Source organism: Moschus berezovskii, chromosome 18, assembly GCF_049115385.1.
Source record: "Moschus berezovskii isolate FMDL1 chromosome 18, NW_MosBer_1.0, whole genome shotgun sequence".
Classification (NCBI taxonomy): Eukaryota; Metazoa; Chordata; class Mammalia; order Artiodactyla; family Moschidae; genus Moschus; species Moschus berezovskii.
In genome coordinates this window covers 55,067,640-55,139,728 of record NC_142477.1, presented here as the reverse complement: position 1 = coordinate 55,139,728, position 72,089 = coordinate 55,067,640, and the positions used below count along the sequence as shown (strand labels likewise).

Here is a 72,089-nt window from a genome sequence, read left to right as displayed (position 1 = left end):
TGGCAAAGTAATGTCTCTGCTTTTTAATATGCTGGTTAGGTTGGTCATAACTTTTCTTCCAAGGAGCAAGCATCTTTTAATTTCACTGCTGCAGTCACCATCTGCAGTGATTTTGGAGCCCAAGAAAATAAAGTCTGTGACCATTTCCATTGTTTCCCCATCTATTTGCCATGAAGTGATGAGACCGGATGCCATGATCTTAGTTTTTTGAAAGTTGAGTTTTAAGCCAACTTTTTCACTCTCCTCTTTCATCTCCATCAAGAGACTCTTTAATTCCTCTTCACTTTCTGCCATAAGGGTGGTATCATCTGCATATCTGAGGTTATTGATATTTTTCCCTGCAATCTTGATTCCAGCTTGTGCTTCATCCAGTCCGACATTTCCCATGATGTACTCTGCATATAAGTAAATAAGCAGTGTGACAATATACAGCCTTGATGTACTCCTTTCCCAATTTGGAACCAGTTCGTTGTTCCACATCTGGTTCTAACTATTGCTTCTTGACCTGCATACAGGTTTCTCAGGGGATAGGTAAGGTGGTCTGGTATTCCTATCTCTTTAAGAATTTTCCACAGTTTATTGTGATCCACATAGTCAAAGGCTTTAGCATAGTCAATGAAGCAGAAGTAGATGTTTTTCTGGAATTCTCTTGGTTTTTCTATCATCCAGTGTTGGCGGCTTGATTGCTGGTTCCTCTGCCTTTTCTAAATCTAGCTTGAACATCTGGAAGTTATCGGTTCATGTATTGTTGAAGCCTAGCTTGGAGAATTTTGAGCATTACTTTGCTAGCATGTGAGATGAGTGCAATTGTGCGGTAGTTTGAGCATTCTTTGGCGTTGCCATTCTTTGGGATTGGAATGAAAACTGACCTTTTCCAGTCCTATAGCCACTGCTGAGTTTTTCAAATTTGCTGGCATATTGAGTGCAGCACTTTCACAGCATCATCTCTCAAGATTTGAAATAGCTCAACTGGAATTCCATCACCTCCACTAGCTTTGTTCATAGTGATGCTTCCTAAGGCCCACTTGACTGCACTTGAGGATGTCTGACTCTAGGTGAGTGATCACACCACTGTGGTTATCTGGGACATTAACATCTTTTTTGTACAGTTCTTCTGTGTATTCTTGCCACCTCTTCTTAATATCTTCTGCTTCTGTTAGGTTCATACTGTTTCTGTCCTTTATTGTGCCATCTTTGCATGAAATGTCCCCTTGGTATCTCTAATTTTCTTGAAGAGATCTCTGGTCTTTCCTATTCTGTTGTTTTCCTTTACTTCTTTGCATTGATTTCTCAGGAAGGCTTTCTTATCTCTCCTTGCTGTTCTGTGGAACTCTGCATTCAGATGGGTATACCTTTCTTTTTCTCCTTTGCCTTTCTCTTCTCGTCTTTTCTCACTTATTGTAAGGCCTCCTCAGACAACCATTTTGTCCTTTTGCATTTCCTTTTCTTGGGGATGGTTTTGATCACTGCCTCTTGTACAATGTTATGAACCTTCATCTGTAGTTCTTCAGACACTCTATCAGATCTAATCCTTTGAATCTATTTGTCACTTCCATTGTGTAATCATAAGGGATTTGATTTAAGTCATACCTGAGTGGCCTAGTGGTTTTCCCTACTTTCTTCAATTTAAGTCTGAATTTTGCAATAAAGCGTTCATGATCTGAGCCATAGTCAACTCCAGGTTTTGTTTTTGCTGACTATATAGAGCTTCTCCATCTTCGGCTGCAAAGAATATAATCAATCTGATTTCAATATTGACCATCTGGTGTTCATGTGTTGATTTGCTTTTTGTGTTGTTGGAAGAGGGTGTTTGCTATGACCAGTGCATTCTCTCAGCAAACTCTGTTAGCCTTTTTCCTGCTTCATTTTGTACTCCAAGGCCAAACTTGCCTGTTACTCCATGTATCTCTTGACTTCTTATTTTTGCATTCCAGTCTCCTATGATAAAAAGGACATCTGTTTTGGTGTTAGTTCTAGAAGGTCTCGTAAGTCTTCATAGACTGTTCAACTTCAGCTTCTTTGGCATTAGTGGTTGGGGTATAGACTTGAATTACTGTGAATATTGTAGGTTTGCCTTGGAAACAAACAGAGATCATTCTGTTTTTTTGAGATTGCACCTAAGTACTGCATTTTGGACTCTTGTTGACTCTTGTTGACCGTATTTTAGCTATTGTGAATAGTGCTGCTATGAACATTTGGGTGCATGTATCTTTTTGAATTAGAGCTTTGTCTGGATATATGCCCAGGAGTGGGATTGCTGGATCATATGGTAGTTCTATTTTTATTTTTTTGAGGAACCTCCATACTCTTCTCCACGGTAACTGCACCACCTTACGTTTGCACCAACAGTATCATTCTCCTCTCACATTTTTAAGTTAGCATGTAAATTTTTCTATTATAAATCTAAATAGTTGAAAAGGATGTCATTTCTGGCATGTCATATATTTTTACCTTGACCTGCAGATTTAGCTGATTTAGTTTATGGAAATGTCTGCTATATAGTTGAAATGAAGCCAGACCTCATTGTCAGACCCATTAACCAGATTGAATTTTCAGTTAGAAAAAATCTGAATTTGTTTATCAGTTAATATAAACATATTCATATGTCTCCCTGTGATCAATTTATCTTACTTTGAGATGCTAACTCCAAGACATATAGTTGTATGCATAAGCTTCAGAGATTCGTCAGGAGTTTCTCACCCTGAGAACTCTGAGTAGTGCATGAGACAAGGCACTACGGCTTTTGCTCTTTTGCTTTGCACCCAGGAAATTGCCTCACAGTTCTTCCTCAAGGAGAGAGCCGTAGACTCAAATTGTCCCTTATTGGGTGCCTGAGAGGTTTTTATGTCAGGGAATGTATATTTGGTACTTGGGGGAAAGGCCATTGTAAAAGGGAGGTGGGAAAGGAGAATGAGCAGACTTTGGAAGGCCAAATTTAGGAAAGATTACAAATATAATTGAAGATAAGTAACAACTTAGCCATAAAGAATCCACCTACAATGCAGGAGCCTCAGGAGATGTGGGTTCGATCCCTGGGTCAGGAAGATCCCCTGGAGCGGGGCATGACAACCCATTCCAGTATTTTTACCTGGAGAATCCCATGGCCAGAGCAGCCTGGCAGTCTACAGTCCGTAGGGTAGCAAAGAGTCAGACATGACTGAAGTGACTTAGTACAACATGTCATGGCAACCAATCGGCTAAGAGCAATCTGCCTGCTGACCCCAGGAAGCCTGTATGTGCCCTTAGGGTGGGGTATTTTCAGTTTCAGCACTGATTGTTATGCAATTTGTCGTATGCATTGTAGAGTATTCAACAACATCCTTGACCTCTGCTTATTAAAGTGCCAGTAGCAACCCCTTTGCCCCCATTGTGACAAGCAAAAATGTCTCCAGATATTACTAAGTGTCCAGGGATGGGGGCAAAATGGGCCCTGGCTGACACTCACTGCCCTAGCATTCACCAATTTGAGGACTGCTGTCCTGGGAGGTAGTGGCTTCAGAAAACTAATCTGTAGCCTGGAGAAGGGTCCATGGTTGTGGTGTGGGACCCAATTTTCCTCCCCTTTTGGCCCACAAAAGTGGAACTTGAATCTTATTTCCAAATAGGCTGGGTGCAGCAGAAAGGGTGCCAGGACCAACCAAGTGGTCCTTCTTGCAGGGGTAAGCAGACAGGGTTGACAGTGGTTACCCCTGTTGCTTCTAGTCTTTGGCACAAAGGAGAGGGTGGGGACCATCTATCTGTAAATGTGGTTTCATGACATCATCAGAGATGTCCCTTAGAAATTCCAAGAAATAACTGAATAAAATTTTGGAGGGTAACAGAGAAGGGTAAATGTTAGAAAAATTCTTTCTTCACACTTAAAATAAGCCATTTTTAAAACCCCATTCAAGTGTGGTCTAGGGCAATACTAAAGTGTGAATCCATAAACTGTTTGTTACTGGTTTTTGACTAGACAAGGAGTTTGAGCCAAAATATGAATCAACACACTGCTTCCTTCATTGAGAATCTCTTGCTAGGAAAGAAACGTCAGCTGAATTTAGTGCTTAATGACTTTAGTGCATAGTGACAAAGTTTATTTACCTTCTGGCTCCAGATCCTTGTCACGGCAGCAGCCTACATTTAGAGCAGCAAGGAAAATGAACTAAGGTCTTTAGAGGATCATGAAATATATTTTGGGACTTGCAAACTTTGTTTAAAAAAAAAACAACTAAAGACTTATAAAGATATCAGAGTCCATGCTACTTGGAGTAAGTTTTGTTTAAAGAAACTTTTGCTTTAGTTAAACATGTGTAAGTATACAAACACACAGGTGTACTGTATTACAATGTAAAAACATATTTCTTTTTTTTTATTTTTTAAATTATGAAAGTATGATAACACACAGGAGACTCGCAAACTCCAGAACAAAGTTACATATAATTCCACTATCTTTTAAGTAGATGAATTAAGATTTTTAGTTGAAGTTTCAGTATCAAACTCTCAAAAATTAATAGAATGAATATACAAACAAGTAGAAGGATATAGCAGACCTGAAAAGCACCGTGAACCAATTCAACATAATTAAGATTTATACAGTTTTCACACAACAGTAGGATACAAAGTCTATTCAAGTTCCCAAAGAGTATAAACTAGCAGACACTGGAACAAATCCAAAGAAATAAAACAAGGAGCAAAAATTTTGTGGTCTAAAGGTATTGAAATCATACAGAGTTTGTTCTCTTGTCACTGTGGAATTATGTAAAAACATATTTCTAACTGTGGATATAGGTCAGGAAAGTTTGCAGAGCACTGATCTAGGAGAAAATGAAAGTAAACTGTATTGATTTAAGGGAAGGATTAAATCCTCCCTTGAACTGCTCTATGTGATAAGGTGCAGCTTCTATAGGCTGCATTTCCTAGGCTCCTGAGTCAGCTGGCTTTTCCCCCGAGTTCAGGTAATGGGAAGCACTGGCAGGAAACTGGAGTGGGAAAGACAAAAGCCAGCGTATTTGTCCTCTCTTTGTCCGGTGGCATCTCCAGCATAGCTGTATCTTCATTATGATTCCCAGATCTTTTTCAGTTATGCATCAACAACAGACACTGCAAATGTTTCATCCATATTCCTCAGTCTAACCTGGAGGCATCTTCAGACAGTACCTGTACACACCTGCTTTCTACATCTCTCTGCCTAAGGTTTGACCTAGCTCTGGGAGTTGGTGATGGACATAGAGGCTGGCTTGCTGCAGGGTGGTCTTGGCCTCTTGAAGGAAAGGCAGGCCAAAAGTGCCCAGGAGTGACCTTTAAGGGAGATGGGATAAAATTGGCAAATAAAATTCCAGCTTCCTCACCCCTCAGTGGGACAATTCTGATGTAATGTACATTGTTTCTAAGAGGGTTAGAGCACAGATTGAAAAGAGGAAAGTGAGGTTCATAAATTAAATGACTTCTCTAAAGTCACATGTGCTAATGACATTTGAATTCAGGGCTGTTTTTCTCCACTGTCAACTATGCTATATAGCTGTGGTTTTTATATATTTCCTTCAAGGTACAGTTCCCTGGCCTGTAAAATTATTGACTTTCTAATAATTTCTCCAAGTTAACCTATTTTCTTTTTCTGGGCCAGTCTTTGCTGTTGATTTAGTTGCTAAGTTGTGTCCGACTCTTTTGAGACCTCATGACTTTGGCCGTTAAGGCTCCTCTGTTCATGGCATTTGTCAGGCAAGAATATTGGAGTGGGTTGCCATTTCCTTCTCCAGGGGATCTTCCCAACCCAGTGATCAAACTCATGTCTCCTACACTGGCAAGAAGATTCTTTACTACTGAGCTGCCTGGGAAGCCCTGGCCAATCATTACCCTGTGCAGGTCAGTTCAGTTCAGTTGCATCTGACTCTTTTCGACCCTATGGACTGCAGCACGCCAGGCTTCCCTGTCCATCACCAACTCCCAGAGCTTGCTCAAACTCATGTCCATCAAGTTGGTGATGCCTTCCAACCATCTCATCCTCTGTCATCTCCTTCTCCTCCTGTCTTCAGTCTTTTCCAGCATCAGGTTCTTTTCTAATGAATCAGTTCTTCACATCAGGTGACCAAAGTGTATTAATTTCCCTCTATATCCTTCCCTCGAACTGCTCCATATGATAACCTTCAACTTCTATAGGTTACAATTCCCAGGCTCCTGGGTCAGCTGGCTTTTTCCCAAGTTCAGGTAATGGGAGGCACTGGTGGGAAATTGGAAGGGGAAGAGAAAAGCCAGAGTATTTGTCCTTCTTACTCTGCCCCTCACCCTGTGGCATCCTCAGCATGGATGTATCTTCCACTGTACCTGGTCAAGCATGCAATAATGCCAGTTTCCCCCAGTGACTGGCCTCTGGGCTGTGGGAACATTGACTCTTCCTTTTGTCTCTTCAGCTCAGAAGTGGTAGCAATTTCTGCTTTTGAAAATGTATGGATTGCTTCCCAGTCCTCTGTTTGGCATCTCAGTCAAATCATGACCTATATAACCAATTCATGGATTAATTTCCTTTGTTTTAAATCTTCGAATAATTCTCAGTTGGAGCCACTTGGTATACTTTCTAATTTCATATTTCATAAAGAGTGATGATGAGTCCTCTGAACATGATGTATGTAATGAAGGAGCATGTTATTGATTAAATGATATTTAGCTCAGAATCAACCCCAGGGTTCCTTGTCAATGTTTGTCTTTAATTAACAGGGTTAGGTTTTGTTGCTGCCATTTGTTTGTTTTCAGTCTCATTTTCTATTAAGTGTGCAATAGCATTATGTCTTTAGAATGTATCAGTTCAGTTCAGTTCAGTCACTCAGTCGTGTCCAACTCTCTGCGACCCCATGAATCACAGCACACCATGCCTCCCTGTCCATCACCAACTCCCGGAGTTCACTCAAACTCATGTCCACAGAGTCGGTGATGCCATCCAGACATCTCATTCTCTGTCATCCCCTTCCTTAAATATTGTGCTGTGCTCGGTCACTTCAGTCCTGTCCAACTCTTTGTGACCCTGTGGACTGTAGTCCAACAGGCTTCTTTGTCTATGGGATTCTCCAGGCAAGAGTACTGTACTGGAGTGGGTTGCCATTTCCTACTCCAGGGGATCTTCCTGACCCAGAGATCGAACCCGTGTCTTTTGTGTCTCCTGCATTGGCAGGCAGGTTCTTTACACTAGCGCCACCTATTGTAATCATGAAATTAAAAGACACTCTTTGGAAGGAAACCTATGACAAACCTAGATAGCATATGACTAGACAAGCAGAGACTTCACTTTGCTGACAAAGGTCCCTATAGTCAAAGCTATGGTTTTTCCAGTAGTCATGTACAGATGGAAAATTTGGACCATAAAGAAGGCTGAGCACTTAAGAACTGATGCTTTCAAATTGTGATGCTGGAGAAGACTTGAGAGTCTCTTGGACTGTAAGGAGATCAAACCAGTCAATCCTAAAGAAAATTAACCCAGAATATTCATTGGAAGGACTGATGCTGAAGCTGAAGCTCCAATACTTTGGCCACCTGATGCTAAGAGCCATCTCATTGGAAAAGACCCTGATTCTGGGAAAGATTGAAGGCAAGAGGAAAAGGGGGCAACAGAGGAAGACATGGTTGGATGACATCATCGATGCAATGGACATGAATCTGAGCAAACTCTGGGAGACAGTGATGGACAGGGGAATCTGGGATGCTGTAGTCCACGGGGTTGCAAAGATTTGGACACAACTTAGTGACTGAACAACGACAGCAGAGTAAATAAGGTTTAAGAAGAAATCTTCATTAAATAAAGGAAACATAATAAACTATTAGATCATTTTAATACATATTAAATCTCCCTGTCTTATATAATTTCAGTAAAAGATAAAGTGTGACATGAGGAAGGGAGTGCTTTGGCCCTTGTTGGAATTTTCTGACATCAGACTTATGTTGTGGAGTGTAGGTAGTGAGGGGGAGAATTATTTTTATGTAATGACTTTCTTTTCTCTCTTGACCACTGTCAAGGAATGCATTGCTCTTGAAGGAGAGTTCTGGAAAGAGCACAATAAAGAATTGGCAGGTAGCAAGTATTTTAAATTAGTCTCAATGCCTGTCTGTAGGCCATGTTTTGAGAGGAACCAAATGTTTTCAGAGACCTCCACATTTCTATGAACACTAGATAAAAGCTACAGGTAAAAATCCTTGTATGATTTCATCTTATAATGTTTTTCCATTTCCTATTAAAAACAAAATGAAAGGCTAACTTCTGGACTGATTATTTTTAGCAACATATACTTTTCTCTGTTATCAAATACATAAGAAATTTTGAACACAAATGAAATTAATGGAGTGATTCTGATTTTTTACTGACAAAAATTCTTTTTTATTCCCAAAGCAAATAACCAAGGTTCAATACATACATGTACACATGTTTGCCAAAGGAATATTGTGCCTTTTATAATATTCCTGTAACAGAAATAACTTATCCATTTTAGCTACCCATTACATTGATGGCAACCCACTCCAGTATTCTTGCCTGGAGAATCCCATGGACTGTAGCCTGTCAGGCTCCTCTGTCCAAGGGGACGCAAGAGTTGGACACAACTTAGCAACTAAACCACCACATCGAATGACAATAAACTTAGTAATGAGCAACTGCTTATTCATTAGTCTTTTTTTAAACTTATAAACTGAATAAATTAACTCTATTAGATCTTACATCATTTTAATTTTGAATTGCCTCCTTTTGGTGGTACAATAATGTATCTTATCATACATGGTTTATAATTTATTTCTCTGTGGTTTTGTAACATGCTTCAAGATAAGATTTAACATGCTCATTAGGATTGAAAAAGGAAGGCAGTCTTTTTCTGAAAGAAAGCAAGTCTGACCTGGCACTTTGACAAAGAAGACAGTCTTTGCTAGTTGGGTATGTGGAAGATATATTCCACTAACTGAAAGGGCTAAGTTCACACCTCTAAGGTTTTTAACAAAAATATAGTTAAAACACATGACATAATAAAAGTAAGTTTTATTTAAAATACTGTATTCAGAAGAAAGTTTTAGAATTAAGAATATTTCCATTTTACTTTCCTTTTCTGAGTGTGTTAGGTTAAACAGGTGCTCCTAAGTGGAAAAAAAATAAAACTGTTACAATTAAGGGTCATTTGATAAATCTTGGCAAAGTCTTTTCTCATGTTCATCAGAATTAAAGTGAGTATAGTGCTGGACTGTAAGGGCTAGGAAACAAATCCTTTTGTAAGTCAGGTAGCTTTTAATTCTTTGTTTTCATTAAAACTGGAGACAGTCAACATATCAGTGTAAGATCATTAAAAATGTTTGCTAGATCACTGCATGCTCTGTTACTAAAAAGTTCAAAGAATTGAGTCATGGCTTAATAATAAAACTCTTCCATTCTATCTTCTTATTGTAAGACTATGGTTTCTCAGCTTACTTCTACACAAATAAAAAAAATGCAATTGTTTTTAAACTTATTCTCATTCTAGCATTAAGAAATACTTATCCATAGGTACATGAACTAAATTCTTTTTAAGGTTCAACTCATTAGGATATTGATTTCCAAGGCAGTTTGTATTTTTGTTCAACAAAATTTAATCAAAATTTATAATACATTCATATTGTTTTGATCAATTGTGAATTAATAATAGTTGTATTCATAGTCTAGAGGAAAGTTACTTAATTTTGAGTGTTGATTTATAGAGATATTTTTGTGGCAGAGAAGGATATTACGGATCACAAAAGACTTTTAGGCATAAAGCATATTACACTGGAATAGAATTTTGGGAGGAAATAGAATGAGAATATGAGTTGAAGGAGAAAGAAAAATCATGTAAAATCTATTGTTAAAGAAGAATTATGTTCCTTTTTTATAGAATGATGGAGATATAAAATTGCTATGGTATTTAAATTCCACTGCATACATTTTATAGTGTTATATAATAGCTTTGTTTTTAAACGACCACCGTTGCAATACGTTGGAAAGAATATCCTTTGCAACTATTGAAATTTTTGAGTAATTTTATTTTTTTATTTCTGGCTGTGCTATGTCTTCGTTTCTGTGCAGGCTTTTCTCTAGTTGCAGCAAGTGGGCTACTCTCCAGTTGCGGTATGTGGGCTTCTCATTCTGTGAACGAGAGGCTTCTCTTGTTGTGAAGCATGGACTCTAGGGCATGTGGGCTTCAGTAACCTCAGCATGTGGACGCAGGAGTTGTGGCGCGCGGGCCCTAGAGTGTATGCTCAGTAATGGTGCACAGGCTTAGCTGCGCCACGACATGAGGCATTTTCCCACACCAGGGACAGAACTCATGTCTCCTGCAATGGTAGGCAGATTCTTTACCACTGGATGACCAGGGAAGCCCGCAACTATTTAAAATTATAATGAAAACATTAGATGTCAGCTTGGATATGTGGTTTGGTCCCTGGGTCAGAAAGGTGCCCCTGGAGAAGGGAATGGCAATCCACTCCAGTGTTCTTGCCTAGCAAATCTCCATGAACAGCGGAGCCTGGTGAGCTACAGTCCATGGGGGTGGCAAAGAGTTGGACATGACTGACAGACTAACACTTTTGGATATGTGAAAAGGGATACAGTTCTTCAAAATTCTTTTGAGAATATCCCTTAAGGGACATTACTGAGTTATAAGATCTCACAATTGGGTTGCCTTACAAAAGTATGTTAGCCTGAAAACATCTTCTTGGTACAAGTATAGCCTTGACTCATGGGTATGGTAGATTCTCCTGTCAGTGGACCAGGTTCCTTTTGCTTTGTAGTGAATTGAGGATTCATTCTCTTTTTTTCATCTTTGTGAAAACTCTTTTCTTTTTTTAAATTACTACATAGACCATCTCCCTTCGGTTCACAATCTTTGTTTAGGCAAAGCTTACTACAATGAATTAGCTTTCTCAGAGAGTAGTCGTTCATTCTATCTATCCATCAAAAAATATTTGAGTTTCACACATGATCAGTTCAGTTCAGTTCAGTCGCTCAGTCGTGTCCGACTCTCCGCGACCCCATGAATCACAGCACGCCAGGCCTCCCTGTCCATCACCAACTCCCGGAGTTCACCCAAACTCATGTCCATCGAGTCGGTGATGCCATCCAGCCATCTCATTCTCTGTCGTCCCCTTCTCCTCCCGCCCCCAACCTTTCCCAGCATCAGAGTCTTTTCCAGTGAGTCAACTCGTCACATGAGGTGGCCAAAGTAATGCAGTTTCAGCTTTAGCATCAGTCTCTCCAATGAACACCCAGGATTGATCTCTTCTAGAATGGACTGGTTGGATCTCCTTGCAGTACAAGGGACTCTCAAGAGTCTTCTCCAGCACCACAGTTCAAAAGCATCAATTCTTCAGTGATCAGCCTTCTTCATAGTCCAACTCTCACATCCATACATGACCACGGGAAAAACCATAGCCTTGACTAGACGGACCTTGGTTGGCAAAGTAATGTCTCTGCTTTTTAATATACTATGTAGGTTGGTCATAATTTTCCTTCCAAGGAGTAAGCGTCTTTTAATTTCATGGCTGCAATCAGCATCTGCAGTGATTTTGGAGCCCAAAAAAATAAAGTCTGACACTGTCTCCACTGTTTTTCCATCTATTTCCCATGAAGTGATGGGACCAGATGCCATGATCTTTGTTTTCTGAATGTTGAGCTTCAAGCCAACCTTTTCACTCTCCTCTTTCACTTTTATCAAGAGGCTTTTGAGTTCCTCTTCACTTCCTGCCATAAGGGTGGTGTCATCTGCATATCTGAGGTTATTGATATTTCTCCCAGCAATCTTGATTCCGGCTTGTGCTTCTTCCAGCCCAGCATTCCTCATGATGTACTCTGCATATAAGTTAAATAAGCAGGGTGACAATATACAGCCTTGACGTACTCCTTTTCCTATTTGGAACCAGTCTGTTGTTCCATGTCCAGTTCTAACTGTTGCTTCCTGACCTGCATACAGGTTTCTCAACAGGTAGGTCAGGTGGTCCGGTATTCCCATCTCTTTCAGAATTTTCCACAGTTTATTGTGATCCACACAGTCAAAGGCTTTGGCATAGTCAATGAAGCAGAAATAGATGTTTTTCTGGAACTCTCTTGCTTTCTCCATGATCCAGTGGATGTTGGCAATTTGATCTCTGGTGCCTCTGCCTTTTCTAAAACCTGCTTGAACATCTGGGAGTTCACGGTTCACATATTGCTGAAGCCTGGCTTGGAGAATTTTGAGCATGACTTTACTAGCGTGTGAGATGAGTGCAATTGTGCGGTAGTTTGAGCATTCTTTAGCATTGCCTTTCTTTGGGATTGGAATGAAGACTGACCTTTTCCAGTCCTGTGGCCACTGCTGAGTTTTCCAAATTTGCTGGCATATTGAGTGCAGCACTTTCACAGCATCATCTCTCAAGATTTGAAATAGCTCAACTGGAATTCCATCACCTCCACTAGCTTTGTTCGTAGTGATGCTTTCTAAGGCCCACTTGACTTCACATTCCAAGATGTCTGGCTCTAGGTCAGTGATCACGTTATCATGACTATCTTGGCTGTGAAGATCTTTTTTGGACAGTTCTTCTGTGTATTCTTGCCACCTCTTCTTAATATCTTCTGCTTCTGTTAGGTCCATACCATTTCTGTCCTTTATCGAGCCCATCTTTGATAAATGGATATATTTAGAAAAATGCAAGAAGTCTGATTGTAATAGAGAGCCGAATTGTTGATATTAGTCTTATCCAAAGCCATCTTAAGAGGTAAGGTTGAGAGATATTCTAAAAGTCTGCAAACTGGAAGCACACAGTTCACATGATTTATTTGTCCTACATTGTGTTGGACGGTTTTTAAATTAGTTGATAAAATTTAAAAATCAGAAGATTCACATAATCAGTTTTCCAGCTGATTTTGGAAATCGAGAATGCCTGTGAACACTGGGCCCACATTCTCACAAGGCAGAAGCCAGTCTGCTGAGACTGAGTTAGCTGCTGCTCCATTTGGGCAGGGTTACCTTCTCCTGGTTTGCTGTTGCCCCTACTTTAGTCTTCACAATGTTCAGCTTCACTCATTCATTGCGTCTGCCTGACTAGCACAGGCACTTGTGATTGAGACTTTAAGTTTGGATAGTCCATTATTTTCTCTTGGGTTATTAATAGATGGAGTCTGTAGAAAACTAAATATTTGTATTGCATTACTGTGGCCCTATTAAAACTGCTTTCAGTAGGTCATACATTTATAGGGTCTGCTCAACTTTCAGGGATGGTCACTAAAAGAAACAGTGTTGTAAACCCCACTAGCACCCTTTGGGGATCTGGTAGAGGGTATTTCCCTTTACATTGCTAGGTAGCTCAGGCAAGTCATTTCTTTAAAGGTTCTGAGAAGCTTTGTTTCCATGGAAGAATTTGTACATTTCTTCTCAAGGACAATAAGAATCTCAAGAACAAGCAACTGATTGTATTTATGTTTTTGCTTTGACTCCAGAAACTTCTAACCCAAATTCATGGCTTAACTCTCATGTTTCAAGTCACACCGCATTTCCTGCATATATTCTTGTTCTAACTTCTTCTCTGAATGTTCATCTAACCTAGGCTAATTATTTTCACTGGTCCTCATTTTTTATACAGTATTTACATTTTATTTTATTGTATGTATTTTTTGTAAGACATCTCAGACCACACATTTATAATCTTTTCTTGATTTATTTCATTTCTAAAGATGGCTGGAGGCTCTACTAGATTTTGGTTCTCCTTAGGGAAAAGGGGATCTTTGGAAGTCCACCTGTCCTGCCTTTTTATGGTTGATCAATATGAAGCACTTAAATGTTCTGTAAATCTTAGAAGGGGTTGAGGGGTAGGGTGAGGGCTGATTTGTAGAAATAAACTCAATACTCACAGAATGGGATTCACTGTGGCTATTTCTGTGGCCTGGAATGGATCCTCCTTCTTCTCCATATGCACACTGCCCACTTCCCTTGTCCAGCCAAGTGTGTCTTCCCTCTGGACTTTGAACACATCCCTGCTCCTGGGCAAACAATTTCCTGAAAGCAAGTCCTCCTCTCCCAGCTCACTCTGCATGGCCAAATGCAAACCCCAATGTAGAATGAATGGGTTTGAGTAGAGAGAGAAATTGGAAGGTGAATGCAAGTGCATCTCTTTTCAGTTCACACAGTGTAGTCTGGGTCCCTCTGGTACCTACCCAGCCATGCCAAGAGGGAGAGGGTGAGAAGCACACCTGTGTGGAGGAAATCTGCTTAGCCAGGGGGACTGAGCCCTCAAGGTTGGAGAAATTATATAAAGATGCTTCTTGTTCATGTGGCAGACTACCTTCAAGGTTACAGAGTAGCAAAACTTATCTTTACCCAGTTTATTAATAAGGATCTGGTGTACATCAGAATTAGAGATGAACTCCAGCAGCCTTAAATTGCTCTGTGCAGTCTGACTTTAAGGAAAACTAGGGGTTGAGCACACCCACTCCAGAACTCTTGCCTGGAAAATCCCATGGGCGGAGGGGCCTGGTGGGCTGCAGTCCATGGGGTCACTAAGAGTTGGACGCGACTGAGCGACTTCACTTTCACTTTTCATTTTCATGTTTTGGAGAAGGAAATGGCAACCCACTCCAGTGTTCTTGCCTGGAGAATCCCAGGGATGGGGGAGCCTGGTGGGCTGCCATCTATGGGGTCGCACAGAGTCGGACACGACTGAAGCGATTTAGCAGCAGGGAATACCCTGGTTTCAGTTTTGAGTTTTCCTTGCTCTGGTTCCCATCTACCACATATAAAAATTACTCAGTTACACTATAAGCTTTGACAAGGACTTTTGTAGTGATCCCATAGTTCCCAGCATCCAGTATAGGATCTACTTTCTATATGCCATCTGTTGTGTAGTGACAGCATAATAATAACAATAAAAAGTAATTTTTTATTTCAACTCACTAGAACAAGGGGACTTTTTATCTGTACTGACTCCTGGAAGTCATGTCATCAAAAAGAATGAAAGATCCATGTACAAATAGTAGACTTTCCATACTTTATCATAAAAGGAATATGTTATGTAAGACTGGTGGTAAACTTTTTCTCTGGCGATTAGGAGTGGAAAGTGGCTCTGTTTCTTTAAACTTCAAATTAATTTAGCTTCACTTATCTTTCTATGAATCCCTATTTAATACCTTGAACATAGACTACATAAATTATGTACTAGGATAAAGAGAATATAAGCAGTCAAAATTACGAGTGTCTACACAAAATCTTCACAATTTAATAAAAAGAGAATCTTCAGACACTCTGCTAAGTTTATGCAAGTGTGTGAGTCTGTATATTTCACAGATATAATAAAATGGTACCTAAGGCCAGATTTATAGTTTGGATGGGCCACATTTTGCTATAAAGAAAACATGTCTCCTCATTGTTAAGTATGACAAGGCAAGCTGTTGGAGATACTTCATGACTCTATCCTAGCCCCATTCTGTGGTGGCTCGGCCTGTGGTCAAAAGCTCAGGGCACTGTTTAATGGCTCTGTTTAAGGGATGTGCTCACTGCCACATTTCTAAAGTTAATCACTTGCACTTAATTCCAAGCCATTTTTTACTTTGAAAACTCTAAACACCTCATTGAGGACGGAACATACAATGTGTGCCAAGCCCCCGGGTTTCAAAGTTCAGCTGTTTTTGAGTTATTTGACTGGACAAAAGGTCAAATGATATCTTTCACAGTAGGGAAAGTGTAATTTTCCATGTCTTTATGATGTTTTGAAATGGCTGAAGTGACTTTTCTCCCAAAACTTCCATAAATAAATAACTTTTACCAGTGGAATAACTCTAATTTTGAGATGCCTTGCTTAAAAATGTTGAAAGTAACCCTCTCCACTCCTATCTATAATCTAGTTTCCAGCATTGGAAGGGAGAATCGAAGGCAACCCCAGATTACAACCCAGATCTTTCATGTTTGGACAAAAAGAATGGAAAGTTGAAGCTTCTAAAAAGTCTCTCAATTTGTGAGATTACGGCAGATAACCTCAACTCTATTTTTCATACTAGTGTTTCAGCAAAAGTTGATAGAAGGGCCCTGATGTCAGAGATTACACTCTTGTCCAAGCCTTCATAGGATCCTGCCATACTTCTCTGTGTTTGCATCTCACTTATCCAGGACCTTACAGTCGACTTCTCTTTTCCACATTATTATCTTTTTTTTTTTTACTTTGGTTTCCATACATATCATTATTTCTGTCTCCTGCGTAAAGACAACTGTGTGCCAAGTCAACTGTGTGCCAAGCCAACTGTGTGCCAAGCCAACTAGGAATGTGGGCTCAAACTTCTTGCAAGATTTACCTTTGTGGGCTCCCAACCAGTAGCTAGGAGAAGGCAATGGCAAGCCACTCCAGTACTCTTGCCTAGAAAATCCCATGGATGGAGGAGCCTGGTTGGCTGTAGTCTGTGGGGTCGCTAAGGGTCGGACACGACTGAGCGACTTCACTTTCACTTTTCACTTTCACACATTGAAGAAGGAAATGGCAACCCACTCCAGTGTTCTTGCCTGGAGAATCCCAGGGATGGGGGAGCCTGGTGGGCTTCCGTCTATGGGGTCACACAGAGTCGGACACGACTGAAGTGACTTAGCAGCAGCAGCAGCAGCAACCAGTAGCTGGTGAGTATTTTTGTGTACTTTGCTCCAAGTTGTTCTGAGTGAAAACTGACCTGCCAGGAGTTACTTAGGCCTCCCAATGAAGACCAAACTGCTATCAGGCATGCTTAGGAGAAGGCACACCTCTTAGACCTCGTCTTCCATCCTTAACCCACCCACGTGCCCACAGGTCTAGCTTCCCATTTGACCCTAAGCAAGTGTTTGAACTTTTGGGACGGAAGTGGGAGATCGAGTTCTTAAGATTGGGCTCAGGACTCTTGATACACCATTTCTGCCCTTCCACAGGTCTAGGGAGTGTGTAGGTCTGGGTCATTCCTGTTGGGGGGGGGCGGGGTCGGGATTAACCCTATCCGCAAATCACCCTATTTGGTGATTAACAACCTCTAGTACTGTTCTTGGAGAAGGAAATGGCAACCCACTCCAGTGTTCTGGTGGGCTTCCGTCTATGGGGTCGCACAGAGTCGGACACGACTAAAGTGACTTAGCAGCAGCAGCAGCAGTACTGTTCTAATTTTTTTTCGCGCGTGCACAGTTTGTATTTTAAAAGCATCTTCTCTGAATCGTGGAAGTCTATTCACCATCACTTCTGTGCCCTATTGCCCTTTCTTCTGTACTGTCACTATCTTGCAGAGTCTGTTTGGCAAATGACCTCTTCCACCGTTTATTCCATGGGCCTGTGTACGCTGATCAGCACTTCCCATTTCTGCAGGTCTCTTAGGGGAAACCGCAAAAAGGCCGGTCGCTGTCCTCCCGTCCATCAGTCGATCCATTCAGTCCACCTCCACAGGGCTTCCTCTCGGCCGTCGATCACCGCCTCTCCCCTTACTTAGGGAAGTCTGTCGAGTTGTCCCTCCAACTCTCGTTGCCCATCTCCCCGACGCCCACCCAGACCTGAGAGTCTGTCAGTCGGTCCGCAGCCGCCCCGACCCGCTCTTGGGCCGCGACTGACTGGACGTGAGTCTGTCCCGCGCCAGCGTTTCCATCCGTGCCCCGTCTGCCTCCAATTCGGCAGTAACTTTACTCCAGCCAAGAGGGAAGGGCGGCTGAGCGCCGGTGCGGGTCGAGGCGCCCGCAGTGGGCGCGGGGCGCGGCAAGGGGCGCCGGGCGGGGTGGGCTCGCGAGCGGGCCGGGGGCGTCGCGGGCCGCCCTGCCCTATAAGGGGCCGAGCCGCCTCCGCCGCCGGGCGGGTGCCGGGCGGACCGCGGCGGCGGCGGCGGCGGCGGCGGCGGCTGCGATTGGCTCAGGCGCCCCATCCGGGGACTGGGCTCGGCGCTGCTCGTTCGCCCTAAAGGTACCAATATGGCGGAGGTGAGCAGGGAAACCGGGCAGGAGCGGCCGGGCTGGCGCGGGCGCCCGGCGGTCTCCCGCGGTCCCCAAGCCGGCCTGGGGCATCCGAGGCCTTTCCCGGGGCCCTGCGGGGGGCGGCGTGGCGGTGTGGGGCCGCAAGGCGGCGACGGGCGGCGGCGGGGCCGGCCGGGGGGCGGGAGCGGGCGCGGGAGCGGTCTCCCTCCGGGACTAGGCCGCGGCGGCTCCGGCCCCGACCCGGCCGGGCGACGGGGCCGGACGGGAGGCGGCGGCCGGCGGCAGCGAGCCCCGGTCGGGGGACGCCGCCGTGCCGTGCCGCCGAGCAGCTTGCGCGGGCCGCTGGAGCCTCCGCGCCGCCTCCCGGGGCCGGGGTGGGTGGAAACCGGCCGAGCCCCCCCCTCTCCGCGGCCGGATCGCAAAGCGGGGAGCGGGCTGCGCCACTGCCCTGCGGGAGGAGTGTTTTGTGCCCCCGGCCCTTTGGGTCCGGGCTGCGGGCCGAAGGAGTCTCAGGCTCCACTTTGCTCCGGCGCGGAGGCGAGCGGGATGCGCGGCCGCTGGGCTTCGGGAGAGGCAAGATTCCCCGCCCCGCCGCCCTGGAGGTGCGGGAGCCGCTGGGGGTAAACGGGGAGGACCAAGACCCTCGACGCTGTCTCAACGGGCTTTCGGTAGCCCCACTTTCCTTCCGTTAAAGGGGGTCGGCAGGGCGAGCGGAGCTGCCCTGGACGTGTCCCCCGGGACCAGTGAGCTGGGGCGGGAGGATGGGGGCGGGTGGCGCAGCAGAAGCCCCATGGCAGGAGCCCCCTGGGTCGAGGAGCTCGGTCTTGGGCTCGGGGAGCGACTAAATACTCCGGGAGGATACCACTGCCTCTGGGACTGCGGATCCGCATCTCTAGAGAGATGGGGAAGAGAGGATGGGGGGCTTGCGCTTGTTTGGGGGCGAGTGTCCGGTTTCGAGCTGGCCTACGCTCGGGGACAGAGGACAGCCCCGGAGTTGGGGCTACCGGGCCCCAAGGGGGTGGACTCGATGCAGAGGGCGAGTCTCTTCCAGGAAAGGGTGTTGCCTTGCGAGGTGTTGTTTGGGGCCATGGAGAGCCGGTGGGATTCGGGGGACTACTGAAATGCTAGGGTATGGGGGACTGATGCTGCGAGCCGACTGTTCTGGGCTTTGCTTCTCTGCTTTGTAACTTGCTGAGCTCCAAGGGGCGGCAAGTTGCCTGTTAGACACCGGGCTTCGTCCCGGGTCTGCGAGTTTGTACACTGGGGACTCGGGGAGGAAGGCGAGGCAGCCAAGAGGGGCCCGAAGGGGGCCAGGAGCGAGTGGAGCGAAGCTACGTCTTGCACTTTTGGCAGCTGCGGAGGAGCGCTGGGCTCCGCCTCCTCTGCGCCCTGTTGCCGGCGCTGCCTCTTCCCCTGGCTTCGCGATCTAACCGCACGTCTTCTTTTCTCTCCTAGGCTTCTTTTGGAAGTTCGAGCCCAGGTTTGTTCTGTTCTCTTACCTTTTCAGTGGACCGCAGCGGGTGGTGATGGGGGTCCAAAGATCTATTGCTCAGTTCTTCCAACAAAGATTTGTTTTGCGAGTTTTTCATCATTTGTTTTTAAGAGGTTTCGGTGTTCTTTTTGGTAATTAAGTTGTTTGAGGAAGGAACAACTATTCTATCTCATATTTTCTGTCTTTTTCCTTGCCTGTTGAAAAAAATACTTTGTTACAAAGCTGCTAACCGACATGTTCTTTTAAAGTAATACATCTAATTCTCACATATCCTGTTTTTTATTTCTCTCCAAGCCTGAAACAGTTAATCCCACATCTATCCCAAACTTTCCTCCAACTTCAGCAGTTTAGATTTTAATTTCTTTGACAATTCGTCTCTCTAATTTGTCAGGACTTTGGGGTCGCTTATATTGATATTAATCACTTCTCCCCATCTCCCGTTATTTTGTCTCATACATTTTTCAAAATTGAGAAATGCTTGTAGATTGTGTTAAATTGAAAACTGAGAGTTAGGTAAAGCTGGCCTAATTAAAAGAAACACATACTTTCTGAGGTTGGTCATACAGAATTTTTGAGGTGAGACAACATTAGCCCATCTAGGACTGTGTTTCTCAACTGTTTTGGTGTCAGAAGTCCCTGTCAGGATCTGATGAAAGCAAGGGACTCTGTTTACAGAACTCTGCACATAATGGGTAATTGCATATAATTTGGGGTTTGTGGAACCCCTGAAACCTATCCCATGGTAAAGACCTTTCCTCATGTGCTAAAATGTAAGGACAGCTTTGTTTCAGCTTTTCATTCCCTTTCCAGCCCCTTTTTGGCTGCCTCTTTTCCCTCATAGTCTCCAAGAAAAGTGCCTCTAAACTAGTTCAACTCCCTTATTTTACACTGGAGGAGACTTAAATAACTCTGCTGAGAGTTACCTAGTTAATAGCAGAGTCTGGATGGGCTCCCAAGTCTTCAGTTACCACATGTTGCTTTATAGTGAACAGACCATTTTCCTTGCATATTACTTTATGTATTTAGTCAATCTTGAGGTCTCATTTGATTATCATTTAAGGTATTATAAAATAATTAACACCAAATAGAAGAAATTTGTGGCTCTTTTGAAAATAGTCTTTACTTTTAAATTGTTTTTGAGTTTGTTTAATTTTGAGACAGACGTTTCTTTGTTAGAACTGATTTCACGGAAAGAATATTTATGTACAAGATGCCAAACATCTGGATGATAATGGAAGTTTTCCATTTTGCATCACTGTCTGCGTTTAAGAAGTTGCAATCTAAATAAAAAGCAAGAGATAGTCTGATTTTGAAATTTAAACAAACAAAACTTATTTTTAATCAATTAGCCAATTTTTAAGGGAATTTTGGAACCAGAAGAGACTAGAGGTCATCTAAGCCAACCCTATATATTTTACAAATGAAAAACTGGACCCAGGCCCAGAAAGTTTAAATGACTTGCCTCAGGTCCCAGAAAGCCAGGGACAGAGCCAAGAGTAGACTCTCCGGCCTTTCCATTTCTGGCCCTTATTGAATGAATGCTTTCCTCAAGGGGAAACCTTGAAGTGAGCCAAGCGATGTGGATTAGGAAGAGGGTAGAGCTCAGCCATCAAAGAGGTAGAAAAGAAGGAAATGGCAATGCACTCCAGTACCCTTGCCTGGAAAATCTCATGGATGGAGGAGTCTGGTGGGTTACAGTCCATGGGGTCTCAAAGAGTCGGACACGACTGAGTGACTTCACATTTCCTACCTTATATTTTGGCATACCCCAAAGGTATCCAGGAATTTCTCCAAAAAAGAAAATTCGTAATGGTTGATGTTCTGCTTTTCTGCTGTTTAACAAGTATTCATCTTTCTCTGAAGTTAACTTAAACCACCTATACGTCAACAGATTTTTAAAATCAGCGAGTTAAAATCTTTCAGCGTGTGAAAAATAATGTCATAATTCACACCTTTTAAAAACATTTTATAGAAATTTTATTATTTTCAGGGCTAATGATTAGAGTCCTCTGAACTCAGAGCCAAAAACATTGAATTGTTTGTGATTTTGAAAAATCTTTGGTCTAGTTCAGTGTTTTGGTAATGATTTCAATGTCCTTCAGTGTTTGAAGTTTTAAAATATTAAAGCTTGAGTAAAAACACATCAAACTTTTTTGTGTTGAATATGGTTCCTTCCAATTCTCCCTTTCTCTACTCTTAAGATTCTGCTGCTGCTTTTCTTCCTCCTCTGAGAGTCATTGGTCTAGTTGAACTACATATTAGAATAAAACAAATGGAGAAAACTCTGTTTTTCATAAATTTGATCTTATTCTCTTGCGACTTTAGGTAGTATTCATTTCTCCACTTGGTTTTCAGGGTATCCTGTTGACTTCAGATTTGCCATTAAAAATCATTCATTGCCATCTCTTTTTGGCCACATCTCAAGGCTTTCAGGATCTTAGTTCCTGGTCAGGGATCGAACCTATGCCCCTGGCTGTGGAAGTCCTAACTGCTGGACTGCTAGGGAATTTCCAGGCACTACCATTTTATAAACAAGTTTGAGTTGACCAAAACAGCTTTCAATGGGATATATCTTCCAAAGCCCATAGATAGATTTTCTGTATTCCCTTCACATAATCTTAAATACTTATTAGTAGTCCACAGAAAGGCATTCTCATACAGTTTAGTTTTGGGGAGCTTGACATACTGTTATAGATAGGAAAAGTGAAGTGGTGCTTTTCAAGACTGAATTGCTGTGTAGCTGCCTCATAGAAACTTGTGTTTGTTCTAAAAAACCAGGTTTCTGTTGTGATTTGAACTTTTATTTGAGGGTGAGAACTGAGTAAAATTAATATTCCCTTCTCCTGAAGTTTTTAGCCTCAGTGTATAGCGGATTCTTGTGAAGTCTTCTATTCGTAACTCTTTGGACATTTTTCTACTGCTTTTAGACAAATGTGTTAAACTAACTGATAAGCGACTTTTCTATTAGAACATTTTTTTAAAGACCACTCCATTTAAATCACTTTGTTGCTATTAGAAGTCATGTTCTCATGGATTGGACACCTTATAAAAGTGGTTATAAACTGGCTTTTTTCTTTTGCTGATTTAAATATCTTTTCTGAAACAGTATCGTCTTAACTTTATAACTTGTGAAGTACATAATAAATGCATTTAATAAAGCTCACATATAAATATTAAAAGGAGTTGGCAGTAGAACACAAATTATTTTCTTTTGTAAATAGCCTTATGAACTTGTAAAGTGATTGAGTGTGTTTCTTTCTAGTTGGGTCTTTGTCTTCTGAGGATCATGATTTTGACCCCACTGCTGAGATGTTGGTCCATGACTATGACGATGAAAGAACTCTTGAAGAAGAGGAAATGATGGATGAGGGTAAAAACTTCAGTTCTGAAATTGAAGACTTAGAAAAGGTAAAGGTTTTTATTTTAGGGTTTTAATACAAAAACTTATAATGAAGATTTAATACAAATATAGTAAAAATTTTGAATTCTATTATAAATTATTTTACAACCTATTTGAAATAAAAGTGGTATCAGAATGACCTACCGTATAGGACAGGGAACTATATTCACTATCTTGTAATAACATATAATGGAAAAGAATCTTAAAAAAATATATATTTGTATATAAGAATATGTACACACACACGCACATATGTATAAATAAGTGAATCACTTGAACGTACACCTGAAATTAACACCACATTGTAAATCAACTATACTTCAATTAAAAAAAAAGTATCAGCATATTTACTTTTGTACAGAATGTTACTGATTTTCTTATTTTGAAGAATAGCCTAATAAGTACACTTACATTTAATTTTTAAAAATTAATTTTTATCTCTTAACCTGTTTTTTTTGGTGGGAGGTGGGGTTGTTCCCTGGTGGCTCAGACTGTATGTAAAGAATCTGCCTGCAATGCAGGAGACTGGTGTTCAGTCCCTGGGTTGTGAAGGTCCCTTGGAGAAGGAAATGGCAACCCACTCCAGAATTCTTGTCTGGAGAATTCCGTGGACAGAGGAGCCTGGCGGGCTACAGTCCATGGGGTAACAAAGAGTCAGACATGACTGAGTGACTAATGCTTCCACTTTGCTTCCAGCCATTTTAAAGTTTATACCAGCACAGTGAAACAGGTACATTTATAGATGAGATTGTTGAGATCTAGAGAACTGTAGGAGACTTAGTTCTAATTCCTAGCCCAGCCCCCTAACCACACTCTTTTACTGAATTAGTTATACCTTCTTTCCTACTCTCCAGTTATCTTTTAAAAAGTTGCTAGGGTAAATGTAGTTTATAACTTCTAAAACCCCTGATCAGTGTAAGTTCAAATGAACTGATTTTTAAACACATACTTATAACCAGAAACTACAGAGAGAGGCCTCCATGAAAGAGGATTCCTTGAAAAAATTACATTTATCTATGAATTAACCTTATTTGCAAATTTCTAATCAACCCAGAATAACAAATTTTTCAGGAATACTACTGAATTTTTCATATTTCTTTTTCTTGAAGAAGACAAAGCACGTTCTTGTATGATCTCTTCTGCTTTTGTGTGGCAAAGCTGGGCTATTATTGCATTTCTTCCTTCATCTTAACACACAGGAAAACAGGAGAGTCTTCAGGGCCTAGACCCCAGGCTTGCTCCTGAAGAGTTGAAATTTTCTAAACATGTTCATTCCTTTGACAGATTAATGCAACATGGTTGCAATTAGATTTAATCATTTAAAAAATATGTATAATACGTATATCTCCTACAAAAGCCGAACAGATTTGGGAGTATAGAGATAATATGGCTAGGAAATACTCAAAAAGAAAAGTCTTGCCTATTACTTCTTTCGGGGGTGATGACAGTATGTTGCCTTTTGATAAGAAAAAATGCCCAATATTCTGAAGGTCTGCTTTGAGTTATTTCAGGCAGTTCCTTTCTACTTCTCATGAGTGGGTAGCCTAGAATAACTGAGAATTATAATCCAGCTAGCATTATCACTGAGCTAGGGATTGTGGTGGGTCCTGGAATTGCAAAAATTAGCAGTTTGACAGTGTTTTTGGGCTCAAGCATCTTACGGTCTAGTATGGGGTGACAAATGGGAACAAAGATTTTTTGGATGTCCTCTGCTAAGAACTGAAAGCAGTAAGCAGTGAGAGCTATGGGAGAAAGGATTTATGTGTAGTAAAAGATGTTTAGCCTCATGTGGAAGTTCATGGAAGGCTGCTTCTTACTTCTCTCCTGTAGTTTTCTAAGTCAGGATACTGCTGTGGTCATGAGCAAAAGTCCCAGGTGGTCTCGTGATGCACCTTCTTTAATTGTGTGTTTGCTGTTAAAGATAGTGAGACAGCAATCTAGTTACAGCATGATATAAGAAAATAACACAAATACACTAGACTGTGCTTTAGCTACGCGAATAGATGTATTGTCACTAAACTAGTATGAATTTAAAATTTCTTTTAATGTGTTAACATAGTTACTACTTGAGTGTGGGCAATCTGGTGGAGATCTATGAACCAGTAAAATTTTGTTTTTCAGATTTGTAGGTTTTATTCTTCCAGAGATTATAGTAATATCTGCTTTAATCTGTGTTTAATGAGTTTTAAAAGAAAATTGGGAATATATAGAGAAATAATCAACAGCAAAGAGTTATTTGCTTAGCTTTTCACAGAAATACCTAGTTTCTATTCCTGTGATTTTCATTTTGTTTAGTAAACTCCAGTAATTAAATCTTTGCTTTGTAATGATATCTATCACTGAATTTGTAGATTCAGAAAAATTATAGGTCTTTAAATATTTCAGCTTCTCTTTCGGCAGTTTTTCTTCTTGGCATTTTGTCACATTCTTGGAAATTGGGACAGAAAACTACAGGTGATTTTTAAATAAATTCTAGTGAAGACCCAAGTGCTATGTCCCTGCTCAGAAGGCTCATCCTTCTCTCATTGAGCAAGGCACAAGAAGAACTATTTCTAAGAGGGACTGACTGCTCATTCCTCTGAACTGTGCTTATCTGTAGTAGAGTATAGCTGTAGTGCTCGCGTCCATGTGTGCTCAGTTGCTCAGTCATGTCTGACTCTTTGTGACCCCTCCAGGCGCCTCTGTCCATGTGATTCTCCAGGTAAGAATGGAGTGGATTGCATTTTCCTACTCCAGGGGATCTGCCCAACCTAGGGCTCGAACCCATGTCTCTTGAGTGTCCTGCATTGGCAGGTGGATTCTTTACTCCTGAGCCACCTGGGAAGTCCATAATTGTAAATGTGGTCTCTATTCTTTATTGACGTTTAATGAAACATGAAAATAAAAAAAATAGTGAATAGAGACACATATATAAAGAGTAGGGATCATTTTACTTTTAAAAGAAATTTAAAATTATTTCTGTACAATTTAAAATAATGTATTAATCCTATATTATGGAACAGTGATTCAGATGTTGGTACATGGTAACAGTCCTAGGGATTTGATGTTCATGTTTTAAAAAATTAGAAGTTTTTATGCTTATAGTAAATATATTTGATAGTTTATAGTCTATATATGTCCTTTATTTTGGTTCTTAAAAATTTGTAGTACATTGTATGTTATGGAAAATAAGAGAGGTACAGTTATTTACCAAAAATACTAAAATAAGGTTTGTGTTATATTGTACTATATTTTAATTTATTCATGTTATTGTTTCCTGATAGGTTTTAATTAATAATCCTAGGATTAGGCCTAAAACTTTTTCAAAAGTAATTTACATTCCTGCTTTTATTAATATAGAGATTTCTCCTCTGATATTCATTGTAAAATGAGAAAAGTAGAAAAACGTCTTCTCTACCACTTGGACTTGGGTTTAGGTCCTTATTTATTTATTTTTAAAACATTTTAGAAAGTTACATGTATTCTGTTTTGCAGCCTGTATTTTAAGGTATCAGACTGGTGTTATATTAAAATTAGTTTGTACTTCACTTAGACAATGTCATTGGCCCTATCTAGCAACACCGTCAGGTGTGTCAGAGAAATATTAGCATTATTTCCTTGGCTCAGAGGCCTTGTTGATTCTAAGATGTACTGTAGATTCAAAAATAGCATAGAAGGGAGCGGAGAGGAGCCTTGCTATGAGAAATCTGTACCTTGGTAATAGGATGCATCCTGATTTCTGGTATGTGAGGCTGTGCATCATAGGATTAAGGAAATAATGTGTTTTTCTGTTTACAGATGAGGAAATGGAGATGAGAGGGGTTAGGTGATTTGCCCACAGTAGTAGTTAACAATTAGGGAGTCCTCTGTCTCTAAATGGTGTGTTCTTCCTTTTAGAAATCCTTCAACTTATAAAACAGTTCATTTATGACTGGACTCAAATGTGACCCTTGAAATTTAAAATAGATTCAACAGAATGCCTTAGAGATAAAGTCCTCATCCCTGGAATATGGTGCTAGATCAAACTTCTGAGTTGATCTCAACACCATGGATCCTTAGAGACTTGGAGATTTGCTAATTCAATTTTGAAAACATTGCTTCTATGCTTCAGAGGACTAAGTGATTTATTAATAGGCTCTAATAGAAAGCTCATTTGTAAAGTACTTCAGAGACTGGATTAATCTTTTCCAGTTTTGCTTTGAAGTCTTGGTACAGATAATTTCTGTGTTTTAGCACCAGCCCCTTCTCAGGATCATTGTAGTGTCATCCCTTGACTGTTTTAATGAGCTTTCCACTAAGATGGTCACTTCCTCCTCCAACAGATGATCATACTTGTGTCTTTATAGAGAAAGTAGAATTTTCATGAATAACTGCTCAGATCTTCTGTTTGCCCCATACATGCAAACTTAGCCTTTATTTATACTTTTTCTTTCTTTGTCCTCTCTGGTTCCGAAAGTTTCATCCACATCCCAGGCTAGTCGTGAATTTTCATTCTTTTACTCCTCAGTTTATTCTTCTGCCCATTTTTTTTTTAAATTTCCACGTGGAATCCTACTCACACATTTCTCACATTTGGAAGTTCTCCTTTGGCCCTGTGTTGCCTTCCTCATTCACCTTTTATAGTGTATGTATTGTCTCTCCGCTCATTCAGTCCTCGACTTTGCTTCTCCCAACAGATTGTAAGGTCACCAGTAATTCCTGATTGATCAATACAAAGAATTCACGTCTGTCTCTGTCTTGCTTTATCTGTCTTTGATATTTGACCTGAGTGACTATCCGTGGTTTCTCCATTTTTGCTTCTTCCTTAACTTACTTAATAATCCTGCATTTTCGCTTAGTTCTACTTCTACCCTCTGACATCTCTCTCCATTGTATTTATGGGCTTTACTCTATTTACCCCTATTGATGAGTATCATCAATTAGACCCTGTCCCCAGGGTTCTAACTTCTGTGTTTCTCACTCTCTCTGCCTTTTCTGGATGACTCGTTCAAGCCCATTGCTTCAGCTTTCACCTTAAACCATCATCTACCATCCCACTTACTTGTCTTTTGTTTTGGTCTCACACTTGCACTGTAGCTATTTAACCTTCTCAGGCCAGAAATGGGGAATCTGCCTAGACTACTGTGTTATCTACATTCCCTCTATCAAGTAAGTCAAGAAACAGATTCTTTTTTCTTAATTTTGCTTGGATAATTCCCTTCTTTAATTCAGGCTCTTATTCTTCTACTCTCCCAGGACATTATTTTCAGAATGAAAATCATGTCCATAATTTTCCAGACGTATCCCATTGCCTATAGGGTAGTATATCTGAAAATTCTTATAGTAAAACATAGATCCCCTTCTCTTTACTCTCCCTAAATGAGCTCATCTACTCCTGTGGCTTTAAATATCATCTAGATGCTAATGAATGCCAGATTTGTATCTTTAGCCCAGCCTGATCCTCCAAGCTCCAGGCTCTCATCCAGCTTGACTTTTCCACTTGGATGTTTCATAGTCCTCTCACACTTAACTTGTGTCCTCTGCAGAACTCCTTAATTCCTTCATCAGCCTTCCTGTCCTTTAGTCTTTTCTGTCTCAATAAAAGTCACCACCACCTAGTTGCTCAGATAGAAATCTGGGGAGTTGTCCTTCTTTCTCCCTTTTACTCCATAGTCCATTTGATTCCCACCTCAGAATGTATCTCACCTATTTGCTTCTTTCCAAGTCTGTATCACTAGCCCAGCATGAGTCTCCCAAGTGGTCTCCTTGCTTTTCTCTTATCTCTCCACCTCCTGCAATTTTTTCTTCATACAGCTGCTCAGGATTTACGAGTCATGTCATTCTAGTTTTATAATTCTCCAGTGGCTTCCCATTGCCTTGGGAATAAATTCCAAGTTTCTTTGCCGAGAAGCCTTTCGTGATCTGCCTCTGTTTCTCTTTCTGATCTCCTCTTGATCCTTTCTTCACTCTACTCTTCGTGTTCTGGCCATTGGCTTAGTGGAAAACCACATTCAGGCCTCAAATGTGTTGTTTCCTTTGCCTGGAATGCCCTTCACAGGATTGATTGGTCACTTCTCAGATTTCGGCCCTCAGCTGAAGGTCACTTGTCTTCCTCTGCAACCCCACGACAATAGGCTCTGCACATAATTCTGTATCTCAGGACTGTTTCTTTTGCACTCATGATAATTGGCAGTTTTGTATTTGAGTATTGTCAGTATCCCCCCTCATCTGTAAGTTGTAGAAGGGTGAGACCTGTGTTTCATAGCGGCACCTGCCTCCTGGCAGGCACTACTCAGTCAGTGTTTCTGACGACGAACCACAAGTCCCTAGTATACAACCCTCATCTGTTAAAAGCTTCTTCGTCTTTCGAGACTTCGCTCGGTCATTATCCTCTGTGTGACACTTCCCTAGCGTATACTATTAAGTTCTGGAGAGTAGGTCTTCCTTCCCACCATTTCATAGCACCAGTTCCAGAATTGATTATTGCAGCTGTCATGGTGTTTTATAATTGTTAGCTTATCAGTTCCTTCCACCAAGACTGAATTCCTTGAGAGCAGGAATTGTTTGGTTTTTTTTTTTTGAAAATTTCTTTTTCTATAGCTGGTAGTCTTCCACACAGTTCCTCGAACCCAATAAATGCTGTGTTGATGGTAAGGTGGACTATCAGTGCATGAGGAGTGAAAATTGCCATCTCTCCAGTACATGGAGGGAATCTGAAACTTTAAAGTTTTGGAGAAATATTGCTAACAGGTGGTTGGCAGGGCTGCAACCCAGTCTCATAAGTAGTGTGAATGAAAGGGAATGGGCTGTGTGGACATTATAAGGAGCAGGACCGGAGAAATTCTCATGGTGGTTCTGGCACCTTCGAGGCATTCTTTGGAGAAATAATTCATGAAGTTTTCCCATAGCATGGGTTAACTTCTGTTCATTCCCACCATACAGCTTAATTTGTGCTGAATTTGTCCATGCTTGTGAAGCAGTTTTGACTGATTTCAGTTCCAAGCTGAAAAGATTTCATGAATGGCGTGGTCATTGGAAAGGTGCGTGTCTCCTATTGCAAATTTACAAATTAGCCTTTTGTCATATACCTTATTCTAAGCTCATAACATGAACCTGTTTCATTCAGGTATAGTGCAGAATGTAAGTTCTAGACTGCAGAAGTGTGTTAGTCACTCAGTCGTGTCTGACTCTTTGCGACCCCATGGACTGTAGCCCTCCCGGTTCCTCTGTGCCTGGGATTCTCTAAGCAAGAATACTGGAGTGGGTTGCCATTTCCTTCTCCAGGGAATCTTCCTGACCCGGAATCGAACCCAGGTCTCCTGCTTTGTGAGCAGATTCTTTACTGTCTGAGCCACCAGGGAAGCCCAGCTATAAAAGTGAAGGCCAGTTCTTAGGGATCTCCAGAACCTGTGTCCCCTGTGGGCTCTGGTGGGCATCACTGGTCCTCCTTAGCTCACTGTTTTGGTCAACTGGGTGTCTTTTGCGTACTCTGCTTCACATTTTCATGCTGTTTGCTTCATAAGTTAGATGTTTTCTTAAGGGGAAAACTGAACCGTAAGCAAGTTTTAAAAGCAAACCTCTTTATAGATGGATGTAAACATCTTCAAAATATTTAAGAAATTAGCTAGTTCATCGATGTATGGGTTTATAAAATTTTTTTATTGGAATATAATTTCTTTACCATGTTATATTAGATTATACTGTACAGCAAAGTGAATCAGCCAAACATATACATGTCTCCGCTCTCTTTTGGATTTCCTTCCCTTTTAGGTCACCACAGAGCACCGAGTTCTCTGTGATATACAAGTAGGGGTGTATGATTTTGAAGTTATTTAAATGATAGTTATAAATGGTTCTATGCACTTTGTGGTTGAACTAAAATATTTTTAAAAAGGAAATATAGCACTTATTTTCAGATTAGTGGAGGGGAAAAACTGACTGAGTGCCACTATATGGCATTGCATAAGTATTCATAACACAGGCAGAGTATGTAATTTTATCAAAGCAGCATCGCCAGTAAGAGAGCTAGAGTGCCTGGCATTCAGATGCAGAATTAAGCCCCAGTTTTCTCATCTGTAAGCTGGTGGTAATGCAAACTTCATCAGAAAGTTGTGGGGGAAAGAATAGCTGGTAGAGAATGTAGGTACAGTAGTAGGAATATCAAAGGATAATTGTGTTTTGAACATTAATATATAAACATAATAGTGTTCATAAATGTTCAGCCAAGGTTTCTTCGGTGTCTTCCTATTAACACAAAGAATACATCAAGTGGTCAACTGTTAATTGCAGGGAAACAAGCTAAAAATTATATGAAGTCATTCTTCAAGATGAATATAGTAATGAAAAGTGGAAGAAAAAGTATGCAAATATTTGACAAAGTTTTTAAAAAGTAAAATGATGCTAGAAAATGAAAACTAAGGTGTTAATTGCTAGATTTTTGTTCATATATTAATTACAGCTCTTAGTATTTGATCCTGTTTTCTGTATATTGTATAAAAAGCAAAACTAAAACTTGGTTTTTTATTTGGTACTGCTCTTTTGATATATGTGCTTTATGAACATTAATGGCATCATGGTTTATCTGCTGTTCAGCATTGTGGCATCTACTGAGTTCATGTTTGTACTCTGGCTTGAATAGGAAGGAAACATGCCTCTAGAAGATTTATTGGCATTCTATGGCTATGAACCTACAATTCCAGCTGTTGCAAATTCCAGTGCAAATAGCTCTCCAAGTGAACTTGCAGATGAACTCCCAGATATGACACTAGACAAAGTAAGTGGGAGCATGCAGAAGAATAATTCCAGATCTGTTACCATTGACTGCTTTTATTAGTTTCTTTAAAGTATTTCGTAATTCTGAATTGTAAATTTCTTGTGGACTGTTGCTCTTGTCATTTTGGTGACTGATTTGAATATTGTTTGGCTTTGATCTCACTACTTTAAAAGTGGTAATAACTTCATAATAATTTGAATATTAGAGTTTTCTTCCATAACTTTTTATCTTTCCTGTGTAGATATATTATATCTACACTTAGATTTTGCCCTAACTTCTTTTGATCCTGTGGACACATGAATGCATTGATTAATAGATCCCCAGAAGTTTTCAAACAAGCTGGCTTAGGCATGGAGTGGTTGGAGAGAAGTTCTGTTTTCTTGGGCTCTGGGAGTGACAGCGGCCATAGCAGCCAAGACCTCAGTGGTACGTCTTTAACATAGGCTGGTTGTAGGGGTGGCCAATCCCTGGCGAGGAAAATTCATAGTCATGGTCTCTGCTGATGGATCCCTGGGAAGCTTTCCTTGACTTTCAGGTCTCAAGCAGGAAGAGGAATCCACATCTTGGAACCTCTTCCTGTGAGTTGTGTTGTCTCCACTTTTCAAAAGTGATGATAATGTACCAAAGACCTTAATGGCCATAGTCATTCAGCAGATATTGAGTGCCTACTGTGTGCCAGGCACAAGGATGACTATACACTTACATAATATCTAATTCAGAACTGTTTCTTTCAAAATTATATTACTAGTCTGAGTGGTACATTAGTTGAACTTTTTAAAGTTACTGAAAGAGTGGAGTTTGGAGACTGTTTTGTTTTAGTATTTAAGTTGGCAGAAAGTGAATTTTAACTTTTAACTGCTTAGAAGTAAGATTATTTTTGTTGTAAATTCACTAAAAATTAGTTTGTCACTTTAGATAAGTTATCTGCATACCCACAAATTGGGCAGATTGTTTTATCATAAATGTGTAATAGTATGGGTCATTAGATATTATATATACTTAAGTAGTAAATGTTATTAAATAATTATGTACATGAAGTAAATTATAGGAGAATTTCAAATTTACTTTTCTCAAAACTGAGGCTTCAACTATTAATAGTTCTTAACTGTATTATAATACCATTATGTTTATGAATAATGTTATAAAGATTTTTTTCCAATATTGATGGGATATAATTATTTCTAACCCTAGCATTGCATTCCTCTTCTTATAGGAGGAAATAGCAAAAGACCTATTGTCAGGTGATGATGAAGAAACTCAGTCTTCTGCAGATGATCTGACTCCATCTGTGACTTCCCATGAAACTTCTGACTTCTTCCCTAGGCCTTTACGATGTAAGAAATCCAATCATTACTGAGTAGTAGTAGCACTGATACTCTGGCTTGAGTACATTTTGTTCTGTAATGTAGTTTTCATCAGAATATTTTAAGTGTTTTACTTAACTGAAATAAAATACTATTATAATCTGAATAAGATTATAACCTTTTTTATTGGGAGAGATGTAAACTAATATGCTGTTTAAAAATGAAAGCATTTGTTTGGTTTTGCAAAGCTGTTTTCTTCCTCAAGACTCATCTGTTGCTAAGGCAACCAGTCTTGGTTCAGCCATGAAATTTTATAGACATTTTTTAGGTTTCTGTTAAAAAGCTCCTACTGCCCTGGTTTTGAAGACTGCCATCAGTTGCCAACAGTATTTTTGTAGTTTTAGTGATTTATTTAATGCTTTCCTTCTAATTCCTTGGTGTTATCTTTTAATGTATGTCAGCAATATTTAAAAGGTCTTTGGACTGAAATAATTTCTTACATTCAGTTTTGCATATTTCTCAGGTATTTTTATGGTTGAAGAACTGTTCAGTTAACAAGCTCCAATACAATACACATACGTGTGCAAAAAGGCTGTTTTTATGAACTCATGTGCCACTCTGTGATTGTCTCTCTCTGGATTAATGTGATCAGTGTAGTCCAGTGCTCTGCTTTCTCCTCTTGCCTCTCCAAACTATCTGATTGTACACCAAATAATTATAACAATAACATGCATTTTCTTCATGTTTTCAATGTCTTGACTTGTGTAAAAATGAGAATAGTACAAGAAGTTTAGTGTATTTGTGCTAATCTCGTTTATTCTGCAAATTTTTATCAGAAAATATCAGCCATTCTTTCAGGTGCTGCAAAGAAAGGCAACAAAACACTTTTTAAAAATTTAATTTTCTTCTTTTAAGCAAATACTACGTGTGATGGAGATAAAGAATCAGAGGTTGAAGATGTTGAAACAGACAGCGGTAACTCACCTGAAGATCTGAGGAAGGTATGTTAAGTTACCATTGCAACTTTAGATCATTTGGCTTAAAGTAGCTTTTAAAAACATTTCTGAAATAATTTAAGGTAATTTTCCAAGATAACTTTGGACTTGTAGTAACTGATGAATGAATTGGAACTTTTTTCCCAGTATTTATTTTTATAATAAGTTGTTTCTATTTCTAAATTTTTCTGAAGGAAATAATGATTGGTTTACAATATCAAGCAGAGATTCCACCTTATCTCGGAGAGTATGCTGGTAATGAGAAAGGTAAGAAAGGCTTTTAATTTTGATAATATTTGGTAAGCCAAGTTATCTCTGAATATGTTTATCTCAGTATCTGATTGTATACTCATCCTATGAGTGTAAAGATAGATTTGGAGTAGGGGAAGAATTAGCCTGACTTAGGAATAACGTATCACAATTAACCATGAGACTCAGAGAACCACTGCTCACCTCCTCCATCCCCCCACCTCTTGTGGTGCTTCTTAGCATGCTAATACCTGTTAAAATAGTGGAGCTGCTCTTAATGTACAACTCTTTGGCCTACATCCCACTGCAGTGGGAGCTGGTAGCATTGTATCACCCGAGATAATGAAAACAGTGGGGATAAAATCTTTTGGGGAAGAAATGCTTAAGAAAAATGAAGCTGGAAGAAGTTCCCTTGCCCCAGCCCTGAAAAGATAGAATGTAAGGATTCAGGGCTTCCCGGATAGCTCAGTTGGTAAAGAATCTACCTGCAATGCAGGAGACCCCCGTTCAATTCCTGGGTCAAGGAGATCCGCTGGAGAAGGGATAGGTTACCCACTCCAGTATTCTCAGGCTTCCCTTGTGGCTCAGCTGGTAGAGAATTCGGCTGCAATGCGGAAGACTTGGGTTTAATCCCTGGCTTGGTAAGATCCCCTGGAGAAGGGAAAGGCTACCCACTCCGGTATTCTGGCCTAGAGAATTCCATGGACTGTATAGTCCATGGGGTCACAAAGAATCAGACACAACTGAGCAACTTTGACTTCTCTTCAAGGATTCTGCTGCTTTTGTTACACACTCCTACTTAAGTGTAATCAGTTTTCCTCACATTTTTGGCAGATTGTAACTATAGCTAGTTCTGAAAATGTGGATGGATGAGGTGGTGAGAAGTAAAAATCCAGGTATACTTTCCTAGCTCAACTTGGAAACCACATAGATTTGGCCGTGGGCAGAGTCCATGCTCAGCAGCAGCCAGCCCTTAGATGAGACATAGTGGAGGTGATATTCACTCAGTTCTGCCCTTCAGACAGAAGCATGTACCTTCTCCCTCTTATGAGGAGATAAACTCAGACTATTTTACCTATTTAAGTTTTGACCAAAGAATAAAGAAACTAGTTCCAGAAACTTACCTCAAAAGTTCAGTGTTTTGCTTCAGAGGCACGCTTTATTTTTAATTTCCTGCTCACTGGGAGTAGTAGTGCCTGCTTATACAGTCGTGAGTGTAAAGCACTTATTATGGTCTCCGTATAGTGAGCTCTCAGTAAATTACTTTCATTAGCTATATTTAGTAATTATTATACACTTAAAGAATGGATTGACGTTGAAGCAATGGGAGAAATACTTGGGCCATCTGTGTGACTGTATAGTGTGGAGTGGAAGCTTTGAGAATGGCAGCAGTGTTTGCATTAATAAAATACACAGTTTGTTTTAGTGACATTTGCTTATTAAGTATGAGCTTCTTTAAAAGGTGGAAACTTTGCTTCTCTTACTGTTTGCCATTCTTTTCCATTTTTCATCAGTATATTAAAGGAAAGATAGATCTTTCCTAGTTACTTCATTACTGGTTGATATTTTTATTTCTGTTGGTTTGTTTTAATTTGTTTGCAATTTTTAACCTCTAGACATTCCATAGAGTCATTTAGGGAGTTAAAGAGAAATTTTCAGTAAAGTTATTACTGAATTTACACAGGTTACTTTTACCCCCTCATTAGAAGAATGTAAGATACCACTTCTGGGTTTTATATTAGACTGCTTAGAAAAGTCTCTATTAGACTACATAGAAAGCCTCTAATTTGGTAAAGCCAACCACCAAAAAAACCTGCTTGCTTTAGTCATTGGAATATTTGGTCCTTAATAAAGTTTTAAAAAAAATTGTTTTAAACCTTTATTGATTGCCAGACAATCAGATGTCTTCAAAGTTAGTTACTTGTATAGGAAAAGGGAGAACATTTGTGTACGTCTTGTAGTGTGTTGATACATTTAATGTGTTAATGGGATTTTCTTTATCAGTGTATGAAAATGAAGACCAGTTACTTTGGCGTCCTGGTGTGGTTTTGGAGAGCAAAGTTAAGGAGTACCTTGTTGAGACCTCATTAAGAACTGGAAATGAAAAAATAATGGATCGAATTTCTGCAGGAACACATACAAGGGACAATGAACAGGTATACATCAATTTTTGTTGAAGTAGCAGCTAACTAATGTAGTATCTTCTTGATATTCTTATATTTGATTAAAATATTTTTAATGTATGAACTGGCTGTCTCTTTCTGATTCTGAAACTTGGAAGATACTGGTTTAAAAAAACCCCAGGACCTAATGATAACCGTTCATGTCTTCTGGCTTTTTTTCCCCTTTATACACACATATACTCTACTTTAGATACCATTTTGTATCCTTTTAATCCCTTAATCTCATTTTATTTGCTATTGAGATTTCTTTAACAGTTCATTCTTGGTGACTGTATATTCCATTGTATATTTAGACATTCTCTGTAATTGGACTTTGAGATTTTACAATGAAGTTACTTCTTGGATTATTCTTGAACTTTATTAAGGAAGTGGTTAAAGTTAATGTCTATTAAGTGTGTATAAATTTGCTTTAGGGGTATCTGTTAAATACTGTGTACTTGTAGATGCAGAGCAGTCTTCTGATGGTATGTGGGATAAGCGTAGGAGTATGGTCTACCGGGGTTTTTTCTCTCTGGCATTGTTTTGCCCCTCTCATATACCTTTTCACTTGTTATTACTAGTCTAGTTAATCCTGACTAATGGGTGCCCAGAGATAGGTGGACTCAAACTTGAATTTCCAAATAACATAGAGAAGCCATACTAGCTGAATTTAAGAGCAGTTTTGTCAGCTGTCAAAAGGAAATCCTGTTGGATTTTTCTACTGATATTTTGTTAAAACTGTAAATTATTTTTGGAAGAATTAGTACCTTTAAAACATTAAACCTTCTACTTGAAGAGCATGATCTGATCCTCTGTTTATTTGATTGTTTTAATCACTTGAATGTTTTTGTTTAAATATCACATGTGTCTAATTGATTCTTCATTGTCTTGAAGCGTGTGTGTGTGTTTAGCTTTGTAAATGGGATCTCTAGTATATTTGTATTTGTATATTATTGATTTAGAGAAATATATAGATTAAAATTTTTTTTCCTGAAACTATTGAAACTAATTTAGTATAATGATTTTTCAGTTGTTTCTCTTAGGTTTAAAGTTATTATTGAATTAGACTTTTATTCCTTCCTCACCATTATTATATCTCTTATTCCTATTATATGTCCTCCTACATTAGCCATAACTCTCGGAAACTTTTGGTAGTAATAGTGGTTTGAGGCCTGCTTTTATTGAAAGAGCTTCTCAGGTGGCCCAGTGGTAAAGAATCCTGCCAATGCAGGAGACACAAGAGACTTGGATTCAGTCCCTGGGTTGGGAAGATCCCCTGGAGAAGAGAATGACAACCCACTCTGGTATTGCCTGGAAAATCCTTTGGACAGAGGAGCCTGGTGGGCTATAGTCCCTGGGGTTGCAGAGAGCTAGACAGAGCTGAGTGAGTGACCACAGAATACCACCTCAGGTTTTTACATTAAGCATAATACCAGCCATGGTTTGATGCCGGCTGTTTTCTTAGAATAAGATAATATCCAGCTACTTATAACTGCTACACTTTTTGTCTTTTTAAAAATAAGACAATAAGGTGCTGATTTATCTGAAGCTTTTTTAGCAACTGTTGAGATTGTTTTTAATGGTTGATGATTGATATATTGATTATTAACCTATTAATGTGTTAATAGGTTTACTCATATACTTGCCTTTCTTGAAACTTACTTGACAAAGTAGATTATTAGTTAACTTTCAATTGAGTTCTGACTGCTGCTATTTAGTATATTCATAATTCCAAACAGATTTAATGGAAAGAAATTCTAATTTTTAAAAAATGGTATCTTCCATAGTAGATGGAAATAACTAAGACCATTATAAACTCCAATCATTAAAATATCTATCCTTTTACTGTAGGCCTGCTGCTGTTGTCTGTTATTAAAACTCTAAAAGTCAGGGAGTAGGTGGTAACAAGAGACGAGACCATGGTTCTATCTTTTTCCAACTGGAAATAAACATCTAAAATAGGAGAATTCTCCCAGCACAGAAGATCTAGCAATTAAACAAAGCGAGGAATGATACTGGTAGATCACTTCTGAGCAGTAGAGTGAGAATGAAAACACTTCTGGGATACCTGAGTCAGTGTATAGGATAAATTAAATGTCTGGCAGACATACGCTTCAGATGTTCTGAAATTAGCATTTCAGCTGGTATTTGTCAGGATTCTTACAATGCACATGTTTTTGTTTGTGTGTGTGTTTGTTTTTAATGCTAAGTATGAACTTTTGGTTAGTTTTATTGAATAGTTTTTTCCCCTTTCCCCTAGGCATTATATGAACTTCTCAAGTGTAACCATAATATAAAGGAAGCAATCGAAAGATACTGCTGCAACGGAAAGGCATCTCAAGGTAAGAAACACTTGGGATCAAGAGAGGGAAAGGACAGGGGCTGGTCTTGGGGGATCAGAATAAGCAAAGTATCATAAAGGACAGAGCAGTCCTGTCACACTTTTGTGTAAGATCTGTGTTCATCTTCACAGCAAATGATTTTTTCCTTTTCTTGCCTTCTATTTTTAGGCATACCAGAGATTGTTCAAATACAAATTAGTTACCCCCCGTCACCTCCAGAACAAAGCAGACCCCAGAGATGACAGTATATCCAAAGTAATTAATAAGAATGATTTTATGTTTTCACTGGGGGAAAAAGTTGTTTTTTCTTTTTCTCAAACCAGACAGGAAATGAAAAGGAGATTAAAAAATTAAAAAAGAAACATATAATATATTCCAAACATGTATAATAAACATGCAAGAAGTATATTTTTAGTAATCATGTAACAAATTTTTTTAGTGCTTAGGTTTTGATTTGTGTGTGTCAAGGAAAATGGTTAACTTTAATTTCAGTTTTTTTGTCATATAAATGGATTACATGCACCATAGCTTTCATTAAGTATATATAGAGTGAAATAATGCTTAATAATAGAATATAAATAAACTTGGAAAAATATAAAAGCTGAAAACAATGCATCGAAACTTGTGGGTGAAATAGTCTCTTGAAAGGTTTCCTTGTAATAGCTGCTTTTTTGAAAAAAAAATTATTTTAAGCTCTCAAAACTATGAAAAGCTAAGTGCATTTAATTTTTCTTTACTTCAGGGTTTCTAAGATTTTCTTTTTTAGTCAAACTGTTTTTCACCTTTGTGGTGGACTACTATGAATGGCTTTGGGGACCAGTTCTCCATTGTGAGTGAGGCACTTCAGGTCTCTGCTTCAAGTAGATTTAATTCATCAGTATTAATATCTGCTGGGAAGTTGAATGGGACTTAAGTCTCCTGAGAGCATAAGCTGTTTTTTATTCCCTTTATATTTCTGCAGTATAGCACTCTGCAAACTGACTTTAAATAAATATGTGTTGATTATTTATGGTCTCTAATTAAAGAGACCATAAATGATTTTGATGTAAGACCTAAGTAAGGCTTTTTTTTCCATAGAGGAAATAACATTTTACTTTTTTCTAATTAAAAATGCTCATTGTTTTTAAAAAAAAAAATCAGAAAAACAATGAACATAAATTGTAGGAAAAAAAGTAAATTCTTGTCTCATTATACAGAGAACAAAACCCAATGTTTACATTTTGGTATTCTAAATTTTTTTAGTTAGGATTACTAAAAGCATACTTTTAGTAAGGACTTGTATATGTGTGTGTGTAGAAGTTTATAGTCTTCTATAGGAAACCATACTGTAAGTAAATCAGTGATTTGTATATATGAGTTTTGAGGCCAATTTATTTTGTTTTAAAATTTCTCTAGAAGGAATGACTGCATGGACAGAAGAAGAATGCCGGAGCTTTGAACATGCACTCATGCTTTTTGGAAAAGATTTTCATCTTATACAGAAGAATAAGGTAAGTTAGGCAAATTAGACAGAAACAGAAAAATTGCTTAGTGATTGCAACGAATATAAGCAACTAATTTATAAGTCACTTGTGTGGGGGAAAAAAGCTATAACTTGTTAATGCTCCCATGCTATTAACATATTGATTACTTTCTCATCAGTCTTTCTGTAAATTTAACGTCATGTCATCTAGTCGCTCAGTTGTGTCCGACTCTTTTGTGACCCCATGGTCTGCCAAGATCCTCTGTCTATGGGATTCTCCAGGCAAGAATGCTGGAGTGGGTTGCCAGTTCCCTCTCCAGGGGATCTTCTTGACACAGGAATTGAACCCATGTCTCCTACATTGCAGGCAGATTCTTTACCATCTGAGCCACAAACCCAATACTGCTCTGAAATGTAAAATCTAGTTTAAAAAGCAGTAGGGCTAGAATATTGAATAGCAATAGGCATTGAATGTCCAGTTAAATATTTCAGAATCTTTGTTTCCTTAGGACAAAAAGAATAAATCATATTTTAATGAGATATAATTATCTCAAGCTTTTTAGAATATATACACACTTTTTAAAAAATTGCCTTTATTTTTTAGAGCAGTTTTAAGTTCATAACCAAATTGAGAAAGTAGAGAGAAGTCCCATGTGTTTCCTGTTCCTGCACATACATGGCTTCCTCCTCCATCAACATCCCACACCAGAGTGGTATATTTGTTACAGCTAATAAATCTACATTGCCATATTTTTATCCCCCAAAGTTAATAGTTTACATTAGGGTTCACTCTTTGTGTTATATATTCTATGGATTTTGAAAAATGTATGATGATACCTATCCACCACTGTAGTATCCTACAGAATAGTTTCACTGATCTAAAAATTGTGTCATATAATTGGAATCATACAGTATGTAGCCTTTGCAGATTGGCTTCTTGACTTAAGTAATATGCATTTAAGGTTCCTCCATGATTTTTTGTGGCTCGTTTCTTTTTATCACTGAATAATATCCCATTGTATGGATATACCAGTTTGTTTATCCATTTACCATTTGAAGGACATCTTGATTGCTTTCAAGTTTTGGAGACTTACGGTTAATGTGTTTATTGAAAGGTATATATACTTTATTTCTTGGTTTAAAATGCTTGTTCCTTATGATCTTATAACAAAGCCACTAAATCACAATAGAGGTTCTGAAACTTCCTTATTGGGTAATTAAGCAGGGGAGAAAGTGTTTATTGGGAAAAAAATATGGAATTTTTTTCTATACGTCTGAATTTATACCTTTAGCTGTGTATAATTAGAGAAACCCTAGACTGGATGTGGAGCCAAGTTGAATGAGGCTCAAATTTTATTATCATTGTTGATTTTCTATCAGACTTTGTTGCAGTTAAGAGCCAAATGCATGATAAAGGAAAAATCTTGCCTTTAGCTGGCAATCACCTTAAAATCCAGATGCGGTTAAGTACTGATCCCTTTGCAAACGGAGTCTCTTTTGGGTCATGGAGCTCTTTGGTAATCTGATGAAGCTGCACCCTTCTCCCCAGAAAAGTGTACTTGAGTGACATTTTGGGAATTACTACATCCCATTGAGGCTCATTCATGGATCACTCAGGGTTAACAAGTACCCTTGGTACAGTCAGAATCATGGTGAAAGTTCAGTGAAGAAAAGTAAAGTATATCAGTGTTTTAAGATTTTCAGTAAAGGTGTAAGATAATTTCTGGATGCACATTTATTATTATTATTATATTCTGATTTAAATAAAAAGCCTTGGGCTTTGGAAGGTAGCTCATTATTAAATAGTGTGAAAATAAAGACAGTTTACTAGTAATGTGTTCAGAATTTCATAATTAGGAAGATAGAAAATAAGACCCATGGGTGTTAAAAAAAAGTTACTAAAAATGTAGAATTTTTTGGTTTTTAAACAAAATTCACCTTGTTTTTATTAGGTGAGAACTAGAACAGTTGCTGAATGTGTAGCGTTTTACTATATGTGGAAGAAATCTGAGCGTTATGATTACTTTGCTCAGCAGACAAAATTTGGAAAGAAACGATATAACCATCACCCTGGAGTTACGTAAGTACCGTGGGCTTAACTTCAGGGATTTTTGTTTTTAACTGTGATACACAGTCACAACATTATTTGGGTGTGTGTTTTAGGGACTATATGGATCGTTTGGTGGATGAAACAGAAGCTCTGGGTGGGACAGTAAATTCTTCAGCCTTAACTTCTAACCGACCTGAGCCTGTACCTGATCAACAGCTAAACATTCTCAACTCTTTCACTGCCAGTGATTTGACAGGTAAGAACATGAGCATCTTTTTGCATTTTTTAGTGTAATGTGGGACAGAATTATATCCTCTTTGTCACATGATGTAGGACCACTTACTGGAACCATTTCTCATTTCTTTTTAGCTCTGACCAACAGTGTAGCGACCGTCTGCAATCCAACGGATGTGAATTGTTTGGATGATAGCTTTCCTCCACTGGGCAACACGCCCCGTGGACAAGTCAATCATGTGCCTGTTGTAACGGAGGAGTTACTCACCCTGCCCAGCAATGGGGAAAGTGATTGTTTTAATTTATTTGAGACTGGATTTTATCACTCAGAGCTGAACCCCATGAACATGTGCAGTGAAGAGTCAGAAAGACCAGCAAAGAGATTGAAAATGGGCATTGCTGTTCCTGAATCCTTTATGAATGAGGTTTCTGTAAATAATTTGGGTGTGGACTTTGAAAATCACACACATCATATCACCAGTGCCAAAATGGCCGTGTCTGTGGCTGACTTTGGCAGTCTGTCTGCCAACGAGACCAATGGTTTCATCAGTGCCCACGCTCTGCATCAGCATGCCGCCCTGCACTCTGAATGAAGCGAGTGCAGGGCCCAGGAATGGTGGGTGTGCAGTACCAATACCAGGAAAGTGTCGGGTTTGCTTAGTCTTTCACTGGAAGTTTGAACTTTTTCACTATGACATCAGTGATGTCAGTATGTATAGAACTATATCTTGATTTATCAAGAGTATTTTCATTTTCAATCCATAAATGTGGAGATGAACTATGATCAGCAGAGTTGGGAACTAAGATTGAACTCTGTGGTGCAGCTTTAAGCTCTGCTTATCTCTTCCTCATCCCCAATACCTCTTCCCCACTCCCTTCTTTTTCTATTCTTTTCTGTTCCCCACTGCCCTCACTCCCAATTTTAAAACCTGTAGACAGAGGCCACCAGCTCAAAACCAGCACAGATGTTCTGAACTGAATGGAGTGGCTTCTATTCGTGTAAATTCCTTTTGCCGTAATGGATGCAGTGGAATAACAATGTTTACAGGTACCGATCCTGATCCCTGCTCAATGTAGCATTTTTTGGTTTTATTTTCTTAATTAAATAAAAAGCAGGGGTAGGTTTCTTTAAACTGCACAAACATGCAAGGATTTTTTTAAAAATGGAAACTTCTCTCATGTTATTCAACTAGAGCACTTCAGTTTACAAAACAGCAAGTCCATCTTTATAGAAGCCAGCACGAGGAACTGCGTGCAAATTATGAAGACGCTTGCTTGGATCCTGTTTCAAAATTCTAGACCAGGGCTACCTTACACAGAATTGGTCATTTTACTGCCGGAAGACTTCTGTGTAATTTCATTTATTGGCTAAAAAATTGGCATTTGAAGATATGGTGTTTAGATGGGGTTTTGTCCACCATTATCAAGATTGTAATCATAAAAATCATACTGGTCATTGATAACTTAGTTTTTCCTGAGGCAGTTGACTTGCAGGGCACAGCCTACAAAGCCAAGGATGTTGCCACTTAGACTGGTTTACATTTTGGGACACCTTTTCAGTTGTTTTGTAGTGCTGCAGTTCAGATGTTAATATTTAGGTGGGATTTCTAGAGCCTACACATAATGCAGTAGAACCTTGAAGAATATTTAAACTTTTCTGTTTAGCTTGGACCAGTTAGGAAGAAAAAAATGTGAGTTTCTATCTGAACTACAATGGTACGTTACCACTTTTAAGTTCTAAAAAGTGATTGACGTTCAGATGCGTCTCAAAACTCACTTTTATTTTTATTCTAAACATTGTGAATGAGAAACCATTGTCATAAACTCTGGCCATTTTTGCTCCGTAGACATGCATCTTTAAGTTATAAGGTGACTTCAGGCAATATGTAGTGCAGTGTTAGGATGTGATAAGCTTTGCTTTTTTAGTTCAGTTAAAACACCGAATTTTCCCTTTTTTTTTTTTGCACCGTCTTAATTAAAATTTTCAATTTCTACTAGTTGTCTTGCTTTGCCAAAACTTAAATATTTGGCTCCATTGCTGATATTTCTAAGTCGCTTCAAGGTTGTGCTGATGAATAGATAGCATGTAGTGACCTTAGTGATGGAAAGGGAGGGTATTTATTACACAAACTGTGAACTGCAATGACATCCTTAGTTTCGGATGATGTGCATTCTTGTTTTCCTTTGCAGCATTTTAATGAAGATTGCTTTGAAGTGTTTACGCATTAGCACATTTACTAAAAAAGTTAGTTTAGCACAGTGGACGAAAGTGGTTAAATTAATAACTTAAAGTAAGTCTCTAATTTATACATCTAAAGTCAGCATTCCTGTATGCACACAGTAAATAATGGGTAGCCTGGGCTTTTTGTTGCTTTCAGATATTTTTATCCAAGTTGTCAGCTTCATATTGCTGTGGTGGTGTGCTAAACTTTGAACCTAATTTCTTTTGTTAAAAATGAATACATCTATAATTTAGTAAGATACTGGCCATAATCTTCCATTGTTGTAACTTTAATTTTTACTCTGGGTTTACAGTGGCTGGTCTGTATAAAATAATTTACACAAAGATGACTGAATGCTAATACCAGTTGCACTTAAATGAACATGCCCATTCTCAGTAGCTGATGCAGTAATATATTCAGTTTATCTATGCATTGCTGGGATCTTGATATAAGATGGAAACAGTGTTTCTTATCTAAAGTTTTGATTATCAGCAAGTTGAATGGACACTTTAGTTATTTAAATAAAGATTTTTGACCAAAATCCAGAAATGATATGAGAGAAAAATAAATTCCAGCTAGTTTAGTAGATTTTTAAACACCAATCTGATTTTAGCCTCTTAGAGAGTGCTAACTAGCTGGTAACGTTTACTTTTAATTCCTTGTTAAAATGAGGCAATAATTTGCAAGATTTTTGTATATATATGTAAATTCTTCATATCTTTTTAGATCTAATTCAATATTTTCTGACTGCTTCCTCCATGTATAATACCATTTTTGTGCATGCTTGATGTGACATTCATAAATTGTACCACTATGACTTTATTCATGTAAAATAACTATTTATTGAATTTCCTTTTAAATCTGGATTTACTGGGTTTTTTTTCCTCTCCGTTTAAGCATCTTAACAGAGAATTTGTTACTGTTTCTTAGAAGAATTGCGTTTGAGAGCGTGAAAATAACTGATTTGCAGTCTTAGGAAGAAACAATAATGCCTTTATTATCAAGTGTTAAGCACAATTCTTATAACAAACTGTGATAAATTCTTTTTTTTTTCTTTGCCATGTTATTTTCATATGAACAAACCAAAAATCCACGGTGAGCAGTTGCAGTGTTGGCTGATGTGTCTTTTTATGTACAGGGGGTTTGAAGAGGACAGCGGATTCATTTAGAAGTGAAACTGGTGCTGTGATTATAGCAATACTTTACTTTTGTTAGTTGTACTCCACTTTTTCATGCTAGCTTTTTCAGTGTTTAGTTTTCCTCTTGTTATGGTCAACTGCTGAATTTACTTGAAGGATGTAGAATACTGTTTAAACAATACTAAAGTCTGTACAATTAGGTCAAAGAACTGTGCAATTGTTTCCTTTTTAATTTTTACAATTGAGGGTCATAATATTTGAGAACATCAGATCTAATAGAGCATAGTGAAACTATTTAATTTAACCAAAGTCTCTAGTAAATATTTCAACTTTGAATGTAAACTAATGAATAAACCTGACCACCAAGGAGATTGTTTGCCCAGAGTTTCAAAGCACATTGTCTACAAATGGAAATTGAAATAATTTATAAAAATATTGACATTACTATGTTTTTTAAAAAGTTCTTAATTTTTTCACTGAAAGGAGGAAACTGTTAGTTTTATTGTTAAATATGGTAGATATTAAAACTCCTCTTAGATGACCAGTGATTCCCGTTGTCCCGGTTTGAAATAAGTATGCCGTGAGTATGAGATTGATTAGTGACAATCAGAACAAGTTTTAGTATCAGATGTTCAAGAGGAAGTTGCTATTGTTGCATTGATTTTAATATTTGTACATAAACACTGATTTTTTTGAGCATTATTTTGTATTTGTTGTACTTTAATACCTGGTGTACAGTTCCAGAAATAAAAATCTGGAAATCTTTTTTTTTCTTGGTTCGTGTGAGTATTTGCTACAAATAGATTTTTATCTAATGACTCTTAAGCTATAACACATGGGCAGATATTTAACCACTGTTAAGTTGGGTTTAGATGTAGTAAATAAGATATTTAATAGGTAAATACAATTGATAGGTAAAATAGTTTTCTTTAAATCCTCTAAAATAAATGTCCATCTATCAATACAATAAAATTCTAGCTATCCCAAAGTGAGGATTATATGTACTTTTAGTTTCATTCAGGAAATACTTATTGAATGTCTGTTCCATTTCAAACACTGTTCTCAGTAACTGTTGTCATTTAGGGAGACCTGAAATCTGAAATTTGATCAGATGTTATTATTTCATAGTATATTTATAGTAAACTAGTCTTCCTTGTTCATAGTTTGGTTCGGTTAAGTTGCTCAGTCATGTCTTGACGCTGCAACACCAGGGGCTGCAGCACACCAGGCCTCCCTGTCCATCACCAACTCCCGGAGTCCACTCAAACTCATGTCCATCGAGTCAGTGATGCCATCCAGCCATGTCATCCTCTGTCATCCCTTTCTCCTTCCTGTCTTCAGTCTTTCCCAGCATCAGGGTCTTTTCAAATGACTCAGCTCTTTGCATCAGGTGGCCAAAGTATTGGAGTTTCAGCTTCAACATCAGTCCTTCCAATGAATATTCAGGACTGAATTCCTTTAGGATGGACTGGTTGGATATCCTTGCAGTCCAAGGGACTGTCAAGTCTTCTCCAACACCACAGTTCAAAGCATCAATTCTGCACTCAGCTTTCTTTATAGTCCAACTCTCACATCCATACATGACCACTGGAAAAACCATAGCTTTGACTAGAAGGACCTTTGTTGACAAAGTAATGTCTTTGCCTTTTAATATGCTGTCTGGGTTGGTCATAATTTTCTTCCAAGGAGCAAGCATCTTTTAATTTCATGGCTGCAGTCACCATCTGCAGTGATTTTGGAGCCAAAGAAAATAAACTCTGTGACTGTTTGCATTGTTTTCCCATCTATTTATCATGAAGTGATGGGATCAGAGGCCATGACTTTAGTTTTCTGAATGTTGAGCTTCAAGCCTTTTTCACTCTCTTTCACTTTCATTAAAAGGCTCTTAGTTCTTCACTTTATGCCATAAGGGTGGTGTCATCTGCATGTCTCAGGTTATTGGTATTTTTCCCAGCAATCTTGATTCCAGCTTGTGCTTCATCTATTCCAGTATTTCATGATGCACTCTGCATATAAGTTAAATAAGCAGGGTGACAATATACATTCTTGATGTACTCCTTTCCCGATTTGGAAACAGTCTGTTGTTCTATGTCCAGTTCTAACTGTTGCTTCCTGACCTGCATGCAGGTTTCTCAAGAGGCAGGTCAGGTGGTCTGGTATTCCCATCTCTTTCAGAATTTTCCACAGTTTGTTGTGATCCACACAGTCAAAGGCTTTGGCATAGTCAATAAAGCAGAAATAGATGTTTTTCTGGAACTTTCTTGCTTTTTCAATGATCCAGCAGATGTTAGCAATTTGATCTGTGGTTCCTTTGCCTTTTCTAAAACCAGCTTGAACATCTGGAAGTTCACAGTTCACGTATTGTTGAAGCCTGGCTTGGAGAATTTTGAGCATGACTTTACTAGCGTGTGAGATGAGTGCAATTGTGCGGTAGCTTGAGTGTTCTTTGGCATTGCCTTTCGTTGAGATTGGAATGAAAACTGACCTTTTCCAGTCCTGTGGCCACTGCTGAAGTTTTCCAAATTTGCTGGCATGTTGAGTGCAGCACTTTCACAGCATCATCTTTTAGGATTTGAAATAGCTCAATTGGAATTCCATCACTTCCACTAGCTTTGTTCGTAGTGATGTTTCCTAAGGCCCACTTGACTTCACATTCCAGGATGTCTGGCTCTGGGTGAGTGATCACTCCATCGTGATGATCTTGGTCGTGAAGATCTTTTTTCTACAGTGCTTCTGTGTATTCTTTCCACCTCTTCTTAATATCTCCTGCTTCTGTTAGGTCCATACCACTTCTGTCCTTTATTGAGCCCATCTTTGCATGAAATGTTCCCTTGGTATCTCTGATTTTCTTGAAGAGATCTCTACTCCTTCCCGTTCTGTTGTTTTCCTCTATTTCTTTGCATTGATTCCTGAGGAAGTCTTTCTTATCTCTCATTGCTATTCTTTGGAACTCTGCATTCAAATGGGTATCTTTTCCTTTTCACTTCTCTTCTTTTCACAGCTATTTGTAAGACCTCCTCAGCCAGGCATGTTGCTTTTTTGCATTTATTTTTCTTGGGTATGGTCTTGATCCCTGTCTCCTGTTTGGTAGACTCCAGAAATAACTTCCCCAAGTCTTCATCTTCCAAGCTAAATATCTCACTTTGGCATAATTTCACAAGTTTGGTCCCCGTATTTCACTTGTTCTGACCGCAGCTTTTTCTGTCTAGTTCCTTTCTTAATATGCAGTGATCAGATGGCACGTAATGTCCAGATTTTGTACAAGGACAAGAGGACATCTTTGCTTCGGTTGCTCATCTAAAATGACATTTCTTCATTCACAGGCACCAAAGAGCCTTGATGAGCAGGCCTCCCTGGTGGACACATAAACAGAAGTGTCTTCAAAGTGGTTAGAAACACCAGTGTTTCTTGGCTGAATACAGCCAAGTGTGCAGCCGAGTGCCACATGAGAGCACAGCCCTTTAGGCTTTTAGGGGAGGGAGGAGAGCCTAGTGAGAGCAGAGTGATCGAGACACTTGTAGACCTTAAGCCGTTTCATCCATGCATGGTTTGTGTTTCTAGCATGCTGCTTCTCTTTCTTTTTCAAAGGTCGCATGGCATCTGTAAATTGGGTAGTTTGTTATACACACATCCATTTTTAATTTAAAATAGCCTTGTGGTATAGCACTGTTTAGGATTTCCCACCCAGGTAAGTGATCTCTAATCCATATTCTCTTTTCTGTGGCTGGCTGGGTTCTCTGAACAAAACTGCACAGGGACACTGAAGTCCTAGTCCTAGATCAGAAATGCTCACATTTTTCAAGGCTTAATATACTATAGCTGGCATTCACTTCAGCGAGAGACATGCTTCATAGTATACCTAGATTTTGATGAGATTGTTTGTACACAAGTAAAGCTAATACTGCCATGAAGTTGTTTCCTGGTGTAGAATTAATAAAAACATTTCATAAACATGTCAGAAATGAAATAAGTCATTTATAAATCTTGAAAAGTTATTCCAGTATGGAAAAAATGATTTAAAAAAAAATAGCAGTTTTCTTTTTAAAAAATAACTTCATCCCTCTAGTCCAGACCAAGTCATCATACTGGGCAAGCTTTATTCTCCCATTGTGAGCATTTTATCAGCAGGAACTGTTTTATTCTTTGAATCTTCCAGGACTGTTCACATAGTAGGCATTCAATAAATGTTTGATGAATTTGATGTTTCACTATACTACACTTAAACTGATGGTAACTTTCCCTGCAACTTAAGATAGTAAAACTTTTAAGACAAAAGTTAAAATAAGCATATAAAGAACAATCCTGATTGAACGATTAATGTTGCACCATATTTGTACTCTGTTATACACATTTTTTAATGAATTATTTTTAAAAAGTCTGACATTGTAACACTAAACTCCTAAATACATCAGTCTACCTAACACTACCACAGGAGTTACATTTCTGTATTTAACCTAAAGTTCTGGATAATAGGATCTTCCTGATCAGCTAGCTTGGCTTATATATATATATACATATATATATATGTAGAATGTATAATTTTATTTTTGGCTGTGAAGTGAAAGTTGCTCAGTCGTGTCCGACTACTTGCAACCCCATGGACTGTACAGTCCATAGAATTCTCTAGGCCACAATACTGGAGTGGGTAGCCTTTCCCTTCTCCAGGGCATCTTCCCAACTCAGGGATTGAACCCAGGTCTCCTGCATTGCAGGCAGATTCTTTACCACTGTGCCACTGGGTCTTTATTACTGCACGAGGGCTTTTCTCTAGTTGCAGCAAGTGGGGACTACTCTCTGGTTGCTGTTCTTGGGCTTCTCGTTGCGGTGGCTTTTTGTGTGGAGCATGGGCTCTAGGGTGCTCAGGCTTCAGTAGTCGAGGCTCCTGGGCTCCAGAGCGCGGGCCCAATAGCCTGTGTGTTGCACAGGCTTAGCTGCTCCGAGGCATGTAGGATCCTCCTGGGCCAGGGATTGAACCCGTGTCTCCTGCACTGGCAGGCGGATTCTTTACCGAGCCACCAGGGAAGCCCTTGGCTTTTTAACAAAGTGAGTTCCCCTGGTGGCACAAATAAAAAAGACAAATGAGGCTGAGAAAAAATGCTCCCATGGACTTAAGTGCTGCTGCTGCTAAGTCGCTTCAGTCGTGTCCGACTCTTCGCGACCCCATGGACTGCAGCCCACCAGGCTCCTCCATCCATGGGATTTTCCATGCAAGAGTACTGCAGTGCGTTGCCATTGCCTTCTCTGGGACTTGAGTACATATACATCATAAACGCTACATATAAGAAATGAATGGGGAGTATTAGGGGTTAGTGGTTGAGTATTATAAATTTCAGTAGCTTAGTTAGGCGAGGTGAGGGAATGAGCTATATGGCTATTTGGGGGAAGTTTTTGGAGGCAGAACTAGTACAAAAACCCTGAGGTGGGAGTGCACCCCGCAGTCTCAGGAGTGGCAAGGAGACAGCTGAGGCTGTGGAGAGAGCAGGATGGTAGTGAAGGACTTGGCATTTATTCTAAAGTAGGAGTAATCAGAGTTCTGAGCAGATGCCAGCAGGATCTGCTTTGTGCTTAAAAGAATCACTCTTGGCTGTCTATTCTGAAAAGGGGGCAGGAATGGAAACGTGGAAAGCAATCAGGAGGCTACTGAAATTACAATAAACTTAAATGAGAAAAGCTGTTGGTGTAGCAGTAAAGAGGGTCAGAATCTGGTTGTACAGGTGCCATGGAGAGGCCCATAAATAACACTCTCCCTATCCAAGTATGGAGCTGAGGGTTGGATTCAGGAGCCAGGTCGATGGAGATCAAAGTAACTCCTACTAACAGAACTGGAGAATGTGGCTTCAGAGCTAATGCCAGGCCAGCTCACTTGATACTCCACCTCTGAACTAGACTCACTTCTTTCCTGGCTGGGCTGACTAGAGGCTATTCCCCACCCAGGGCCGAGAACCACCCAGAACAGACCACTGGGAGAGTCCACAGAGAAGGAACTAGTGGGGCTGGGGCCATGGTGTCTAGTTCTTCTCTAAAAATAATCTCAAAGAATCATTCTTCTTCCAAAAGGTGGAGAGAGGCAGAATTACTAACGGAAGTCCTCTAAACATGAGAAACGGGGAATAGGTGTTCCTCCCACCACCACCTTTTAACTATATTTCCATGCCAAAACAACCTCTTTTACAGTCTCTTAAGCTTTGTAGGTGTGCATGTGTGTGTAAATGTTCAAATACAGAAAATAGTACAATGACTCCCCATTGCCCCCTTAACCAGCTAAAACAATCTTGAAATTACACACAAACCCCAATTAACTCATGACAACAAAACAAATATTTTTGGTCTTGGTTTATTCTGAAAAACTTAAGTTTTTATGGATGTTAGGACACATCAACAGTGTAAGAACTGCTGATGACTTGGCTAAAATTTGATAAACTACTAAAGATAATCAAAAGAATAGTTAAAATTATAAATTCAGATGGTGGCTTTGAATTTAGTAAGCTACTGTGTACTTAGCTGAAAACCAAATTAACACTAGAACTGCATTACAAATTTGAAATTGTAACGAAGCAAATAGGTTTTATGATGAATTAAAATACTAATATCAATAAAAACAAAATTCCCACTCCAATTCGGTATCAAAGCATTTGTTCTGCAAGTGGAACTTACAAAAAACATTTAGAATTAATAACAGAGTAGTAAACGTAATTTAATAGAGTTAGCTGACAATTGTATAGTAGTTTGAAAAAAGCTCTTCTCCTTGTTCAATGTCCCTGAGTGCAACAAGAATGACACATCGTAGTGGGCTGAAAACAAAAAGAAACACAGACAAAAGTTAGGAGCGTTAACAGATACAAGCTCATATTTTTAATACCACCAAGAGGGATTTTATTGATAATTTTATTCAGATTCCTTACTATCATCTTAATTTATGTATTTGATTTCCATAAGGAAATAGCTGTCATCACTGATGGAGGCATTTTAGAGTATATTTATTTTGCATCATTTAAAAAGTCCACAAATCAATAAGTTTATTCAACTGATTGCTTCTTTGAAAATGTTTCTATGTTCCAGCCCTCAAAAATGGTATCATAAAAAGCACTTTAAAATGACATTATAGTTCAACACTTCAAAAAAAGTTAATTTGTATCTTTGTATTCTGCAAAGCTGGAAACGTTCCTTAAAATTTATTGGAATTAAAAAAAATACCTTTTATGGACACAATAAGACATATGCATACCTTCAGTGTTCCTACTCTTCTAACTTTTCCTGTACTGGCTGAACAGTAATAATATTATGCCGCAGAGTATCAGGTTAAAAAAACTTCATTGTTAAAACACACATACATATAAAAACATAAAAGTTATCAAGTTTTAAGTACAGGGAATTGTCTAAGTTTTAAATATCATTCATCGTCAAAAGACAATTTAATAGGACCTGTATAAAATAAATTTTGCTAGCAACTGGCAGCTAAGTGAAATGATATACAGGTAATGTCTTCCTACAGTATTGTTAAAAAAAAACACCTCTTAAATATACAATTACTTATATTTAAAAATTGTTACTTGAGTATTCTCAGTAGACTTTCCACGTAATGCACAAAAAATAAATGTTACATTAAAAATACACATATTCTCGGGCTTCCCTAGTGGCTCAGTGGTGAAGAGTCCACCTGCCAAGGCAGAGGACATGGGTTCGATACCTGATCCGGGAAGATCCCACATGCTGCAGGACAACTAAGCCCATGCACCGCAACCACTGAGCCAGAGCTCTTGAGTCCAGGAGCTGCAACTTCTAAGCCCACACCCCACAACTACTGAAGCCGGTGTGCCTAGAGCCAACGCTCAGCAGCGAGAGAAGCCACTGCAATGAGAAGCCTGTGAACTGCAACTAGAGAGCAGACCCTGCTCCCTGCAACTAGACAAAGCCTGTGTGCAGCAAAGACGCAGTGCAGCCAGAAATAAATATTTTTATCACTTATATGTGGAATCTAAAAACTACAACATACTAGTGAATATAACAACAAAAAATTGACTCACAGAGAACAGACTAGTGCTTACCAGTGCGGGGAGGGGAAATACAAGGGGAGGAGAGTAAGAGGTACAAACTTCCGGGTATAAGACAGGCTACAAGGACGCAGTGTACAACATGGGGAATATAACCAAGATTTTGTAATGACTGTAAATGCAAAATTACCTACATTAACACATTTTTATGATGAACACAAAAATCTAAGTTATAAGTTTTCATTAAAAAAAACCCCCAAACTCTCTATAGTTCTTAGAAACTATATATATATTTTAAGGTACAGCATAAGACAGAAGATAGGAAAAACTCTTCAAGAAGAACTAACCTTTGTTTGTCATAGCTGTAGGCAATGTTTGGAAGATACTGCTTCAGTTCTATAGGGAAAACTGCAGGCACATCAAATTCCTGATAACAGACATTAGCTGCTCTGTCTAAGAACAAGTACAAAACTTTTAGAAACAGAACCATTTTATCAGGTCATGGGAAACTACTGAATTATGGCACTTGACTTATGGTTTTCTAAATTATCAGAAAATGCTCAAATTAATAATCACTATTATGTTCCAGGAACTGCGAGATTATATATATACGTATATTTGCATGTTTTATTATTTACTTTTTGAAGATTAGGAAACAGAGGCTCAGAGAGAATAAAGGTTAAGTAGAAGAGTCAGGCTTCAAGTTCATGTCTAACACCAAAGTCTGTGTTAAATGTAGTCAGATGATCAAGCTTATAGGAAAGTAAAGCCCTAGAGAAGATTGGTACCTCACAAACTTAGTAACAGAACCAGTGTACTGCTTAATCTATAAGGCTATGTTGAGGAACTGGACAAAATAATCTCTAAGTTAACTAGTAAAAAATAACTAAAAGAACAGTGATCAAAAGGGCAGTTATCAAATGCCTCATTTATTGTAAAATCAGAATAAAAACAGTTAAAGAATTCCAATTAACATATATCATTATCTCCGCAAATTCTCTGGTTGATATCAGCCATTATAAAATTTACTTCAGGGCTTTCAATAGCTGAGATATTAAACTTAACTGCCTCTGGCACTCAGTCATATGGCAAAGGAGGAACATTACCACTGCTGTATTTTTATCTCACAGCCCCAAGGTGCCAACTTACCATTTGAACAATTGTTCACATACTGTCCTATAGCCAATGGATTATGAATTTCTGATGTTAGCCATGTACTATCACTCATTTTTAAAGGGCCAAGTCGATCCCTCCCATTGCAAGATCTGAAACAGGTGAAAGCATTAGCTAAGAGACTGTTCCTCTGTACCTTAAAATTCAGTTAACCCTCAGTGAAATTTTTCTTAAAAACATTTTTTTGTTGTTTTAAACATTTTAATTCTGTATTGGGTATAGCTGATAAACAAACAAACAATGTTGTCACAGTTTCATGTGAGCAGCGTAGGGACTCAATCATACATACACATGAATCCATTCTCCCCCAGACTCCCCTCCCATCCAGGCTACCACATAACATTGAGCAGAGTTTCATGTGCTATACAGTGCTGGCTATCCATTTTAAATATAGCAGTGTGTACCTGTCCATCCCAAACTCCCTAATTATCCCTTCCCCCGATTCTTACCCCTATCCCCCACCCCCCAGCAACCATAAGCTCGTTCTTGAAGTCTGTATTAAAAAAACTTATCTAATCATTTGGGCAATTAACTAAATAAATTTTTTCTTTTTGGTCAATTTTCTAAATTGACTTTTTCAGAAGAGTTTAAGGTTCACAGCAAAACTGAGGAAAAGGTACAGATGTTTCTTTGGTACCCCCCATGCCCATACATGCACAGCCTCCCCAGTTTTCAGCATCCCCAACCAGAGTGGTATGTTTGCTACAACTGATGAACCTGCACTGACACATCATTATCACCCCAGAGTCTAGTCTGCCTCACAGCTCACTCTTGGTGTACATTTTATGGGTTTGGATACATGTATAATGAGAGGCATCCATCAGTAGGGTATCATAGAATATTTTCACTGCCCTAAAAATTCTCCATTCTCCACCTTTTGACCTCTCCTCACCTCCCCAGACTTTAGCACACACTGATCACTTTACAGTCTCCATAGTTTTGCTTTTACTAGAATGTCATATCAGTTCAGTTCAGTTCAGTCGCTCAGTCGTGTCCGACTCTCTGCGACCCCATGAATCACAGCACGCCAGGCCTCCCTGTCCATCACCAACTCCCGGAGTTCACTCAAACTCATGTCCACAGAGTCGGTGATGCCATCCAGCCATCTCATTCTCCGTCGTCCCCTTCTCCTCCCGCCCCCAACCTTTCCCAGCATCAGTCTTTTCCAGTGAGTCAACTCATCGCATGAGGTGGCCAAAGTATTGCAGTTTCAGCTTTAGCATCAGTCCTTCCAATGAACACCCAGGATTGATCTCCTTTAGAATGGACTGGTTGGATCTCCTTGCAGTATAAGGGACTCTCAAGAGTCTTCTCCAACACCACAGTTCAAAAGCATCGATTCTTCGGCGATCAGCTTTCTTCACAGTCCAACTCTCACATCCATACATGATCACGGGAAAAACCATTGCCTTGACTAGACGGACCTTGGTTGGCAAAGTAATGTCTCTGCTTTTTAATATACTATTAAGGTTGGTCATAACTTTCCTTCCAAGGAGCAAGCGTCTTTTAATTTCATGGCTGCAATCAGCATCTGCAGTGATTTTGGAGCCCAAAAAAATAAAGTCTGACACTGTTTCCACTGTTTTTCCATCTATTTCCCATGAAGTGATGGGACCAGATGCCATGATCTTTGTTTTCTGAATGTTGAGCTTCAAGCCAACCTTTTCACTCTCCTCTTTCACTTTCATCAAGAGGCTTTTGAGTTCCTCTTCACTTTCTGCCATAAGGGTAGTGTCATCTGCATATCTGAGGTTATTGATATTTCTCCCAGCAATCTTGATTCCAACTTGTGCTTCTTCCAGCCCAGCGTTCCTCATGATGTACTCTGCATATAAGTTAAATAAGCAAGGTGACAATATACAACCTTGACGTACTCCTTTTCCTATTTGGAACCAGTCTGTTGTTCCATGTCCAGTTCTAACTGTTGCTTCCTGACCTGCATACAGGTTTCTCAAGAGGCAGGTCAGGTGGTCTGGGATTCCCATCTCTTTCAGAATGTTCCACAGTTTATTGTGATCCACACAGTCAAAGGCTTTGGCATAGTCAATGAAGCAGAAATAGATGTTTTTCTGAAACTCTCTTGCTTTCTCCATGATCCAGCGGATGTTGGCAATTTGATCTCTGGTGCCTCTGCCTTTTCTAAAACCTGCTTGAACATCTAGTTGGGCTTTATATATTATGCAGCCTTTTCCAAATTGGCTTCTTTCACTTAGTAACATGCCCTTAAGTTTCTTCCATGTCTTGTTCTGGCTTGCTAAATAGATTTTTATTTAAACTACAAATGCCAGTGGTCAGAGTCATTGTGGTATGGGTCTGTCTCCTACAATTAAATTTGAACATGGTACCAACTTACCTATACACGACTTTTGATATTCCTTTGTCATTTCCATCAATGAGTACCCCATCTAGGCATCTAAAAATAAATGGATTTCCAATGGACTGGAAGAAGATTGGCTCGTACTTCTGATATACTGTACCTAATATATAAGACAAACACATATTATAGCAACCTATAAAAAACATAACCATCATGATAAAGGAGCTTCCTCTGGAACATAAACATAAACATAACACGGAAGAATTTGCTTTAATTTCTCTACCTTTTTCTAATGTTTCCATTCTCCAATCTAGAGTATCACATTCTCTTTGGCTACTTCCCTCATTAAATAGTGCCCAATAGCAGAGGAGCTACTCCGCGTTCAAGGTCAGGAGGGGGGGCCTTGAGGAGATACCCCTCGTCCAAGGTAAGGTTCAGCAGCTGCACTTTGCTGGAGCGGCTGTGAAGAGATTTTCCACGACCAAGGTAAGAGAAACCGAAATAAGACGGTAGGTATTGCTAGGGGGCACCAGAGGGCAGACAAACTGAAATCATAATCACAGGAAACTAGCTGATCTAATCACATGGACCACAGCCGAATGTGGTCCCCTGGAGAAGGGAATGGCAAACCACTTCAGTATACTTGCCTTGAGAACCCCGTGAACAGTAACAAAGGGCAAAATGATAGGATACTGAATGAGGAATTCCCCAGGTCGGTAGGTGCCCAGTATGCTACTGGAGCTCAGTGGAGAAATAACTATAGAAGGAATAAAGGGATGGAGCAAAAGCAAAACCAATACCCAGTTGTGGATGTGACCAATGATAGAAACATGGTCCGGTGCTGTAAAGAGCAATATTGCATAGGAACCTGGAATGTTAGGTCCATGAATCAAGGCAAATTGGAAGTGGTCAAACAGGAGATGGCAAGAGTGAATGTCGACATTCTAGGAATCAGTGAACTAAAATGGACTGGAATGGGTGAATTTAACTCGGATGACCATTATATCTACTACTGTGGGCAGGAATCCCTTAGAAGAAATGGAGTAGCCATCATGGTAAACAAAAGAGTCCGAAATGCAGTACTTGGATGCAATCTTAAAAATGACAGGATGATTTCTGTTCGTTTCCAAGGCAAACCATTCAATATTACAGTAATCTAGGCCTATGCCCCAACCAGTAATGCTGAAGAAGCCGAAGTTAATCGGTTCTATGAAGACCTACAAGACCTTTTAGAACTAACACCCAAAAAAGATGTCCTTTTCATTATAGGGGACTGGAATGCAAAAGTAGGAAGTCAAGAAACACCTGGAGTAACTGGCAAATTTGGCCTTGGAGCACGGAATGAAGCAGGGCAAAGGCTAATAGAGTTTTGTCAAGAGAATGCACTGGTCATAGCAAACACCCTCTTCCAACAACACAAGAGAAGACTCTACACATGGACATCACCAGATGGTCAACACCGAAATCAGATTGATTATATTCTTTGCAACCAAAGATGGAGAAGCTGTATACAGTTAGCGAAAACAAGACCAGGAGCTGACTGTGGCTCAGATCATGAACTCCTTATTGCGAAGTTCAGACTTAAATTGAAGAAAGTAGGGAAAACCACTAGACCATTCAGATATGACCTCAATCAAATCCCTTATGATTATACAGTGGAAGTGAGAAATAGATTTAAGGGACTAGATCTGATTGATAGAGTGCCTGATGAACTCTGGACGGAGGTTCGTGACATTGTACAGGAGACAGGGACCAAGACCATCCCCGTGGAAAAGAAATGCAAAAGAGCGAAATGGCTGTCTGAGGAGGCCTTACAAATAGCTGTAAAAAGAAGAGAGGCGAAAAGCAAAGGAGAAAAGGAAAGATATAAGCATCTGAATGCAGAGTTCCAAAGAATAGCAAGGAGAGATAAGAAAGCCTTCCTCAGTGATCAATGCAAAGAAATAGAGGAAAACAACAGAATAGGAAAAACAAGAGACCTCTTCAAGAAAATTAGAGATTCCAAGGGAACTTTTCATGCAAAGATGGGCTCGATAAAGGACAGAAATGGTATGGACCTAACAGAAGCAGAAGATATTAAGACGAGGTGGCAAGAATACACAGAAGAACTGTACAAAAAAGATCTTCACGACCAAGATAGTCACGATAATGTGATCACTGACCTAGAGCCAGACATCTTGGAATGTGAAGTCAAGTGGGCCTTAGAAAGCATCACTACGAACAAAGCTAGTGGTGGTGATGGAATTCCAGTTGAGCTATTTCAAGTCTTGAAAGATGATGCTGTGAAAGTGCTGCACTCAATATGCCAGCAGATTTGGAAAACTCAGCAGTGGCCACAGGACTGGAAGAGGTCAGTCTTCATTCCAATCCCAAAGAAAGGCAATGCCAAAGAATGCTCAAACTACCGCACAATTGCACTCATCTCACACGCTAGTAAAGTCATGCTCAAAATTCTCCAAGCCAGGCTTCAGCAGTATGTAAACCGTGAACTCCCAGATGTTCAAGCAGGTTTTAGAAAAGGCAGAGGCACCAGAGATCAAATTGCCAACATCCGCTGGATCATGGAGAAAGCAAGAGAGTTTCAGAAAAACATCTATTTCTGCTTCATTGACTATGCCAAAGCCTTTGACTGTGTGGATCACAATAAACTGTGGAACATTCTGAAAGAGATGGGAATCCCAGACCACCTGACCTGCCTCTTGAGAAACCTGTATGCAGGTCAGGAAGCAACAGTTAGAACCGGTCATGGAACAACAGACTGGTTCCAAATAGGAAAAGGAGTGCGTCAAGGTTGTATATTGTCACCTTGCTTATTTAACTTATATGCAGAGTATATCATGAGGAACGCTGGGCTGGAAGAAGCACAAGCTGGAATCAAGATTGCTGGGAGAAATATCAATAACCTCAGATATGCAGATGACACCACCCTTATGGCAGAAAGTGAAGAGGAACTCAAAAGCCTCTTGATGAAAGTGAAAGAGGAGAGTGAAAAGGTTGGCTTGAAGCTCAACATTCAGAAAACAAAGATCATGGCATCTGGTCCCATCACTTCATGGGAAATAGATGGAAAAACAGTGGAAACAGTGTCAGACTTTGTTTTTTTGGGCTCCAAAATCACTGCAGATGCTGATTGCAGCCATGAAATTAAAAGACGCTTGCTCCTTGGAAGGAAAGTTATGACCAACCTTGATAGTATATTAAAAAGCAGAGACATTACTTTGCCGACCAAGGTCCGTCTAGTCAAGGCAATGGTTTTTCCCGTGGTCATGTATGGATGTGAGAGTTGGACTGTGAAGAAAGCTGATCGCCGAAGAATCGATGCTTTTGAACTGTGGTGTTGGAGAAGACTCTTGAGAGTCCCTTATACTGCAAGGAGATCCAACCAGTCCATTCTAAAGGAGATCAATCCTGGATGTTCATTGGAGGGACTGATGCTAAAGCTGAAACTCCAATACTTTGGCCACCTCATGAGACGAGTTGACTCACTGGAAAAGACTCTGATGCTGGGAAAGGTTGGGGGCGGGAGGAGAAGGGGACGACGGAGAATGAGATGGCTGGATGGCATCACCGACTCTGTGGACATGAGTTTGAGTGTACTCCGGGAGTTGGTGATGGATAGGGAGGCCTGGCGTGCTGTGATTCATGGGGTCGCGGAGAGTCGGACACGACTGAGCGACTGAACTGAACTGAACTGAATAGCAGAAGGAACACAGAACCAACTTGTCCACACAGTCAAATAAAATATGACTATTTTGGTTAACAAAAACGTGAACACCACATTTTAGGCTCAGTTTCAAATCTGTGTTTTTGTTTTTTAAAGTAGATTTCTATTTGACATCTACTAAAGAGGCTTCCCTTGTGGCTCAGCTGGTAAAGAATCTGCCTGCAATGCGGGAGACCTGGGTTCGATCCCTGGGTTGGGAAGATCCCCTGGAGAAGGCAAAGGCTACCCACTCCAGTATTCTGGCCTGGAGAATTCCATGAACTATACAGTCCATGGGGTCGCAAAGAGTTGGACACGACTGAGCGACTTTCACACATGCTTTCCTTCACACAAAGAGACTTTTAAGAAATGTATTTTGTTCTTAATCAATTAGTGTAGATATATATGGGAATAGATGAGGCTGGCATTCAGGTTGTTTTTCCTTTCATTTCAAATGGAGGAAAGGAGAAAATATGTACATGGTGCTTCCTATGTTGCAGGCATGTTGAAAGTGAAGTCGCTCAGTCTTGTCTGACTCTTTGCCACCCCACTGACAGCAGCCTACCAGGCTCCTCCATCCATGAGATTTTTCAGGCAAGTGTACTTGAGTGGGCTGCCATTTCCTTCTCCAGGGAATCTTCTCAACCCAGGAATTGAACCCAGGTCTCCTGCATTGCAGACAGACACTTTACCATCTGAGCCACCAGGGAAGCCCTGTTAATCTATTTATTAAATTTATTTTAGTATTTATTTGTTTGTTGCTGGCTTGTTCTATTTAGTCTTTATGGAGTTAGGATAGTTGTGAAGGAGGAAACTGAGAGGCCCCTGTTTAGAGACATAGAAGATAGTAGAATGACTTCTTAACAAACAGGTCTGTCTGACAAACATTCACACATACTTTCTACTGCACCAGATAATAGTTTTAACAAATAACATATTCTACTGAGCATTCCAGTTAATGATCTTTTGCAAAGAAACTGCTTTACTTTTCAAGTTTAGAAATGGCAAGAAGATCTTTATTCAGTGATTTATAGATTTAATCTTTATGTTTTAATCCATATAATTTTTACCTTTAATTATTATCTAAGCCAAACTGACTTATTCTCTAGTAATTTCTAAGTAATCAGTCTTATCAAAGTAGGCCATACTATACTCGCCTAAATTTAAATATTGATTAGAAAAATTTCCTTAAAAGAAAAATGCATTTATCCCAAAATGCTCCCAGATACTTTCCAATACATGAGATAATTTACAAACAGTTAATTTCCAACTCAAGATTTAAAAGTCCATGGAAATCATATTTGAAGGGAAGGAATACAGATGCAGACACAGAGAATGGATTTGTGGCTATGGCAGGGGAAGGAGAGGGTGGGACAAATTGACAGAATAGCATTGAAACATATATATTACCATATGTAAAATAGATAGCTAGTGGAAAGTTGCTGTATAACACAGGGAGCTCAACCTGGTACTCTGTGACAACCCAGAGGGGTGGGGTAGGGGTGGTGGGAGGGAGGCTCAAGAGGAAGGGGACATATGTATACTATGGCTGATTCAGGTTGTTGTATGGCAGAAACCAACAGAACACTGTAAAGCAATTATCTGCCAATTAAAAAAAAAAATCTGTGGAAATCAGTTTCCAATACAACCCCTTACTCTAAGGCTTATAGGGTTAGGTATTTTGTTGAACTTATATTTATCTGTATATAAGAGACTCTTGGTCAAGTACTAATTATGTCATTACCGGGATACATAGATACAACCGCGCCTTTCCGTACCAATCCTTTAGTAACGAAGACACCTTTTCCAGCGGAAATCAATGAGCTAGGTGCTCGGGCAACACTGAAACCCAATGTCTTATAAAGAATTTCTTCTGGTGTAAAGGTATTTTGCTGCTGATGTCTGTATTCAAGCTGTTTCACCCTTGGATGCTGAACTGACAGTAGGTCTTGATATTTTGATTTAACAGGTTCTGGAAGCACAGTCAAGATATCTGATTGTTTACTGAAATCATTTACGAATAGAGCCTGGAAAACTTTCAGTAATGTTCCTAGGACATCTTCATCTGAGATAACTTTGTCTTTGGATTCTTCTGGAACATATCGGAGGGTCCTGAAAATGGGAAAAGTTTCTATTCACTACCCTTCAACTGATAAAAGCCAGACGGTCTTGATGTCCTCTGGTATACTGGCCTTTATGAGGATAATTCTCACGTGTTTGAAGGGCATAAAATTAAGACGTTCGGAAAAGAATTTTGGGGGTACAGTTCTAGTTACCTGACTCCCAACAATACTTACACAAGTCAACAACAGCTAATACTTATAAAAGGCCTATTCCATATCAAATTCTACTGGGTCCTTACTTTCATTATCCCATTTTTGCAGCAAGGAAACTCAAGCTTAGAGATGTTAGGGAACTTGCCCTACATCCTAAAGCTGGTAAACGGCAGAACCAGAAGCAGAAAACGGGCTGGTTCCCAGTACACCTAAAGCCATTATGTCCTCAAATTGCAGTGGCCCTTTTTACACGCGTGTAGCTTCAAAGACACATTTAACATTATATATGTCGTCAGTCTGGCTCTGCTGCAGCAGCAATGGCAACCCACTCCAGTACTCTTGCCTGGAAAATCCCATGGACGGAGGAGCCTGGTAGGCTGCAGTCCTTGGAGTCGCGAAGAGTCGTCGGACACGACTGAGCGACTTCATTTTCACTTTTATGCATTGGAGAAGGAACTGGCAACCCACTCCAGTGTTTTTGCCTGGAGAATCCCAGGGACGGGGGAGCCTGGTGGGTTGCCGTCTATGGGGTCGCACAGAGTCGGACACGACTGAAGCGACTTAGCAGCAGCAACAGCTTCAAAGACACATTTAACATTATACATGTCGTCAGTCTCTCTCAGGAGTACTTTAATGATCACTTTTAAAGTATTATTTTACTTCTTGTTTTACTTCAGTTCAGTCGCTCAGTCGTGTCCGACTCTCCGCTACCCCACGAATCACAGCACGCCAGGCCTCCCTGTCCATCACCAACTCCCGGAGTTCACTCAAACTCATGTCCACAGAGTCGGTGATGCCATCCAGCCATCTCATTCTTTATCGTCCCCTTCTCCTCCCGCCCCCAACCTTTCCCAGCATTAGAGTCTTTTCCAGTGAGTCAACTCGCCGCATGAGGTGGCCAAAGTATTGGAGTTTCAGTTTTAGCATCAGTCCTTCCAATTGTTTTACTTACAAGGAACCAATTTCCACCTCAGTTTGATAGTAGTAATGATGCATCTGAATTTACGTTTCTATAGTACAAAACTCTGGGAAAGCTCTTTGGCTATTAACCAGCCTTCAACCGAGCTAGTCTGCCTGTTTAAGTGAGCATCACGTTAACTTCTTCCAAGAAGGCAATTTACTAAAGCCAGTATTAACACTGTTCCTACGGCCATCTACTCAGCTAGATCGCCTTCTTTAGGCGCTGAATCCGTATTCTAAACTCAATACTCTGACTTGCTTTTAGTGGCTTTTTGCTCGTTTTTATACAGCAACAACCCCCAGCTGTTACCCTCATAGCCGAGCTGGGTTGTTTTCTCCGTACAAACTACGGAGCTGTAAAAATAAACCACGGTTTGGCTTTTCTAAGGCACTTCAAGCTCCTAACTTTGCCTTGATAGAGAGACGGCCACGCACCTTCACGCCGTGCAAGTTATTTCCCTTTTTGAAAAGTTCCTATTTTTTGCCCAAACACAAGCACCCAACCTCAGCAGACAGTAAGACTTAAAACTCTAGCCAGCGCCCGCGGGCAACAGGGCCTGGAAGACCTCGCAGCGCCGGGAACGACGGGAAATGCGCCTTAGGCCCCGCCCACCCAAAAGCCCCGCGGTGTCTTCGAGCCCCCCCGCCCGGCCTCTGGCTCAGCCAGCCTCCGCCTCGCCCACCTGGGGCCCTGCCCACTTCCAGCCCCGCCCACTCAGGTCCCGCCCGCCCGCCCGTCCCGTAGGCCGTCTTAGGCTCCGCCTGCTTCAGGCGCCACTCGCCTAAGGCTCCGCCCACCTCGTCCGCTAGGGTGAGTCCCAGCGGCCGCGATGGCGGCGTTGGGTGGTAGGAAGATGGGCTGGGTATAGCCGCCTCGCCCGCTCACCTCGGGTTGTGGCTTAGGTTCAGCGCGATCCAGGGTACGAAGCGGTACCTGTAACGGCGCCAGCGCTGCCAGAGGCGCCGCATCAGGCGGCCCGGCATGGCTGTACCGTGGCGCGTGGACGAGGACGGCGCGGGAGAGGTGGGTCGCGGCCTGGGGCCCGCCCCGACCGAGGAGGAGCGGAGGCCGCGCCGTCCCGCCCCTTCGTGGCCTCAGCCCTCTTGGCGCCGCTTGGCTGTCCTGGCACCCCTTGGCTCCAGTTGCCGCTCCTCCGTGCCTCCGCTTTATTGATGCCAGCTCGCTGAAACAGAGGTTCGTAGAGCTGTAGGAGGGCCCCTTATTTCCTTTTCCTTTCTTCATTCGCTCGTGTATTTTCACGCACGAGACTCAGTCATCTTCAGATCAGCAGATGTTCATTAAGAAATAGATATATTGGAGTGGAAATATAGAGTGGAAAGTCTGCTTTCCAGGAGTTTTTTTGCCTGAGAGTGAGGGTGAATCCTAACCTAAAAGTCTAAATCGAACTAGTCAGAACTACTGAAAATTCAGGGAAATTCAAGTAGCCTTAGGACTAACTTGTTCTATTCCAAATAGTAATAAGAAGAAAAAAATACGTCGAAGTTTCTATTTCACCCTATTATAATAGGATAATTGGCAAACTCCAGAGGCTCTGCTGTCAGGAGTTGTGTTTGATAAATTGACATCCTCTAGAGTTAACCTGATTTGCTAAATGTAGACAGTTCAGTTCCAGGATGTGTAACAAGTGGCATTCAGAGAGTAACTTGAAGGTCTCCAGACTTAAAAGGAACCAAAAATAACTAGTTGACTTCTTAGCTATAGTGATATACTTATCTTTAAAAGCAAAAAAGCAGTTTTTGTATATATTTCCAGTGCTTTAAAATTTTTTATCATAGGTTTAATCATCCAGGTGTACACCTAGTACAAAGGACCATTTTGCCCAGACCTTATTTATTTACTTTTTTGAATTACAGTTGACATACATTATATTAGTTTCAAGTATGCAAGATAATGATGTGATATTTTTATATATCGCCACCATAATGTAGTTAACGTCTGTCACCGTATATAGAAAATTTTTTTCCTGTCACGAGAATTTTTAAGATGTACTCTTAGTGACTTTGAAATGTGCAGTACAGTTTTATTAATTGTCATCTCCATGCTGTACATTACATCCCCATGACTTACTATTTTATAAAAGAAAGTTTGTACCTTTTCACCCATTTCATGCATTTTGTCCACCCCTGACAACTACCAGTCTGTTCTGTTTCTATGAGCTTGTGATTTTTTTTTTCAGTTCTTTTTTATTTTTGATTCCACATATAGGTTAGATTATACGCTTCTTGTTCATCTCTGTTTTATTTCACTTAATAATGCCTTTAGGGTTCATCCAGTTGTTGCAAATGGCAAAGTTTCATGTTTCTTTTATGGCTGAGTAGTAATCATTGTATGTGTGTGTATATTTACTGCATCTTCTTTATCCATTCATCTATTGATGGGCACTTAGGCATTATTGTTTCAGTAATAATGCTGCAGTGAACGTGGTGCAGATAACTTTTCGAGATTACGATTTGGTTTCCTTTGGAAACAACCAGAAGTGGAATTGTTGGATCATATGGTAGTTCTAATTTTAATTTTTTGAGGAACAGCCATACTGTTTTCCATAGTGACTGCATGATTTACACCCTTACAAACAGTGCACGAGGGTTTGCCTTTCTCTACATCCTTACCAACACTTGCTTTTGGCTGTCTGTTTTATAATACCCATTCTGACAGGTGCAAGGTGATATCTCATTGTGGTTTTGATTTGTATTTCCCTGATTATTTAGTGTTGTTAGCATCTTTGCATGTACCTGTTAGCTATTCAGATATCTTCTTTGGAAAATTGTTCAGATCTTTAGCCCATTTTAAAAATCAGATTGTTTTGCTGCTTTGATTTGAGTTGGAGAATTCCATGGACTATAGAGACCATGGGGTCACAAAGAGTGGGCATGACTGAGCAACTTTCACTTCACTTTATATATTTTGGACAGTACCCCTTATCAGATTTGTGGTTTGCAGATCTTTTTTCCCACTCAGAAGCTTGCCTTTTCATTTTGCTGATGTACAGCAGCTTTTTAGTTTGATGTAGTTATACTTATTTTTTATTTTTGCTTTGGTTGCCTTTTCTTTTGATGTCAAATCCAAAAAATCATTGGTAAGAGTGAGCTTACTGCCTGTGTTTTCTTTGAGGAGTTTTATGATTTCAGGCCTTACATTCAAGTCTTTAATCTATTTTGAGTTATTTACTTTTTGTGTATACTGTAAATTAGTAGTCTAGTTTCATTCTTTTTCATATGGCTGTCTCGTTTTTCCAACATCGTTTATAGAAGATACTGTCCTTTCTCCATTGTGTATTCTTCTCTCCTTTTTTGTAAATTTATTGTTGTAAATTTATTTATGTGCATGGCTTTATTTCTGGGCTCTCTATTATGTTCTTTTGATCTGTGTGTCTATTTTTATGCCAGTGTCATTCTGTTTTAATTACTGTAGCTTTGTAATATTTGATAACAGGCAGCATGCTGCATCCTGCTTTGCTCTTCAATACTGCTTTGGTTATTTGGGATTTTTTGTGATTCTATACAAGTTTAAGAATTGTTTTGTTTCTGTGAAAAATGCCATTAGGAAGTCGATTGCATTGATAGGGATTGCACTGAATCTGTAGATTGCTTTGAGTGATATGGGCATTTTAACAATATTAATACTTCTAACCCATGAGCATGAAATATCTTTCCATCTATTTGTGTTTTCTTCGGTTTATTTCTTTAATGTCTTGTAGTTTTCACTATCTAGGTCTTTTGCCTCTTGGTTAAATTTATTCCTAAGTATTTTTTTTGATGCATTTGTAAATGTGGTTGTTTTTTAATTTGTCTTTCTCCTAGTTCTTTATTAGTGTATAGAGATGCAACAGATTTTTGCATGTTGAAATTGTTCCTCACACGTCTTCTGAATTTGTTAGTTTAACAGTGTTTTGGTGGAGTCTTTAGAGTTTCTTATATTTTGTATATTCAGTTTCTTTTATTTATTAAAGATATATTTTGGAGTCTCCCCTTATTAGTTCGTATAAGTATACTTCATTCCTCTGTTTCTAAGGTTTCAGCTTCAAGTTTAATATTTAATGTAATTTTCTGGTAGGTATAATTTATAGACTTTAAAAAGTTCTCTTCTGTTTTTGATTTGTCAAGAATTTTTGTCTTAAGTTTTAAATGAATGGTGAGTATCAAATACTTTTCTTTGCTATTTATTGAGAGGATCACATAATTTTTCTTTGTTCTCCCGTTAATGTAGTAAATTATAATATTGTTGTTTAGTCAGTCAGTCGTGTCCAATTCTTTGCAATCCATGGACTGTAGCCCTCCAGGTTCGTCTGTACATGGGATTTCCCAGGCAAGAATACTGGAGTGGGTTTACATTTTCTTCTCCAGGTATCTTTCCCACCCAGGGATCAAACTCATATCTCTTGCATTACAGGCAAATTCTTTACTGCTGTGCCATTGGGGAAGCTACATTGTCAAATGTTGCACCATCCTTGGATTCCTGAGATGACACTACTCAGTTGTGAATGACACTTTTGTCACACTCTATCATTTAAAAAATTTATGTGCTGGGTCTTTATTGCTGCATGCAGACTTTCTCTAGTTGCAGAGAGCAGGGGCTACTTTTCCTTGTAGTATGCAGGCTTCTCATTGTGGTGGCTTCTCTTGTGGCGCACAGGTTCTAGGCACTTGGGCTTCAGTAGTTGCAGCACGTGGGCTCAGTAGTTGTGGCGCACAGGTTCTAGAGGGCAGGCTCAGTAGTTACGGTGCATGGGCTTGTGGCTCTGCAGCATGTGGAATCTTTCCTAACCAGGAATCAAATGCACATTGGCAGGTGGATTCTTTTTTCAGTTTCATGGCTTGTTTGTAGTTTTATTTCAGATTTTGGTATTGGGCTTATGCTGACCTCCTGAAATGAGTTCAGAAGTGTTCCTTTCTCCTCTGCTTTCTAAAAAAAAAAAATTTAACTATAAGATTGGTGTTCTTTCTTTATTGAATGTTAATAGAATTCACCACTGAAACCATGGGCTTCTAGTTTTCTTTGATAACAAATTGAGTTTCTTTTAAAGGTTGTAGGGCTATTCAGAATTTCTCTTTTGTCTTAAGTTTGATAAGTTATATTTTTCATAGAATTTGTTCATTTCATCTAAGTTGTCAAATTTGGTACTATAAAGTTGTCCATAAATGTAATCTTATTGTCTTTTTAATGTCTATATGATCTGTAGTGATAAATTCATTCATAATTTTGATGATTTGTGTTTTCTTTTTTCCTTCATCATTGTAACTGGAAGTTTATGGATCTTTTCAAAGAAACAGCTTGTGATTTTATTAATTTTCTCTGTTGTTTGTCTGTTTTTTATTTGTTCATTTTATTATTATATCCTACTCACTTTGGGTTTATTTTGCTCTTCTTTTTTCAGCTTCTTGAGGTAGAACTTTAGCATCAGTGTTTTTAGACCTTTTTTCTTTTCTACTATATGCATCTAAAGTTAAAAATTTCCTTCCAAGCATTATGTTAGCTGAGTCCTGGGAATTTTGATGTATTTTCATTATTTAAAATTTCTCTTGTGATTTCTATTTTGATTCATGATTTAGAAGTGTTTTTAATTTCTAAATATTTGGGATTTCCCTAGATATGTTACTGTAATTGGTTCTTAATTTTTTTGTCATTAGAGAATAAGTGTGTTTTCAGTTCTTTTAAATTTATTAACTTGTCTTATGTTCCAGGATATGCTCTCTCTTGGTGAAGCAAATGTGGCTGAAAAGAGTTATACTTTATAGCTTTTTGGTTTAAATTTCTATAAATGTTAGGTCATAGTGGCTGGTAGTTTCCTTTAGATCATCTGTGTCTTTAATTATTTACATAAAATTTTAAATACAGATAAATGAGAAACAACAGACTGCCAGACAGTTTTCTAATATATAATATATGACAGTCAAAAGATTAGTATTGGTAGGCATGGAGATGTGCTGTTGTCCAAAACTGCCCTCTTCTCCCTGATTCTTTACCCCTGCTTCCTGTTGTTTTCATTCTTGAAATACTCTACCCAGTTAAAGATATGTGTGCTGTATTTTTTCATTTAAAGCCCATTTATGCTGTTAATCACAAAAATGCCATGTAGGAAAGATAAAGTTGATTTATTAATATCCTAAAAATCCACAAATAGTGCATGTGTCCCTAAATGGATTCTAACTTCCAGAATTAGTTCAGAATGAGATTTCAACAGATAATCTATAGAGCACCTAGGGCATCTGAAGCCCTAGTGTAGGAAACAGAGACTAAACAAATAATATCAGACAGTGATGTGTGCCCTGGAGAAAATGAGGCAGAGTCCTGAGAAGAGGGTGGGACGGCTAACTTTGTGTGTGTCATCTGTTTCCTCCTGGGACTTCACTCTCTTTATAAAGGTCACTTGGGGGTGGGAATTGGTGTAGTGACATTGGATAGGGTAGTGGCGTATATGACTGAGACCTAAATGACAAGAAGGCACAAAACTTGGGAAGATCGGTGGGGAGTCTGGATAGGAAATACAAAGGCAGTGAGATGGGGAGGAGCTGGCTATGTTCAAGCAAGGAAAAGAGGGCCATGTGGCTGGAGCATGATAGTAAAGGAGAAGGAAAGATGTTGTCAGGGAAGAGGCCAGATCATGTGGGGCATCGCAGGTTCAGGGAAGAATTTGAGATTCTTAGTGTAGTGGGAAGTCTTTGGAGGGTTATGAGCAGAGAAGTAATAGGATTTGATTCTTGTTTTTAAAAGACCAGTTTGAGTGTTTTATGGATAATAGGTGGGCTGTCACCATACATGGAAGGTTAATTAGAAGACTAATAGTTCAGGTGAGAGATAATAATAGTTTAGACTAAGTGGTAGCTATGGAGATGGACAGCATGAATGGATTAGGGCTATATTTTGGAGGAGCTGTCGGGACTTGCTGATGAATGGATGTGGGAGGGTGAAGTTTTAAAATACCTGTGAGAAATGTCAAGTAACTCGATGAATATCCACACCTGTAGCCATAATCAGAGATAAAATTAAGAATCTTTAGCCAGAAGACTTGAAGAAGAGATGGCAAAGAATGTAGATAGAGCAGCAACCGTGAGTTTTGCAAGATATAGGCCCACGATGACTTGATCAAAAGCAGTTTTGGTGAAAAGTTTGAGTGTATTGAGAAAATGTGAGGTGAAGTAGGAAAAACAAATGTACACAACTCTTTCAGTAAGTTTACGAAAAGAGAGGCAGGGAAATAGGGCCAAAGGTGAAGAGAACTTTTGTAAGATGAAAGATCCTGGAGCGTATTTGTGTGCTGATGAGAATGATCCAACAGAAAGAAAGAAATTGATTGAGATGTATGACTAATTTTCAGACTAAAGTTCTTGAGAAGGTGGGAGCTGATTCAGAGTGTAAGTAGAGAGGTCCTCTGACAGGAGCACGGATGCATCTTCATCTGAAGCAAGACGGAAGGCAGAGATTGTGGGCTCAATGGAAGGTGTGTTAGGGGATTTGGTTGGAGAAAGTTGAGGGCTAAATTGTGATGGTTTCTAGTTTCTCATTGACCTATGAGGCAAGATCTTCAATGAGAATAGTTATACGGGAATATTGGAATTTTGAAATGAGAAGATAAGATTTAAAATAGCCCAGAATTAGAAAGCCAATCTTATAGGGAAATGCAGGAGGGAATTACTGAAGCATTTTAAATAAACTCACCAATGTTTTTCTGCTCATGGACAAGAAAAGAGGGGTTCTCTTTCTACCTTCAGAGGGAGTTAAAGTTCCTCTCTCTGTACTAAGTGATGAAAAGATTGAGTTTATGTTGACAAATTAGCAGATAGTCAAGCATTTTATGAATTCCTGGCAGTTTATCCACTTAATATTTTTTATGGTCTGGTCTGGATCAGTAAATAACTTAGAGCTTTGACTTTATCCAAGAAAGAACTGCTTTTCAAACTGTTGGAGGACAAGCTTATTTTGCATGAGTCATTATTTCACAGTTCTTTGCTGTAAGAGAGTTGATGTTTAAAGTTGGTGGATATTCTG

At 39.5% G+C, this 72,089-nt stretch overlaps 2 protein-coding genes across 3 annotated transcripts; one reads left to right on the top strand and one right to left on the bottom strand.

Annotated features, from left to right (window-relative positions):
• The first annotated feature begins 17,795 nt into the window (after window positions 1–17,795).
• Window positions 17,796–46,433, top strand: MIER3 (MIER family member 3). Of its 2 annotated transcripts, none has more exons than XM_088827702.1 (13): window positions 17,796–17,885; window positions 19,335–19,359; window positions 22,634–22,779; window positions 31,368–31,502; window positions 32,716–32,836; window positions 33,722–33,807; window positions 33,996–34,068; window positions 36,055–36,206; window positions 38,473–38,554; window positions 39,953–40,044; window positions 41,969–42,096; window positions 42,180–42,322; window positions 42,436–46,433. In XM_088827702.1, exons 1-13 carry the CDS (start codon window positions 17,877–17,879, stop codon window positions 42,891–42,893), a joined length of 1,650 nt encoding a protein of 549 aa, XP_088683828.1. In that variant the 5' UTR covers window positions 17,796–17,876; the 3' UTR covers window positions 42,894–46,433. The 2 variants fall into 2 exon arrangements, with proteins under 2 accessions (XP_088683828.1, XP_055278003.1); XM_055422028.2 differs by having other exon boundaries at window positions 17,797–17,885; window positions 39,950–40,044; window positions 42,436–46,432.
• Window positions 46,434–51,893: 5,460 nt separating this feature from the next.
• Window positions 51,894–65,101, bottom strand: SETD9 (SET domain containing 9). The gene is made up of 6 exons (XM_055422032.2): window positions 64,968–65,101; window positions 62,590–62,957; window positions 57,179–57,302; window positions 54,802–54,917; window positions 54,000–54,105; window positions 51,894–52,452 (listed from the first exon to the last, which is right to left on the bottom strand). Exons 1-6 carry the CDS (start codon window positions 65,063–65,065, stop codon window positions 52,365–52,367), a joined length of 900 nt encoding a protein of 299 aa, XP_055278007.1. The 5' UTR covers window positions 65,066–65,101; the 3' UTR covers window positions 51,894–52,364.
• Window positions 65,102–72,089: the final 6,988 nt, after the last annotated feature.

Bases quoted from the DNA above. Each gene is read 5' to 3' on its own strand.
- MIER3 (XM_055422028.2), top strand. The intron at 33,808-33,995 runs GTATGTTAAGTT...ATTTTTCTGAAG, and splicing joins CACCTGAAGATCTGAGGAAG to GAAATAATGATTGGTTTACA. The intron at 40,045-41,968 runs GTAAGTTAGGCA...TGTTTTTATTAG, and splicing joins ATCTTATACAGAAGAATAAG to GTGAGAACTAGAACAGTTGC.
- SETD9 (XM_055422032.2), bottom strand. From the start codon at position 65,065: ATGCCGGGCCGCCTGATGCGGCGCCTCTGGCAGCGCTGGCGCCGTTAC. The intron at 54,106-54,801 runs GTAAGTTGGCAC...ACTTGTTCTTAG, and splicing joins TGTGAACAATTGTTCAAATG to ACAGAGCAGCTAATGTCTGT. The intron at 52,453-53,999 runs GTTAGTTCTTCT...TTTTGTTTTCAG, and splicing joins TACAGCTATGACAAACAAAG to CCCACTACGATGTGTCATTC.